We start from the raw sequence: 72,089 nt of genomic DNA on the forward strand, positions 1-72,089 counted from the left end.
TAATAAGGGTAATGTTTCCATTGTTTTCAATCTGGTGGGATGTAAAGAGTAATATTTTTGATGTTATTTTATGTGCTATTAGATTGAAAACTTAGTCCTTTCTAATAATGGTAATGTTTATACTTCTGAATAGAGAATTGAATAACCTTTCGAATAACCAAATTATAGTAAAGTTCCAGTGATTAGCTGTGTGCCATAGTTAAAAAACTTACACAGAAATAAAAAACTTCGGTTTGTATAATGGTATAAAATTCTATTAAAAAACTTTTAAAAAAGTCATCCAAATAGATTATAGAAAAACATCAGAACATTTTTGATCTAGTCAGATCATCTTCAGTGACATTCTGTTTAGTTACTGAAACTATAGCCCGCTAGTTGATATATTATTATGTAGTCTTCAAAATTACACAATTACCTATTTATTAAAACTTCCCATATAAATAGTTAATCATAAAAATGCCAAAGGAAATAGCTTCAGAACAACATTAAAATTATACTTTTGAAATGCAGCACAATGTCGATATTAATGGATTTTACTAAAGCTCAAAAGCAGCATGGCTTCCCTGCTCGAAAAACTGAAGCGGTACTTGGCACAACGAGTTCGAGGTCAAGACGGAATTCGGTCTGTGTCACTCGTCTTGACTTGTCATTCCAAAAGTATAATTTTAATAAAAATTTTATTTTAATAAAATTATGTAATTTTAAAGACTATATATCGCACCTTGAAAACCATAGGACAGTAACTACAAAAATCATGATAGTGAGTTATGAGCATTTTAAGTTTTTGTATGGTTAGTTTTATTTACTGTAATTCCAAAAACTAAGCTACACACCTGGTATTTGGCATAATTGTTTTTAATTTTGCATATTTTTATATGAATTAAGAAATACCTAAAACTTCCTCCAGGAAATAGGTATTTTAGCACATACGGCCATATGGTTTTAAAAAATATATCAATTTTCGCAAATGATCTAGTTAAAATGCATATCAAATAACAATTTTTTTTATTTAAGATTATACTTATTTATTACAAATTTTAAGTGTTAACACTTATTCAAAGTCTTGCATATTATAATCTGTCTGTTCAGTTTCTATTGTTGCATTTGTCACGTGTAAGTCAGCATAAAACCTATGATAGTGCTTTTGAATAACATTAGCCTTACATAGTGAGAGTCTACATCTTGTTTTTTGAGATTGCATATTCCTAGTGGAGCGAATATGTTTTCCATGCTAGTTCCATACTAGCCACCATCCCTCGTTATCTTTGCCAATATTAATGGTTCTGAACTCTGTATCGCTGAAACTTGCCTTAACCTGAAACTTATTTTCAAGTGTCTTCTCCACCTTGCTCATCTTATGTCATTCCAGACGACCTGATTTCCTTCTTCGTCAATGTTATAATTCTTCCCCATTTCCTTACATCGTTTTTTAAAGTCCAATATATCCGATGTACACATTTCATTAATTTTATAAGGTTCACCTGTTTTTCGCTGTTTGAACTACTGTGCTTTTTTGTTTCTTAATTAAAGAATGAACGTTATCTACCTCATTTTGGGAGTGACCCGTTATCAAAAATTTGTGGGTAATTTTAGGTATGTTTAATTTCTGTACTGCATATTGATAAGGACAGACAATATACTTGTTCTTATTTTGCCCACTGCAGATTCTTCTTTTTCAAGTGCCATCTTCGTTCCGAAGGTGGGCGACCATCAGGGCTGTACGTATTTTCGAAACTGCTGACCGAAACAATTCGTTGTTGCTACAGCTATACCATTCCCGTAGATTCTTTAGGCAAGAGTTTCGTCTTCTTCCTATGGACCTTTTTCCTGCTATCTTCCCCTGCATAATTATTCGAAGCAGTTCATATCTTTCGCCTCTTGTAGTGTGTCCCAAATATTGCAGTTTTCGTTGTTTGATCGTAAATATGATTTCCTTTTCTTTATTCATTCTTCTCAAGACCTCGACGTTTGTGATTCTCTCCGTCCATGATATTCTCAAGATTCTGCGATACATCCACAGTTCAAATGCCTCTAATTTTTTGGTATCAATCTTTTTCAGCGTCCATGACTCCATTCCGTAGAACAGCACAGAAAGTACGTAACATCTCATCAGGCGAAGTTTCATTTCATGGCTCAAATCTCTTCCACAGAACACTCTCTTCATTTTAGTGAATATGGCTCTGGCTTTTTCTATTCTTATTTTGATTTCTGCTGAGCTATCGTTGTCTTCATTTATTAAAGTGCCTAAATATTTGTATTTGCTAACTCGTTCGATAATTTCATTGTGTAAATATAAATTTTGGACATTTCTTGTTGATTTCGATATTACCATAAATTTAGTTTTCTTTATGTTCAAAGATAGTCCATATTCTTCGCTGCAGTTATCTGAGTATAATATTATTTCTTTTTCCTGGCATGGTTGCTCAGAAATTGTAACAGGCACGACGCTATTTCATTTGAATCACAATTAGCAATTCGCTCAAACCAAAGAGCAGTGTCCTGAATTTGTAGTCAGGTAAAAAAATTTGAAATTAAATGTTGATAATCTTCTTTTGTAATAAAATAAGGAGACTTCGCCTGAAGGCGTCGGTAGTAATGCTTGTAAATCAAAACAAGCAGTGATGCAAGTGTTGGATTTTGCAGATTTTAAGTCATTTATTTCTTGTTCCTGTTTCTAATGTCGATTTATCTAATTAATTTCTGTAACTTTCTCATAGCGACAAAGGTGTTTTTGGGCTTAAAGAAGTCTATATTAAATTCCGTGTGAAATATGGTCATCATCGTAGCGTAATTTCCGAACACCGAACTTTTTCTTTGCAAAATTTTATACAATTGCGATGAATATCAGCAAGAGTTTTGTCATCGCTGACAAATTATCTGGTAGTTTGTTTTCTTAGGTAGTGTTTTCATTATGTTTTGTTTCACGACGTCGTTGATTCTTTTTCCATTCTTATGCGATCCTCGCTTTTCTTTTGGGATAAACCCATCTGCAGTATAACGTTGTATATTAATTTGTTAAAATCTTGTCGCTTATTTCCAGTGTTGCAATGAAATTGTGCTGACACACACACTCTATGTTTTATTGCATTCAAAGCATTTTTCCTCAGAGTAAATCTTGCTTTTATTTTACTAATATGGGTCATATTTTGCACATATTGCCATATAGATCTGAGTTTTTGTTCCAATTTTACAACCGGAGAGCATCAACTGCAGATAATGCCTGATGGTATAAACAGAAGAATCGATTTTTGACAAAAGCCATAGGGACGTATCTTTCTGATGCCGAAATTAAAATTCGTTGCAGATGCTGCTATATAGCAATAAAAAATAGATTTTTTTTCCTATTAGACTGCATTCAAAGGTCATTTCATGAAAAAATTGCAGATATTGCCATATGATTTTCAAGGTGCGATATCAACTAGTGGGCTAGTTTCAATTACTGCACAGAATGTCACTGAAGATGATTTGACTAGATCGAAAACATTCTGGATGTTCTTGGATGACTTTTTTAAAAGTTTTTTAATAAAATTTTATACCATTATACAAACCAAAGTTAAATTATGTAATTTTAAAGACTATATATCAACTAGTGGGCTAGTTTCAATTACTGCACAGAATGTCACTGAAGATGATTTGACTAGATCGAAAACATTCTGGATGTTCTTGGATGACTTTTTTAAAAGTTTTTTAATAAAATTTTATACCATTATACAAACCAAAGTTCTTTACTACTATGGTTTTTTAAATAATCGTAATTCTCATTAAAAAAATTCATCGATTACGTCATCGCGCCCAGATGGATGACGTCACTACTAGTATCATATATATGCCAAAAAATCATAATTAAAAAATCGACCTCTTTCGGGATTTTTCCTTAGAGTCGACGGTTTAATAAATAACGAATTTATTCCTTTCCTTTGCATCATACTGTATATTAATTTGAATTTGAATTTTGTAATTTCATGAGTACGTAGTAACTTTTTAATAATTAATTTATTAATCCCTTTAAACACTGCACTCTTTAGGTTACACTATTTAAGCAGTTAAATAATTCAAATAATTTAGTAATTTATTTATATAATAATTCCTCATTAACGTTTAATAACACGATTTTTATTACGTAAGTACTTAGTGACTTCGACGGCAGTACTTGAGGACGTTTTTTTGTATCGAACACCACAAACATTTTATTTTTTAAACGTTAAAAACATTAATTTATTGATTTTTTTATAAGCCTATGGCAGGATACCCTTAATGGGACGATATTATTATATATGAAATTCAAATAATCGTGCAAATAAATCACTTATTTAAGTATGAATTGTATTATATTCTATCGATAACAAAATTTTAATTTTTTAAACGTTGAAAAAATTATTTTTTGACTGATTTTTGAGGCTATTTAGTAAAAAAAAGTTTCATTAGCTGATTTTGATGGTAAAGATAATATACATAAAAAAGGTAAATTATGATTAATTTAGCTGTATGTTGTTGAGGTTATGAGTCAAAAACTTCAGAAAAAAACAGTTTTTTCGATTTTTAGGTATTTTCCTCGTCGAAAATGATAATGATGGCTAGGCCATTCGAAAGAATGGAAAAAAATTCACAAAATAACAATATTTTAAAGTTGGCGAAAAATTTCCAACATAACCTAAATTTTTTTTGAAAATTTCAAAAAATTTTCCTGTGCTTAATTTTGAAGCTAAAAATCTGAAAAAAATCAGGCTGCTTGTATCGTTAAGATACGCCTTCATTAATTCTTTCAGCCTTTTTGCAGTAATACAGCGTCTAAAAATAATTTTTTTCAAAAAACAAGTTTTTTTCCAAAGCACCTAGCTCCTGGGATCCTGTTATTTTTTAATCAAAACGAAACCGTAGATGTTCTTATTTTATTATATTAAAAATATTTTTATTACGTAAGTAGTTAGTGGCTTCGACGGTGGGTACTTGAGGACTGGTTTATCCTGAGTTTTTTCCAAAAACGTGGCTAGAAGCGCTTCCTTGCTTACGGCACCAAAGTGCCGAGCTTTTTTTAACCTTAGCGCGGTTTGAAAATCACAACCGCAACAAGCATTTTTATAAAGGGTCAACATTTTCTATCGAATACTACAAAAATTTTATTTTTTAAACGTTAAAAAGGTTAAAAAAATTAATTTATCGATTTTTTTTATAAGCCTATGGCAGGGTACCCTTAATGGGAGCATATTATTATATATGAAATTCAAACAATCGTGCAAAACAAAAAAATTATTTATTTAAGTATTAATTGTATTACATTCTATCGAGAACAACAAAATTTTAATTTTTTAAACGTTAAAAGAATTATTTTTTTTTTACTGATTTCTGAGGCTATTTAGTAAAAACGCCGAAAAACGGGGTTTTTGAGCATGCTGTAGGAAAAAAAATAAGTTCTAATAGCTGATTTTGATTGTAAATGTAACAATACATATAAAAATGTAAATGATGATTAATTTAGCTGTATGTTGTTGAGTTTATGAGTCAAAAACTTCAGAAAATGCCAAAAAAAAACAGTTTTTTCAATTTTTAGGTATTTTCCACGTCGAAAATGATAATGATGCCTATGCCATTCGAAAGAATGGAAAAAAATACATAAAATAACAATATTCTAAAGTTGGCGAAAAATTTACAACATAACCTAAAATTTTTTTGAAAATTTCAAAAATTTTTCCTGTGCTCAATTTTGAAGATAAAAATCTGAAAAAAATCAGGCAGCTTTGTGTTATTAAGATACGCATCCATTAATTTTTTAAGATTTTTTTCAGCAATACAGCGTCTGGAAAAAAATGTTTTCGAAAAAACACGTTTTTTTCAATAGCGGACCCCCCGGTGCACCTAGGGACTTGAAAATTTGGCTGAGTGAGTTTTTAATTATATATTTTCGAATGGCTAAACTCAAAACTGAATCGAGCCTGGTGCAATTTTGACCATCTTATCCCGCTATAGCCTTTATGGCTATAATACGAACGGAACAGTGAGACAGAATATTAGAGTAAAACGTTACAATGGACCAGTACAACTTTAAAAGGGTTCATTATTTTAAACATTTGGGAGCTACGATCAGCTCTGTCAACATCATTACTCATAAACAGATATTAAAGACAAGATACAAAGTGAAAATCGTTGCTGGTTTGCGTTACAAAAAATAATAAAATCCAAAAATGTATCCGGCTGTACAAAATAAAAATCTACCGTTCGGGCCTATAATGCCGTATGCCTGTGAAACATGGACAATGACAAAACAATACGAGAACTGCTTAAAAATCACAGAAAGAAGAATTCTTACAGGAATATATGGAGCAGTTAAAGATGACACCAGAGAACTGTACAAAGTGGGAACCTACCAGCACTTATATGACTAACCAGGTATAGTTCAAATAATAAAGTCACAAAGATCGGTCGGACATGACAAGAGACGAGAGCATTGTATCGCCACATTCTCAACATTTTACAAGAATTAATTACTTTTCCAAACTATAATATACGTTAAAATTAAGACAGCCAATTTGTCTGTAAAAAAGTGACAAAAAACAAAAGAAAATATACCTTAGGGTAGGTGGGGGTAAAAGTCCGCATGGGGCAAGAATCCGCACACGCCTTCTAGATGACAGAGGCAATATATTAACTTACTAGAACCTGTAGCACCAAACAAAAAGAAATTTCGCAAGGCTATGATTGGCCACAAAATCCCGGCTTGCGATTGGTTGGAAAGCTGACTGTGATCATAAGATATAAATATAACCTAGAATTTAAATTTTAGTTGACCTTTGTTTGATCCAATAAAAATAAACAAAATATAGAACAATAATAATAATATTATGTAATTATAATGATTTAAATATAGAAATATAAGAAATATATGCTTTAGAAAGATGTAACATATTTAAAGAGAAAATATAAAATGAGATGTAAAATCTTGAGAATCCAAGAGCTGCATGTCTGAAAGCAAAATAAATGAAACTGAGGTCATAGATAGATAACGTTTTACTGGTAAGTAATGAAATATTTTAGAGGTTATAAAGAATCTATAAAGCCTGTCACATTAAAAAATAATTGCTTGAAATACAGAAATTGCTACAGAAATGTTAATTTTCTAATCAGTTATACTATTTTTAGAAACACAATGAATAAAATATCACTGAATATGAGAAGATAGTTCATCAAAAGTTGGCGATGTTTAAGAACAATTTTGCTGCATCGAACAATCATAATCGCTGCTGTCAGTCATACAAAGTAAACTGTGCGAAAGTTTAGTCCTATCAAAATTTAACTATGGTGATGTTGTGTATGGGCCATTCCACGAACGCGTCTTTTCTAGACCATCGCGACAACGAATATTTTAGTGCGCAACATAAGAAGTACGAAAGTAAATGGCTGTAAAAATTATTCCAATAAAGAAGAATGTAATTTGCAATTTAGTTTCATACTTCTTATGTTGCACACTAAAATATTCGTTGTCGCAATGGTCTGGAACAGACGTATATTCGTGGAATGGCCCATATGGACATTGTATTCGATCAGATGACAGAGGAAGAATTCGGGGGGTTCAAAAGACACCAGCCTATTTGTCACAAATTTAAAACATGTAAAATGGTTGAGCGTGGAAAAGAGAAGATTTCTACATGCTGCTTGTCTGTTCCACAAAATTATCAAAAACTCACTACCAACATATCTTTTTAAAAAAGTTATACAGTGATGAGTGCCCTAATAACTGGCAAAATAACGCAAAGGTGGAAAATATTAAGTTGTGAGATAAACAGAAATGAAACTAGTGGAGGTGGTAGATTTAGCGATAAAAACTTATAAGTTTACATTTTACTTATTGTTTCCCACCTTTAGACGTATCAGATGAGTATTTCAACTAAAACTGTCACAGTGGCAGTTGCCAAACTCGTCCGATACATCTAAAGGTGGAAAACAATAAATATAATATAAATGTATAGGTTTGTATCGCTAAATTTCCCACCTACACTAGTTTTATTTCTTTTTATCTCACAACTTAATTTATTAGCGCACTCATCACTGTTTATAGAACTGACATAAGGGGCACAGAGCAACAGTGGCCTAACTGCAAAAAATGAAGTTTTGAGATAAATGCAATCTTTGCATTCATATTTACATTGTGCTTATGGGATGATGCTACAAATTATGTAACGATATTTAGCCAAATATACAGGTAGGTTGTGTAGACCCTTGTTAATTTGAAGATTTAATGTTGCTACTTTTATTGATGTATTAATCTAAAAATGCTCAATTTGTGCTTTTTTTCTCTTGCTTGAGATGAAAAGTCTAGGTGCTGATTTCTTGAAATCGGTACCAACTGATCTTCAGCATTTTTTTTAGTATTTTGTGCATAGAGATATATCGTCATTGTCAGAGCCAAACCTCATATGTAGGTACATTATTGACAAAATCCACTATTTTTTTATTTATAATTAAAACACATAATACTGATATAATCTTAATATTATTTCTAAATTTAAAGAGTATAGTACTTTTTAACACATTTCGGCAAAATGATATTAATTCTGATAAAGATAAAAAATATGAGTTTTTTTTCATTTCCTGAAAAATCTCACAACATGCACATATGTACAAGATTTGGCACTGAGGCCGACGATATATGATTATATTATTATATCGTGTTATATTTTGTGTATTGTTTGAATTTGAACAAAAAATGCAGACCTTTATTGTTATTATTAGATGCAGATATTTCCTCTTGTATAATATAGTAAGACAAAACATTGAATATAATAAGTGTTACCAAATTAGTTCAATTTCAATTTTTTTTCCTATGCAGGAACAATGTTGTAAATGCCAAATCAGATTTTGTCTACAACTTTTGAAAAACATGCAAGTAGTAATGATTTGAAAAAAGGAACTTTATGAGGATAACATGATAGATTTTAGGATGCATCAAGTAAAGTCTTTTAATATTCCCAATGCTCGGCAGTACATTATTTTGCACATATAGAACTTTGTTCCTGGAAAACCAAAATACAACTATTGTGGTTACGCAAACATTGTTCCAGCATAGGATTCAATTATTATCATAGAAGACACAATTTTTTCAAGACATGACTACTATCTGATGTATCTCTTTTAATTGGAAAAATGCCAAATGTAATATTCAGTCAAATTCTTAGTGTTGCTCACACACATACACACACTTTGTCTAGATCTAGAGTGACGCGTAGCTATTTTTCCACTCTATGAGTTAAAGATTAAGGACAGGTTGTTCTTCCAACATGTTTATTCTTTTCTTGAACCAAACGAATTGAGGTTTGTCAGGTTTGACAGCTATCTTCCACTACATACACTTTATTAAATTAAAAGCTTCATGTAGATTTGTTGCAGTACATCCTTCATTTTGTATATTTGGCAGCTATTACTGTATTTCATACATACAGAATTACAATAATCGTGGCAGTACTAGCTGTTCTCACGTTTTGAATAAATATTATAATTTCCAACTAATAACATATTAAAATAATATAATATGACCAAGGGTTTTCTGTAGCTTGTAGATTATATGTGTATTAGAGCACTATTTTCCATAGTTAAAAATATTATTTTATGTATAAATTTTATGAAATAAAAGCACATACTTATCTAAAAACAAATTTATTTTATTTTACAAAATTTACAAAAAGTACATCTCAAGTATATTTTGAAATATTATATAGAATGAGTAGAGAATGAAAGAGCATATCTATTGGAGAATACACAGGTATACTGAGAACAAATAGAGAAGCAGGGATCTATATAAAGATGATCAACTCTAGGAACTCGTTCACTAAACCCCTAACAAAACAGAAAAAAAACCTAATATACTTAAAAATTAAGTCAGACTGGTGATCAAACTCAAATTTAACAAACCACCAGGTCCAACAATTAAAATACTTTGAAGATGCTATAAGACCAGATACAGAAAACATGGAAACACTCATAAAGAAACGTAACTAGAAAGCAATAGAAAATTTTAAAGATTTGTTTACGAAAACTAAAGATTGGTTCCCACATAATAAATTTGTGTTACAATGAACAAAAGCAAATGTAACACTGTTTATAGAATAGAATATCTTTATTAATTCATTTAGATGATAGTGTGATATACTGCCGTGCTTAGCGAAAACACCGTATCTGCAGAGACATCACATATGAGTAAAATCGATTTTTGTTAAAGTATTCGTATACATTTACACAAGATACGGCATAAGATGTGGTGTGTTTAATGTGTTTTGGTTTAACTTACGTCATTTTTAGTAAGCAAATAAGACATATATGCACATTTGGGTTAGAAAGAAGTAAAAATTTAATTTTTGCAGATACAGTGTTTTCTCTAAGCACGGCAGTATAGGACAAGCCATATATGTAGTTACATAGAACATAATCAACAAGTCATACAGGACAGTTATATAAAACATAATCAACAAACTATAAATTAATAAAAAAAGATATGCAATATAGTGTCTCTGAACCCGTCGGTCCTCATTCCTTGTAGTCTTTTATTAAGTCAAAGTAATCATTTAGGTTGTAAACACATAATTCTATCAAGCATGATTTTAATTTATTTTTGAATATTATTTTCATTTCTCATATCAAGTGGCAAACAATTGTAAAATTTAGATCCTGTAAAATCAGGACTAGTTTCAAAAAGAGTTGTGGAATGTTTACATACGCTTATCATCCTCCCGTGCCTTGTCAGGTAATTATGATAGTCAGAGTTGAGAGTAAAATTTTGAAATATAGTTTTAACATGAATAATGCACTTATAAATGTATAAAGCATGGAAAGTCAGTCTGTGATCAATAAAATATTTACGACATGATTGTCTATTATCGATAGATATTAAATATCAATCTAATAATTCTCTTTTTAGTTACAAAAACTCTAGAAGAGTTTCCCTACAAGACAACATTATAGGCTATAATATGACTCATATATTATATGAGTAAACCAATGCATAGTACACACTTATCAATTGATTGGTATTAAATAGAGTTTTCAACTGAAGGATCGCATACTAACCCTTATTCATTTTTTTGCAGACTTTAGTAACGTTTTCATCCCTTGTCATATTACTTTCTAGAATGCTACCAAGAAATAATGTATCACTAAAAGGTATTTCCTCAGAACTAACTGTGATCTTATAATCATGGGATGGCTTACTGCACGAGTAGCACTGCATACAAATAGTTTTCTTTGCATATACCATTAAAGAGTTCCTTTTACACCAGGTTGTAAATTCCTGTGCTACCAAGTTCATTTTGGATATGAGTTCCGACTTCAGTTGACGAGTCAACTACAATAATTGTTGAATCATCTGCATAGAGAACTGTATGATTTTGCAGTTAAAAAATTTATCAAATTCATCATTCTCTTTGCCTTATCCCTATGCGGGGTCGGCTTCCTTAATAATCTATCTGCATTTCCACATATAAAATTTATCAAATTATTGACATATAAAAGAAATATTAAGGGTCCTAATACGGAGCCCTGTGGTACACCTTGATCAAGATTAAAAACAGATGACTTCTTATCGATTTTTACTAGGAATTTACGATATTGTAAGTATGACCTTAACCAGTTCAAGAAATGGCCCGAAAACCAAGGGCTTCTAATTTATGCAGTATAATGTCAATTGAGTCAAAAGCCTTAGTTAAGTCAAAAAAGAGTGCACCCACATATCTTTTTCGATCCAAAGCAGCGTGGATATAATTAAATAATGAAATAGAAGCACTTTCTGTAGATTTGTTAGGAAGAAACCCATGCTGGCATTTATTTAAGATATAATGTTTGTTCAGAAAATTTTACATTTTATTGTAAATACACTTTTTGATAATCTTAGAGAGTACACTTGTTACAGTGATTGGCCTGTAATTATCAACCAAACATGGATCCCCCTTTTTGAAAATTGGACTAACTACTCCCGTTTTAATATCACTTGGAAACTTGCCATTCTTGACAGATAGGTTGATGATGTGAGACAGAACTGGAGATATATATGTACATCATAAGTTGATTGAACCTCACTTATCTATATACAATAGTGCACACAAAAAAAGTTACAGCCCTTTGAAGTTACAAAATGAAAATCGATTTTTTTTTCGTATATCGAAAACTTTTAGAGATTTTTATTGAAAATGGACATGTTTTATTCTTATAGCAGTGTTTATAAACAGTGTTTGTCAACAAGATTTTTTCTTAGACAATAAACATATATTCTCTCTCTCTCTAGCAGCAACATCTTATAAAAAAATTAAAGTGAAATTTATGCATCCCATAAAAATTTTATGGGGGTTTTGTTCTTTTAATCCCCATTATTAGTCTTTATATATTTAGTATTAATCCCCATATCATTAGTTAAACACAATGTTTTTAAAACTTTTTTGCCTCTTAGTACTTTTTCGATAAGCCAGTGTTTATCGACATATTTTGAATATTTGTCGAATCCACCACATATTTGTATATGGTTAAGTACGATTAAAGAGACCTGTTAATAATCTGAAAATTTATTTATAATTTGCATTTTTAGGTATATTTTGAAAAAGAAGCCACATCTCGATAAAAGGTGACTTGCCAAAAAAAGACTAAGAGGCAAAAAAGTTTTAAAAACACTGTGTTTAACTAATGGTACCACAATAATAGTTTAATTGGAACATACACAAACGTTTGAGGGCTTTAAAGGAACAAAACCCCCATAAAATTTTTATGTAAATATATTAAAAAAAAAGCCGCATCTCGATAAAAACTGGATTATCGAAAAAATACTAAGAGGCAAAAAAGTTTTTAAAACGTTGTGTTTAACTAATGGTATCACAAAAATGAATTAATTGGAACATACACAAAAGTTTGGGGGGAGGGGGGGGGTTTAATGGAACAAAACCCCATAACATTTTTATGGGGTGGACAAACTTCACTATAATTTTGTTTTAAGATCTTCCTGCCACAAGAATAATACATGTCCGTTTTCAATAAAAAATCTCTAATAGTTTTCGACATATTAAAAAAAATCAATTTTCATTTTGTAACTTTACAAGGGCTGTAACTTTTTTTATGAGCACATTTGTACTAAGGTAAGTTTCAATTGAACTATTTTTGACCCCAGAATATGTGGTATAATTTATGACCAATCTTTTCGGGACACCCTGTATAATTAATAAGGTATTACCAAAGTAGAAAGTAAAATAGTTAATTACTAATTTATTAATCATATTTCGTCACCATTTTGATATTTTTTTTGCTTGGACTATAGTCATTCAGCCAGTCTCAATCAAAAGTAAATGTATTAGAGATATTAGATATTGTTAATTAGTGAAACATGGTTATTATATTACAATTTTTTACTTCTTATTTTACCTACTCATTACAGCTAATGTACAGTTACGTTCACTGAATAGTTTACACTTTAATTTTTATATTGTAATACTGTAAAATTGCAGTGTCGTACGGATTTGATAAATGCCAAAGTCAAAAAATCTCAAAAAGTCAATGCTTGTCAAAAATTTCGTGAGTGTTGAAAAATAAAATAAGAAACTAAACCATATTAAGACCGTAATCCATTTTATTCAAAAAAACTTATTTCTATATTTCTCATTTTGATAAATTTTGTAAAATTTATTTTTGTTATTTTGATTTTTTAATTTTAATCAACTTATTCTAGGTACACCACTGGCAACGTCCCTTTGACGCAAGAGGTGCGTTTAAATGAGGTAAAAATTTAAAAAATCGGCTCCTAGATAAGCCAGCCTGTAAACTATTCACTGGCCGTAACTGTACATACTATGTTAATAAATAATATAAATATATTATACTTAATGTTTATCAAGAACACATAGTGTATACATTTTACAAATAAATTGTATTGGGATCTTTTATATTTCTGTGTTACATATGAACCATGTGTAATATTATATTTTGATAGAGTGCTTTTTTCTAGTTCTGCTTTCCATTGCTCAAATTTTTCTACAGAATCAAATGTTAACTTTTGACTGTTTATATCAATACTATGCAGCATTTTCATATGCGATATAAGTTTTTCTTGTGATGGATTTTCATATTCACATAAACTGCATCTCAACATTTTCAAACGTTTATGATTGTGTTTTAAAGATGCCTGTAATGTGTCAAACTTTTTGTGACACAGTGTACAGTCATAAATCTTTTTACTAGTGCTAGGCAAAGTCTCTTCTAATTCTAAAAATAAATAAATAATAAATTATACCCTCCGTGTTTGCATTGCTAAAAGCATCAACTTACCTGGATGTTTGAGTTTTAGATGCTTGGTCATATACCTTTTATCAATGGATTTATTGCAAACATTACATTTTGCAGATGGTTTTGCTCCTGGATCTAATTTTTCTACATCATCTAAAATAGTAAAGGTACATAATTTATCTATTTTTTTCTTCTTGAAAAATGGCTTTGGCAGAGCCAATTAGCCAGACTTGTTTGTCATTGATTACAGATTCGTAGTCATAAAGTTCTTATTTCATAACATATTAGTCCTGGATCCTGCGTATATAAAAAAAGTTGATTAATAGCAACCTGAAAATTTGTTAATAGCTTAACGGTGTCTAGTCAGACAAACTTTGATGTATGGGAACACTGGAAGTTTTAATAGTGGAATAGTTTAAAAATTTGGAACATCAGCCTACGAAAACGTTCCATGTATTTTGTCGGACAGAACTTCCAATTGATTTGTAACTTTTTCATTAATCTCTCATGCAAAAATCAGACTGATGTCTACCACCAAATGAGCATTTTAATGAGTGGAACATGAAGAATAAGTCAAATGACAGGAATCATGTTGGTTAGTAATAGCAGTCTGATTTTTGCATGAGAGTTTAATAAAAGGGTAACATGTCAATTGGTTTTTTTGTCGGACAAAATACATGGGACGTTTTCGTAATCTGACGTTCCAAATTTTTAAACTGTACCACAATTAAAACTTCCCCTGTTCCAGTATTCCCGTACATCAAAGTTTGTCCGACTAGACACCGTTAAGCTATTAACAAATTTTCAGCTTCCTATTAATCAACATTTTTTCATAGGCGGGATCCAAGTCTACAAGTACTACAATATTTTTGATAGTTTATCTAAAGGATTAACTAATTTAAAGAATCAACTGTACCTGGGTGCTTTAATTTAATGTGAGTTCTAAAGTTTGACATGCTTACAAAAGTTTTGTTTTTGTTACATATTTCACACTTCTTCCATCCTTTTATTAAGTCCTTGGAATCCATTCTAACAGAAAATATATTTACGAGAGAAGCCAATTATTCTAATTTCACTAGAACTGAAAAATCATGTGAACTTGTGAAGGAATATCGGTTTCCACGTGTATAATAATAAGATAAACCATAAAGGCATAAACCCGTTATAAATTTAAAATATAACGTTGATAAATTTTTAAATTTCTGAGGTTATAGTTATTTAGTTATGACAAGTTGACAGTTGACATGGTCGCTTCTTGACCAATCGCAAGCCTAAAATTTGTGGCCAATCATAGCCTTGCGAAATTTCTTTTTTCGTGCTACAGACTCTAGTTATTAGCTTCATTCACTCATGGATCGGTTAGTACCTTTCGAACAGCGATACAGACTATACACGTGCTTCGTGCGGCGGTAGTTAACGAAAATATGAGGTAAGTTTTAAAATTTGGTGTTCTGATCTAATATTTTTAATCATTCTTTTGAATATTGTATGTGTTAAACTATTTTTCTAAAAAGTCTTTTAACTAATTTGAGTAAGCCGGTTTATTGTAAATAATTTTTAGGAACAAAATCCTTAATTTGAGGTTAGTTTGTTCCAAATATGTTTAGCTAAAATTAATAGTGAATTTTGGGGTATAAGTCCGCATGCCGGAAGGGGCAAAAATCCGCATGCGGATTTTTGCCTCATTAGGTACGTTTGTGTGTATTATCAAGAATTTTGCTTAATTCATGAAGTTTTTTAAAAAATTTTTATAAATTACTTTTTTTTGTTTGTTTGTAAAAATTACGTTTTTGTTTTAGGACCTACAAGAGAAAAAATGAGAACATGAGGCCATTTACAGAGGATGTTTTTATGCAGGCTAAACATTTAAAGGAAAGAGGTCTATCAACAAGAGAAATAGGTAGAACTCTTGGCTATGATGAATCTACCATTCGAAAAAGGCTAAAAGCTGACAGCAGCGTTAATTTCTTAGGTAAATTTCGACGTGTATTTACTCCAGAGCAGGAAAAGCAAATAGTGGACCATTGTAAAGCTTTAGACTTACGTTTCTATGGGCTTACCCTAAAATCGCTTCGTTTTCTGGCATATCAGTTTGCAGAAAGAAATGGTATCCAGCATCAATTTTCCAAGCAATCAAAACTAGCAGGTAGAGATTGGACTAGAAATTTTATGAAACGAAACCGCCTTTCACTACGTACACCACGAAAAACCAGTGTAGCTAGGACCATGGGGTTCAACAAACATCAATTGACACAGTATTTTCAAAATTTAAAATCTGTCTTGCAGAAATATAAATTTCCTGCGAATAAAATCTATAACATGGATGAGAGTGGTTTACAAACAGTACCAAATAAATTACCTAAACATGTTGCTCCCACTGGAAAAAAAGAAGTAGCAAAAAATGTAGCTGCAGAGCAAGGAAGAACTGTGACAGCTGCATGTTCTATGAGTGCAACAGGACACTATGTTCCACCATTCTTTATTTTCGCACGCAAAAGACTAAATCCTCTTTTGATAAAGGACGCTCCAACTGGTTCTTTTTTGGCTGTAACTGATTCTGGGTACATGAATTCAGTTAAGTTTCTTCAATTTTTGGAGCACTTTCGCAAATATACAAATCCTACCGCTGAAAGCCCAGTGCTATTAATTTTGGATAACCACATATCCCATACCACTCTAGAGGCCATCACTTACGCAAAAAATAATAACATCCATTTGCTCAGCCTCCCACCTCATAGCAGCCATCGAACTCAACCACTGGACAGAAACTTTTTTAGGCCATTAAAAGCTTACTATGATGATTTGTGTGATAATTGGACCACATCTAATCCCGGGCAAGTAGTCACAGAATACCACGTCGCTGGATTATTCAAGCAGGCCTATGAGAAAACTGCTACTATAGAAAAGGCTGTTAATGGATTTAAAATGACAGGTATTTTCCCTTTAGATGAAAATATCTTTACCGAAGAAGATTTTTTACCTTCTTCAGTAACTGAACAAGAGCAAGAAGAAGTAGATGATCTTGACCGAAATAATAAAGATGCACAATTAATGATTGTATTTGACGAAGACAAAAGTCAGGAAAATGACAAAGCAGAAGAACCAAATAGTAAAGCAGAAGAACCAAATAGTAGAGCAGAAGAACCAAATAGTGATGCAGAAGAACCAAGTGGTGATGCAGAAGAACCAAGTGGTGATGCAGAAGAACGAAATGTTGAAAATCTACCAGATAGAGCTAGCATTTCAAGTAACCTGGAATCAAAACCCGGAAGCTCCAAAGATGAAATGTCTACTACGTTACCGTCAGATATCATTCCGTTGCCAAAACTAACCAAAAAGAGAAAACGAACAAGAAAAGGATTAAAATCTACACTTCTGACATCTACTCCACATAAAGAGCAAATGGAAATCTCAGAGCTGGAAAAGCAATACAAAATTAACGAGAAAAAAGGAAGGAAAGTATCAAGATAAATAAAAATACAGTAAGAAAAGTATTTGAAGAAAAACAAAATATACTAAATAAAAAGGAATATGACTATTCTTCTGACTCGGAGGCGCAAATGTCACTTCACGATAGTAGCAGCAATTTAAGTTTTTCTGAAAGTGATGCTGAAAACGAATTATCCGAATTAAGTCCAGGAGAGTTTGCTGTAGTAAAAGTTTACGGAAAAACCAAGGACTCATTTCGAAGGTACGTTATGAGAATTACTGTAATGATAGATGATGGTTACAATGGTGTTTATTATAGAAGGGCACCAAATACAATGCGTTTTTCAGAAACTGACGAAGAGTTTTTTGTTAACAAGACAGACATTATAAGGAAACTTTCCAAGGCATTGCTAGGCAGTTCTGCTAGATTTAAGGACTTTGTGAGCTTTTCAACCGATTTAAGTGATTTAATGTTGCACTAGATGTAAACTAAAAAATGTTCCAGCTTTCAAAACTTTCTTTTATTTTTTATCTTTTTGAGTTTAGGTCATATATCCACTTGTTTATATGTTATAAGTTTTTAGATAATGTTTTTTGACAAAATAAAGGATTTCTATTTGATACGTTGTTAATTTTTATTTTTATGAAATTATTTTTATTCAAAGGGGGCAAAGATCCGCTACGCGGACTTTTGCCCCAATTAATGGGGCAAAAATCCTATTTGTAAAATATTGTACTTTGCGCTATAGTTTTTTTTCTTACAGCTATTTAGCATTCGTTTTATATTTATAGCTAAGGGCATTAGTTATCCTAATGCCCTGACAAATTTAATATGTATACTGCAATAAAAAGTGTGGCAAATATTGCATATATACAAAGTGCGGACTTTTACCCCCACCTACCCTATACGACATTATAAAACAAAATAAAAATATCTCAAAATATCTCCACATTAGTTTCTTAATTTTGTTCTTTTTAAAATTTGGAACTCAATTAAAGAATATTGTTCTTTCTACTATAATTTACAATAAATATACATTTTATGAAAATCCGTTATGTATTCCAAATAACCAGAATCCATTTAAACTTAAGAACGACAAATTTATCATTGTATTGTCACTCCCTCGGGTCGACCGTTTCAATAATATCCTTTTTTTACCTGAGGTGACACGAAACGATATACTGTATTGATAGTTACAACCAACGCTGTTGCCACTTCTGTTGGTTCGGAATTGCTAATTTTAAGACATATATACAAATAGATGCAACAGCGCTTGTATATAATTTTAGGCGGAATTAGTTGGAACTAACAAAACAATCCTTCGTACAATGTGGAGCCACTTGACTTCAGTTTTGCTTTGCACTTTTTGACTATATGTGGCTCAAATATAGGCATGTTGGTATCATTTGCAGTAGATAATGCCATACTCTTTCATTTTCTTCCGCAATAGTCAATAAAATATGCAAATTGATGTAGAAAACTGCGAGAAACAATCCGGAGCCACGTATATGGTCTCACATTGTTTCACTGGTCTGACATTGTTCATTCATTTACCTATTACTGGACTGACTTTGTATGGAAGCGGAATATATATATATATATATATATATATATATATATATATATATATATATATATATATATATATATATAGATATATAGATATATATATATATATATATATAATAGATATATAGATATATATATATATATATATATATATATATATATATATATACAGAGATAGTCTGTAAAGTGGAATAAATTCAATATCTCAAATACTAATTGTTTTTTTGGAAAATGCTCAGACCCGTCGATTAGTATTTCAAATTGTCCTTTTTGACATTCAATAATAATGTATACAGGGTGTCCCAATTTAGAGATATGACGTCATCGTCGATTTTCTTAAATGGCAACACTGTCATTTTGATAGCTAATTTGATAGGGTTTGTAAAGTTTTACATAACTGCAAAATATCAAATTTTTATTCTCTACCATTTACAAGATAATAGAAAATAACAAAGTTATATCTGTAATTTGGAATATATTCAATAATTAAAATACTAACTGTTTTTTTGAAAAATGCTCAGACCCGTCGATTAGTATATCAAATTGTCCTTTTTGACATATAATAATAATGTATACAGGGTGTCCCAATTTAGAGATATGACGTCATCGTTGATTTTCTTAAATGGCAACACTGTCATTTTGATAGCTATTTTGATAGGGTGTGTAAAGTTATACACAACTGCAAAATTTCAAATTTGTATTCTCTACCATTTAGATGATAATAAAAAATAACAAAGTTATGAAAAAGAAGTAATCAACTAATAATTGAATTTAATTATTTCAATAAATTAAGCAAAAACTCATAATGTTGCCCTCAATTATTGTCAAATTGTCAATGGGCAACGTTATGAGCATTTGCTTAATTGAAATAAATAAATTCAATTATTATTTGATTACTTCTTGTTCTTCATAACTTTGTTATTTTTTATTATCTTGTAAATGGTAGGGAATAAAATTTTGAAATTTTTCAGATGTGTATAACTTTACACACGCTATCAAAATGATAGTGTTGCCATTTAAGAAAATCAACGATGACGTCATATCTCTAAATTGGGACACCCTGTATACATTATTATTATATGTCAAAAATGACAATTTGATATACTAATCGACGGGTCTGAGCATTTTTCAAAAAAACAGTTAGTATTTTAATTATTGAATATATTCCAAATTACAGATATAACTTTGTTATTTTCTATTATCTTGTAAATGGTAGAGAATAAAAATTTGATATTTTGCAGTTATGTATAACTTTACCAACCCTATCAAATTAGCTATCAAAATGACAGTGTTGCCATTTAAGAAAATCGACGATGACGTCATATCTCTAAATTGGGACACCCTGTATACATTTTTATTGAATGTCAAAAAGGACAATTTGAAATACTAATCGACGGGTCTGAGCATTTTCCAAAAAAACAATTAGTATTTGAGATATTGAATTTATTCCACTTTACAGACTCTCTCTGTATATATATACAATAATGAAGTGGACAGTGAAAAGGACAAGAAACCCTTTACACTGTGAAACTTAAAGTTGTCAGCCAGAGAAGAGGAGAAAGAAAATCTCGTTTTCCTACTTATCCATATATTTATATAGGCGCCCATACACACGGGCAGGGGGGGGGCGTGGCCCCCCTGGCTTTTCGGGAAAGAACAAAAATTTAATTTATATTATATAAACGTATTTTTGTCAAAACATTATTGGATAATTTTGAGAGATAAATTGGAAACAACATATTTATTAATAAAAAAATTCACATATTGGGTAATTAATAGTTTAACAGAAAATCTGTGTGTCTGCGACAGCGGTCTATATGGAATGTGCACACATTTCGCACAGTCACGGTGTGCTATTAACGAAAACATTGAAATAGATTAGAGATTATAAACGTGGGAACATAATATATATTACTGTAATCGACACCCAAAATTACAAATTAAAAATGAATCATTTATAATACTGCAAAGAAACTTATATCAGCAAGAAATCCGATTTCTGAGCGATAATCACTAATAAGCCATTTGTATTTGAGAACTGGCACTATAAAGATAAAGTGTAAAATCTGTGAAGTGATTATATTTGTTTTCTATATTAAGAGGATCGGTACGTTTTTTCGGCTGCAATGCTATTCAAATGGGGATTCATTTTTTCGAATCCTTAGAAAACTAATAAGTATTTTTAAAAAATTTAAACGCAGAATGAAAGATTACGTTATTAGCGACGGCCGAAAGTCCGTGAGAACTTCTATAATGTTTATTTTAATAAGTTACAGGGGTGAAAAACTAAGAGAAAATTTAGTGTTATTTTTAATTTCAAATATCTCATTCAAAATAAACTTTTTATTTATTCTAAGGGACTTTCGGTCCTCGTGTATTTGATAAATAATTGATTTAAGGGGTGAACTTTATTAAAATTATTTATTGTGTATTATTTATGGAAGATAGAAGCAGAGAATACATCAAGATATATTCTGTGATCCAAGTAGTTTGTTGTTAAAGATGTTCAAAGTTGTAAGCGTTTCATAGTAATAATATACATATTATTAAAAAATCACTGTAACACTTTTCCTCTTTTCTCGATTGAGTATTAGTTTTTGTTGTAGGTACATATAAATTATTACAATTACTGAATACATAGCTAGTGCAAAAATTATCAGTAGTAATTGCACAAGAGCTCTGAAATTATTGAATTTTTCCCGAGTGACACTTTGACAGTTTTAATTTCACTCGCCTTCGGCTCGTGAAATTATGTCAAATTGTCACGAGAGCAAAAATTCTATATTAATTTCAGAGGTCGAGTGCAATTTGTTGCGATTATTTCATGAATAAAACTGTTCAAAACCAAAATTTTATTGTAATTTATTAATGTAAGTACCATTAAACACACAGTTTTTATAAATATTTGACGGTTGGAAGTCATCACTTTTATAATTTTTAAAACATTAATTGTCATTAATGTCACTGAATGTATTTTTTCGTAGCAACGAAAGGCATCTGACGTAATATACTTAACGACGGGCAATTACACTGGTAAACACACAGTTTGCTGCCGGAAATTCTTTTACTGTTTCTAGGTAATTTGGGTCTGCTGAATCCAAAAATGCCACCAGATTTGTTCCATCAGATCGTTTTCAGAAAATACGACAACAGATCACATTTCTAGCATATAGGGTAATTTAACGCAGCACCACCTACATATGTAGTGCTGCTACCCATGAAATAAACCAAATACGAATAAAAAGTAAGATATTAATTGTACTATAATGTACTTACAAAAATCATCACACATATCTGCCAAAAAAACTTAACTTTAACTCTAACCTAACCGGCAGCGTCGCAACAAAAATGTGTTATTCGGCGTCACCTAAAAACTTCCTTTTATATGATTTTCTTGCAAAGGCTTTAAAAGGACGGTCCCTTTGAAGACTCCAGCAGTAATCCGCCATCATGTGATAGCCCCATCTTCCTGATACCCCTCTTTCATCGTTTTGATATCTTGGTGAAGATTTTCTGGGAAACGGTCTAAGTGGCTGTGGAAGTAATGAATTTTAATACTCATATGACAACCGTGTTTGTTAAAATTGTTGAGCATTTATTCCACTATAATGCTCAATTGGTATACTTCCATATTTGTTGCCATTATGTAGAAGGACACACTTTAAACTTCGTTTGGAACTTTCGATAAAAAGATGCCAGTGATCTGGTGTATACTCCGATACACCCATTTTTTCTAACAGTCCTTTAAAAAACCGTATCATCTTGCTGAGAAAAAAAGATCTTTTATCTCTATTACCGTAGTATGTAATTTTGGTGTCTGAGTGACGAACATTATTTTCTTTTAGTCTGGAGGTAAGCAACTCGGAAGAATCCTTGGGAAGGTTCAAATTTCTGATAAGATCACTTAGCTCTTCCTGAGTAAAGCGCTCAGGACGAGTTGAATCCCCTTCAAAATCACTGTCGTCTTCCTCAAATTTATTAGTCTGCAGTTCGTCAAATAATGTTTCGGCATTAATATTGAAATGGGTATCTGCTCAAGCTGATGTGGAATTGGTCTTATTACTGAATCCAGGTTAGGATATGTTCACGTATATCGATTGTGACGATTAATGCCCTTTATATTCACAAGACAGAAATGCCAATCGTCAAAATGATTTTTGGTTCCCTCCTTGCTGTCGCAAGTTTTCAATACAAGTTTTGCACACTACATGTGGAGCTCAGGATTTATCTTGATCTCCTAAATTACCACCAAAATAGGCCTTTTGTTCATTTGCCCATTTGTCTTAGAATTTGTTAAGTTTATTTATAAACATATTGCAATTATAGTGGTGGAATATACAGAAATGTAAGAATATTTAAGTATTTGATAAGTATGTTATACCTATCTCGAAAACTAGAGCTGATACAAAGAAAAGGTTTTTATTTTTGGAATCAGCACACATGAATTAACTAAAATCAGTTGATTTTTTTTCGGCAGCGAGACAAAAATTTTTTTTTGTTGGGCTGTGTTTTCAAAAATTATCGATTTAATTCAGATTTCTGTAGCTTTCTATTGGTCAGAATCTCCTATGAATGAAAGAATCAGTAGTAATTGCACAAGAGCTCTAAAATTATTGAATTTTTCCCGAGTGACACTTTGACAGTTTTAATTTCTCGAGCCGAAGGCGAGTGATATTATGTCAAAGTGTCACGAGGGCAAAAATTATATATTCATTTTAGAGTTCGAGTGCAATTTGTTGCGATTATTTCATGAATAAAACTGTTCAAAACCAAAATTTTATTGTATGTAATTTATTTATAAAAGTACAAATTAGTACAATTAAACACAAAGTTTTTATAAATATTTGACGATTGAAAGTCATCACTTTTATAATTTTTAAAACATTGATTGTCATTAATGTCACTGAATGTATTTTTTCGTAGCAACGAAGGGCATCTGACGTAATATACTTAACGACGGGCAATGATCAAAAATTATCAATTTAATTCAGATTTATGTAGCTTTCTATTGGTCATAATCTCTTATGAATGAAATAATCACATTTATTAACTGAATTAATAATTTGCAATTATACAAAAAATAAACAGTTATCCAAGAACAGTCAAAAGCTATCTCTTTAAGCTAGTTATGACATTGTCAAGTAGAATGACATTCTAGTAATATGTACCTACATATCCATACCAGTGTGAATTTTACTACACGTAATTTACCATGTAAAGACAGAAAAGATAGGGATAGCCGTAAAATATTTGCGAATTATGTAGCCATAACCTTAAGTTTAGTGTACACCGAATAGAACCATCTTCATAAGCCGAAATAAATTCATATTGAAAAATAATTTTTTAAATTTATTGAACATAGTTAGTCAAATTTTAGTTTGCATAAGTATTTTTTTAGTAAGTATGCAGATAATTTTTCAAGTGTACATTATAATGAACAGAACAATTGTATTTAAATGAAAAACAGGTGATCTTTCATGACGAATAAGTGTTATATACAGGGTGTCCCAAAAGTAGAGGAAAGGTCGAATAATTCGCGAAATGAACATCGGATCGAAAAACTGAAAAATATGTGTTAAATATTTCTCAAAAATCTATGCGATGACACTAAACAAGTCCACCACTTCAACCCCTGTGTGTGCAGCGGGGGTAAATTTAAAATAAACCAAATACGAATAAAAAGTAAGATATTAATTGTACTATAATGTACTTACAAAAATCATCACACATATCTGCCAAAAAAACTTAACTTTAACTCTAACCTAACCGGCAGCGTCGCAACAAAAATGTGTTATTCGGCGTCACCTAAAAACTTCCTTTTATATGATTTTCTTGCAAAGGCTTTAAAAGGACGGTCCCTTTGAAGACTCCAGCAGTAATCCGCCATCATGTGATAGCCCCATCTTCCTGATACCCCTCTTTCATCGTTTTGATATCTTGGTGAAGATTTTCTGGGAAACGGTCTAAGTGGCTGTGGAAGTAATGAATTTTAATACTCATATGACAACCGTGTTTGTTAAAATTGTTGAGCATTTATTCCACTTTAATGCTCAATTGGTATACTTCCATATTTGTTGCCATTATGTAGAAGGACACACTTTAAACTTCGTTTGGAACTTTCGATAAAAAGATGCCAGTGATCTGGTGTATACTCCGATACACCCATTTTTTCTAACAGTCCTTTAAAAAACCGTATCATCTTGCTGAGAAAAAAAGATCTTTTATCTCTATTACCGTAGTATGTAATTTTGGTGTCTGAGTGACGAACATTATTTTCTTTTAGTCTGGAGGTAAGCAACTCGGAAGAATCCTTGGGAAGGTTCAAATTTCTGATAAGATCACTTAGCTCTTCCTGAGTAAAGCGCTCAGGACGTGTTGAATCCCCTTCAAAATCACTGTCGTCTTCCTCAAATTTATTAGTCTGCAGTTCGTCAAATAATGTTTCGGCATTATCCTCTGGTAACATAGGTAGGCTGCTAAATATTGAAATGGGTATCTGCTCAAGCTGATGTGGAATTGGTCTTATTACTGAATCCAGGTTAGGATATGTTCACGTATATCGATTGTGACGATTAATGCCCTTTATATTCACAAGACAGAAATGCCAATCGTCAAAATGATTTTTGGTTCCCTCCATACCATTGGAAAACCAAATTTAAACATTTTCGTTGTCCTTTCGTCCACTCACTGTCGCAAGTTTTCAATACAAGTTTTGCACACTACATGTGGAGCTCAGGATTTATCTTGATCTCCTAAATTACCACCAAAATAGGCCTTTTGTTCATTTGCCCATTTGTCTTAGAATTTGTTAAGTTTATTTATAAACATATTGCAATTATAGTGGTGGAATATACAGAAATGTAAGAATATTTAAGTATTTGATAAGTATGTTATACCTATCTCGAAAACTAGAGCTGATACAAAGAAAAGGTTTTTATTTTTGGAATCAGCACACATGAATTAACTAAAATCAGTTGATTTTTTTTCGGCAGCGAGACAAAAATTTTTTTTTGTTGGGCTGTGTTTTCAAAAATTATCGATTTAATTCAGATTTCTGTAGCTTTCTATTGGTCAGAATCTCCTATGAATGAAAGAATCAGTAGTAATTGCACAAGAGCTCTAAAATTATTGAATTTTTCCCGAGTGACACTTTGACAGTTTTAATTTCTCGAGCCGAAGGCGAGTGAAATTATGTCAAACTGTCACGAGGGCAAAAATTATATATTCATTTTAGAGTTCGAGTGCAATTTGTTGCGATTATTTCATGAATAAAACTGTTCAAAACCAAAATTTTATTGTATGTAATTTATTTATAAAAGTACAAATTAGTACAATTAAACACAAAGTTTTTATAAATATTTGACGATTGAAAGTCATCACTTTTATAATTTTTAAAACATTGATTGTCATTAATGTCACTGAATGTATTTTTTCGTAGCAACGAAGGGCATCTGACGTAATATACTTAACGACGGGCAATGATCAAAAATTATCAATTTAATTCAGATTTATGTAGCTTTCTATTGGTCATAATCTCTTATGAATGAAATAATCACATTTATTAACTGAATTAATAATTTGCAATTATACAAAAAATAAACAGTTATCCAAGAACAGTCAAAAGCTATCTCTTTAAGCTAGTTATGACATTGTCAAGTAGAATGACATTCTAGTAATATGTACCTACATATCCATACCAGTGTGAATTTTACTACACGTAATTTACCATGTAAAGACAGAAAAGATAGGGATAGCCGTAAAATATTTGCGAATTATGTAGTCATAACCTTAAGTTTTGTGTACACCGAATAGAACCATCTTCATAAGCCGAAATAAATTCATATTGAAAAATAATTTTTTAAATTTATTGAACATAGTTAGTCAAATTTTAGTTTGCATAAGTATTTTTTTAGTAAGTATGCAGATAATTTTTCAAGTGTACATTATAATGAACAGAACAATTGTATTTAAATGAAAAACAGGTGATCTTTCATGACGAATAAGTGTTATATACAGGGTGTCCCAAAAGTAGAGGAAAGGTCGAATAATTCGCGAAATGAACATCGGATCGAAAAACTGAAAAATATGTGTTAAATATTTCTCAAAAATCTATGCGATGACACTAAACAAGTCCACCACTTCAACCCCTGTGTGTGCAGCGGGGGTAAATTTAAAATCTTAAATGGAATCCCTAATTTTTGTTGCAGATTTGGATTTTCCTTGTAAAAATAAGCAAATTTTATTCGAGTCATTTTGCGAGCGAATTGTGGATAGATAGCGCTGTAATCGGAAAAAACCGATATATCGTGATACCATAGCAAAATTATAGAAACGGTCTAATATCTCGAGAAATATACTTCCAAATGAAAAACTAAAAAACACGTGTTTAATATTTTTCAAAAATCTATAGAATGACACCAAACAGGATTTTTCATTCCACACTCTGGAGGTGGGGTGAGAGTTAACTTTAAAATCTTAAATAGGAACCCCCGTTTTTTATTGCAGATTGAGTTTCCTCCTCAAAAAATAAGTAACATTTATTCGAAACTTTTTTAGAATTGTTGAAGGATGGCGCTATAATCGGAAAATGCGATTTATTTGCGCCATCTATCAACGATTCTAAAAATGTTTGGAATATATGTGACTTATTTTTCGTAAGGATTCTAAATCTGCAAAAATAAAGGGGGCTCCTTTTTAAGATTTGCAAGCATTGTATTCTTTTCAAACGGGTTTTAAAGAGAGGCGCAACTTTTGTGGTACCCATAACATTTCCATTTAAAAACTTGGTCTAGTATTTAAATGTATGAATAAATTCTCACAACAGGATTCAAACTTGGTTTTTTAGTTGGTTTAAACTACAGTAGACTCCTTCTATAACGAGAACTGAAATGGTGGACTAATTATCTCGTTATAAGCGGATCTCGGTATATCAAACAATAATAATATTGAAATGTTTTGATGCCTCTTACGTAGTTTATTAGGTGTCGGTGGCCAACCTGAACAGTGAACAATGAGACTTCGCCGTCATAAATTGTAAATTTCCTATAATATTCAATATCGGTCGATGAACAGGCAGAAGTTTGTTACATATGGCCGAGTTTATTACAGCACTGGCCTCGATAATAAGACAGATGTTGGGCATTTCTATGTACAGGCAGTTGGGGCATTTATTTATTTATGACCATTACAACTCTAACAACAGGTAAAGACACGTATTCTTCGATTTCAATTTTCCTCGTTGTAACCAAATATGCCTCGTTATAGAGCGTTTTAGTTCAATAGGAATTTCATGGGACACCTAATATACCTCGTTGTAAGCGAAACCTCGTTATATCCGTTTTCGTTATAGAGAGAGTCTACTGTATATATTGTCATCCGAAATATACAAAATGTAATGTGCAACATCTTCACTTTTGCCCCCCCCTAAAAATTTTTATATGGGCGTCATTGTATATTTAGGAAACGTTTCGTTTTGTTTTTTCCAAAAAGTTGTTTTATCAACCTTAAGATATCATTGGAATAACATAAAAGTCATACTAACTTAACGTGGGACATTTTCTCTGAAATGCTTAAAATGGTGTTTGATACCAACTATTTAGTTTTTAGTGACAAATATTACCTTCAAATATTTGGCACTCCTATGGGATCTTCTATCTCTCCAATTTTGGTCAATTTTGTTTTAGATGACTTAATAGCAGATCGACTTCGATCATTGGATTTTAACATCCCTTTTGTCAAGAGGTATGTAGATGACCTGTTTTTGGCTTTGCCACTAGATAAGGTTCAGATCACCTTAACGCATTTTAATGCCTATGACCCACATCAAAACAACAGAATTCCTTTCTTGGATATGCGGGTCCACCGAGGTTGTGATCAAGTGCTTAGTACATCATGGTATAGAAAAGATATGGCCAGTAACAGATTCTTAAACTATCACTCGTGCCATCCCATGAGGTAAAAACACAACCTACTTCAAGGTCTTAGTTTTAGAGTACACAGGTTGACGCATGCTCTTCACAAAATGGATTCCTTGTTAATATTAAAGAACATCTTACTACAAAATTCTTATCCCTTGCGGCTCATTAACAAGTATTTATTCAACACCTCATATCAAAGACAACCTTTGTCCTTGACTCAAACTGGAGGGTCAGATGCCATAGTATTACATCCTATTAATCCACCAGGAGCAGTTTCTCAGATATCTTCCACTACAACAACACCATATTTTTACTGTTCATTGCCCTATTTTTCCACAGTTCACTTATAACATATCGAGGCTTCTCAGGGTAGTACCTGTCAGGATTGGAATTAAGAATAAAATCTATTGGTAGATTGTTTTCCAACACTAAAACTCCGTTATCACTCTTTGAAAAAACTAATGTCGTATATAAGATTCCTTGTCGTGTCTGTGAGTTTTCCTATATAGGGCAAACTGGTAGGTCAGTGAAGGGTCGTATAACTTCGCACCGTAGTGACATTAATTGTTCGAAACACTCTTGTGCACTTTCTACACATGTTCTCACTACTGGACACCAAGCAGACTTCGACAATGTCGAGATTCTCGCAACCGAAAATAATTTCTATAAGCGAACCTTTAAAGAAATGTGTCAGATCCTAAGAGAACCTGCTACGATGAACAAGCGTAGTGTCATCGATAACCTCAGTGTAATTTACCATTCATTGATCCTACATAACAAGTAACTCATTACACAACCATCACTCAAACATGCCACCGCGTATGTTGTCTTTTTCCATCATTGTTAAACTCTTGTGGAAGAAAAATGGAATAAATTATTTGCATTGCTCAGGAGGGCACCATGTCAGCATGAGCCCTTTTCATCTGTTACCCTTGGTTCAATACATTTGCAATTTTTCAATTTTGTACATTTCTTATCAATCTTAATTTACACACCAACCAGTACAAGTCACTACACTTTTTTTAGTTTCCACCACATATCACAACATTAACCACAGTACCCTATACCTTTTTGTTAAGCTCGTGTTTGGCTGCAATGAGCAATTGTGTTCCTTTATTGTTTTTGCACTTAGTCTGCACCTGCAATCCGGAGAGTGGCAGTTCCTAGGTGCCATTCACTGTGTTTTAGGTGTGAGGGGCCTACACCCTTTTCCACTGTTGCTCACTTACCTCTATCAAGTGACTCCAGCTGTCAGATGACACCGTATTATAATTTAGGAGTGAGTTGGAGAAAGATCATCTATTTTTTACCTTTTCCCCTTACAATATTTTCTTTCCTCTTTTTGTGTACCTTTCTCTATTTCCTACTTTCTCCAACCCACGATTGTGTGTTTTTTTTGTTTGCAGTCATACATTGCTGATCCGATTTTCCGTTATTTTGTTCAATAACTCATTTAGTCAATCATTAAAATTAAAATTAAACATTGCAAATTGAAACAAAAATGTTTTTTCTCTTCTTTCCTTTTGCAGTATTTGTTTTTCGCATTGAGTGCAACCCAACAATTTTCAAAAACAACATCCAGACTGATATAGAATTAGCATACCTCTCTTCATTGTGTGACTATTTTTGCCTTTGCCTTTATCATATCAATAGCAATCTAACATCTTAGGATATTGTTTGGTTGTTCAAACATTACCACTTTTCAAATTACGCGCCCTTGTCATTCTTTCATAAATCAACAGTACCTATAGTTCTTTCGATTCTCACATCCTATTGGTTCTCTCGGCGAGCTATTTTGACAAAGTACTAAATTGACTAGTACCGGTGCTAATTTATTATATTTGTCTGTGATGTCTTAATTTTACTTTTATATTCTGCATATGGTGGTTTGCCCGCTTATACCTGCTTATAATAATCTTTAATCATATAACGATAAGTGCAATCGACTGTTAGTGACTGTGATATATATTTTTTGCTACTGGTGACACAAAAAAGGAGTTTTTAAATTGTTTTTCATCAAATTTTCTCATGCTACTTTCACCTACATGTTAAAATAATCTCTTTTTACAAACCTGATACGGATTAGTTGCATTTTGCACACTTTCTTGTGAACCGCTGATGTTCTTATTTTTTATATTATGTCATATCTTATGAATAAAAACTTTTCGTGCTGTCTACCAATTACCACTGTCACCATAATGTAATTTTCAATTGGAGCACCATTTTTTCTGGATCTGTTGTCTTTACCAACTTTAAGAATACTTCACATGTAAGTTGCAAAAAATTTCTTTTCACTATCTACTTCAACCACTTCTCATGGGTTGCTGATTTTTATCAGCAATCTATTATTAGTGAAATTGATTTCCTTCTAAAGGCAGCTGTTCTTCCAGATAATGGACTGAAGATGGTTTGGAAAAAACAAAACGAAACGTTTCCTAAATATATGGATAAGTAGAACAACGAGCTTTTCTTTCTCCTCTTCTCTGGCTGACAACTTCAAGTTTCACAGTGTAAAGGGTTTCTTTTCCTTTTCACTGTTCACTTCATTACTACTTAGATTGACAGGCCGTTTGCTCCTCATATATATATATAGAACTGGATTCGAAATCCGATATATTTATCGACCGTGCAAGTATATTCTATAACACTATAAAACAGTGTTGAAATTATCGGGAATTGCGGTCTGTGGCTTAGATTGAAACTACATTTAATTCTGTTGAATTCGATATTTCGATGAGTGTTTATTAATTTTTCATCTTTATCAGGAACAAACTACAAAATTAACTAACAGTTAGGTACAAACATAATACTACAATGATATAACTTACGAATTGTTGTAGGTATGTTATATAAAGCAATTTAACTTAAAGCTATGCATGTCGTTTCACGAGAACGTCGAGGGCGGCACTGAGTCAGGTATCTTTTCTCACATGTGTTAAGGGTCAAAAGTTCCAATATCGAGCTATATTCTGCTATTTTTCGAATTTTAAAACATTGCAGTAAATTTCGCTTAATCTACTTGTGTCTGATTTGTAATTAATTGAACGTTTATTACTGTTTATGTGGTACATCTCGAGAAACAATATTTTCTTATAATTGTTTTCTGAATCTAAGATCTTGATATCTGACAAATTAAATTGGTGTCCTGTTGTTATGGAATGGTGTGCTGCTGCACAAGTATTTTTGTGTGTTTTACAATCACTTTTGTGCTGCGTTATTCTTTGTTTCAACCATTGCGATGTTTGTCCTATATATTGCCCATCACATTCGAGACAAGAAAGTTGATAGATGATATGACTCTGATTTAGAAGCGGTGTCTGGTCTTTAAGCTTCGAGAATAAGCTATAGTTGGATATGCTATTGTATTTCGCTATTTTGATTTTAGAAATTCCGTTCAGCAGCTTGATCATATTGTTGGTTAAGCCATTTATAAAGGGCAACTTTTTGTAAATCACGGGATCTGATGGTCTGTTGTCACGTTGCCCGTCGTATAAGTCTGAGTTATATATCAGTTGCTTAAGAATTTTACTTGGATAGTCGTTGTTCAAGAATATGTTATAGAGTGTTTTTAAATTCTTTTGTGTGAACAGGTCATTGCTGATATGTAAAATTCTGTTTTTCATTGCCACAACAGTTTTGTGTTTTTGGCTTTTTGAGTGCTGAGAGAAATAATTTATATATCTTCCAGAGTCAGTTGGTTTCTGATACCAATCCAAAATTATCTTGTTCTCTATGGTTCTTTTTGGACATGGCTTCTTGGCCATTTAAATCCAATATGTTAGGTTTTAGTCCTCAAAAAATTCCTTTCACGTGGAAAGAGTCCTGTGTTGCCCTGGGTAATATCCAGGCATATCTGCAACATCCTTACACTTTTGTATTAACATGTAACATAACATAATTTTTTTACATTTAAAGGGTTTTTACCCATAACATTTTGGTGGCTCAGGGCCTCGATTTTTGACCCTTCGCTTCGTTATCGAACGTATTCGCTTCGTATCTGTCTAGTATACGTAGCGCATACGTTCGATAACGAAGCCAAGGGTCAAAAATCGAGGCCCCGGCATGCTATTTTTTGGCTTTTAGAAACACTGTTGATGGATTTGTTAATCTGAAAATGTTTTAATGTGACCCTTATTTAGGGTATTTTAAATATACCTTTTACAACAAGTCTAGTATTTTTGTCATCCTTTTTAACAGAAGACGAATAGGTGATGTCCAGTACTTAAAAATTCAGCAATACAGTAACGAAAGAAAAACGGACTTCAGTGATTTTGAAAATGTTTTAACTGAAGGAGAAAAGGCACTTAGGAGAGAATACAAAAGAATAGTGTGTTCTGGTAAAGGCTCTCGAGCTGTTGTTATCTTACTTCCAAAAATGTTGCAAGGTTTCATAGAAACTTTAATAAAACATAGACATAAATACATTTCCCACGATAATGACTATGTGTTTGCAATTCCAGGCAGTAAGCTTAAATGGGGTAAAGGGGATGTTGCGATCCGTAAATTGACAAGCAAAATGAACTTAACAAACCCTGAAGCTATATCAAGCAACAAATTACGCAAGCATATTGCAACAGTAGCACAGATTTTAAATATGTCCAAAAATGAAACAAAACAATTTGCCAAGTTTATGGGGCATGATGAAAAAACGCATGACGAATGGTATTAATTACCTGCTGACATTATTCAAACCGCAAAAGTGTCAAAATTTTTACTAGTAATGGTACCCCCTTTAGAGTATAAAGGAAAATCGCTTGAAGAAATAGATTTTCACCACGATTTAGAAATGCCGGAAGAAAATGAAAACAAAAATCTTAAAATTACGAATATTAATGTTCCAAGTACTTCAGGTATGCAAGAAGTTGAAGAAAGTGAAGCGTTTGTAGCAAAACATAACGTTCTGGCTCAAAGAAGTATAGAATTTGAAACGGATAGTGACGATAAGTACTATCCAAATAAAATACTACCCCAAGCATCACAAAACCAAGAGATAGAAGATTCTGAAAGTGATTCATATGTGCCTCCAAAAAGAAGAAAGATTAAAAAACAAACTTGGACTAGCCAAGAAGTAAACCTTTTAAGACAACACTTTTCGAATTATATTCAAGATGGCATATATCCATCTTCCAAGGAAATTAAAGAGTTCATAACTAAATCCGGCATAAAAAGGTCAATTTCAGTTATAAAATCAAAAATTCAACACCTTATACACGTGAAATAAAATAATGTAAAGATTTTTTTTGTATGTTGTTAAATTGAAATACAAAAATATTTTTTACTTGCTATTTTTATAATACCTTTTTTATTCTTAGATATAATAAACATCTAAACTCCAAAGCCTCAGGGTTTTACTACTTAGATATTAGTTCCCTATTTCGCAAACATCCGCTAATCATTAAGACAAAACATAATCAAACCATTTTTGCAGAAGAAAAAAATAGATACCTAAAAAACGGAGTTTTAAGTTTTTCTCAATAGTTTTTAAGATTAAGGTCAAAACACCACTACACAAATTGTAGATTTTTTATCACGGACAGCTTCTGTGTTGAAATTTTTTTAAGCGATGCAATGTTTTGACAGAACTTTGAGAACACCATTTTTGATTTAAAACCACTCCGTCTTTACCTCTTTATGGATTATTTTCGTACACTTTGCTGTAAGAATATATTTTGTTGGAACAGTTTTACAACTATTCTTACTAGTTTACTGGATTTTAATTAAAATTTTTAAATAAATCGTTGATATTTTTTTCTGTGAGATAGGCCTGCATCCCGCGTACCAAAAAAAAAGTTTACTAATAACAAGCTGAAAATTTGTTAATAGCTTAACGGTGTCTAGTCGGACAAACTTTAACGTTCGGGAACACTGGAACAGGGGAAGTTTTAATTGTGGAACAGGTTACAGGTTTCGAACGTCAGACTACGAAAACGTCGTATGTCGGACAGACATTCCAATTGATTTGTTACCCTTTCATTAAACTCTCATGCAAAAATTAGACTGCCATTAACCATCAGTAAAATTCCTATCATTTGATATTTATATTCTACGTGTCGGACTTGACTAAGCGAAATGCCAACATATTTGTCGGACAAACATTTTTCATATATTATATAAAGTTTGCTATTGAATAAACTTAAAAACAACCTGCTAGGTTTCACAATCATAAAGTTGTCAGAATGGCACGTTCCACAATTAAAACTTCCCTGTTCCGGTGTTCTTATACATCAAAGTTTGTTCGACTAGACACCGTTAAGCTATTAACAAATGTTCAGCTTGCTATTAATAAGCTATTTTTCATAGGCTGGATCCAGGCCATGTTTACTGCCAATAATAAACTATATCGTTAAAAGCCTCTATAATTTTACTGTATAATACAAATAATTAACACAAAATAATTTGGCCTAGATTAATTTATTGTAAAATAATAACCTTTAAATATCTAATAATAAAAAAAATTTACACAATATATAATCCAAACAAACCATGTTCATATCTAAAGCTTTAATTTTTGATGTATCAGATGGCAACAATAGAGGATGTAAACAAATTCTCATTATTCCTTTACGTCCATCAATAATAAATACCTCTCGCTTTACACCAAAATTCGGCCTACTCAAGTCTTTATTCATGTTACAATCAATAAATTTGGCAACGCCGTCTGAGGCAACATCGTACCGGTTTTAAGAATACCCAGCAAAAAAATTATTAATCCTGTGCTAGATATAAAGCATAGAAATAAAATACATTTTAAAAACATTTTTCTTTATTACTTCACTAAATTTGTGGGAACTGTACCTTAACAAGAAAATGCCACCAGCTGCTTTGCAAACAAGAGCACATGTTAATATTTTATACACTTGTTACTTGTTCACATGAATTTACCAATATTTACTGTAATCTTAACAAAGAATTTGCCATGCTATAGACCACATGTTAGTTTTTCATACAATTCATACTTGTCCAGATGCAAGATGCAGGCTCATTTGTTTACAATTTATACAGTACATGCAAATGTTAATAAATGAACCCTGTCTTTAAAATAATAGTATGTTATATTCCTACATTATGTACATACCATCAGGTTTCATACCTCAAGTAAAAAAGTTAGCAAAAATAATATGGGTAGCAGATGGGGAATAAAAGAATTATTAAAGTTCATATTTTTACATAAATTATCTTTAGGAAGAGATGAGTAGGGAGTGGTCTGGTCATGCCTCAAGTAAGGAAGTTAGCAAAAAATTATATGGGTGGCAGATGGCGAATAAGATAATTATTAAATTTTATATTTTTACACAAATTACCTTTAGGAAGAGGTGAGTAGGGAGTGGGTTGCTGTAACAAAATAAGGCTTGTTTTTCATTGGTTGTATTACAAAAATAGCTAAGCAATTCTAAGTGGGAGACAGGAGTAGGAAAGGGAACAAGGGTACTACAAAATAATATGTAGGCAGTTGTATTAGTAGTTTACAGTAAAAGACTTCAACACAGTCTAATTTTAAATATTACCTTCAGTGAAAATATCAACAAAAATGAAAATCTCCAACTTCAGTGTTCCTGCTACCAGAAAGATATCCGAAAAAATTATTTCTCAAAAATCCGCGAAAATTATATCGCATTTTCGAAAAAGCCCTAATTCAGACGAGTTTGCTAGTGTGGACACAAGTGTAGTGAGAAAAGGTGATGTGGAATAGCAGCGTCCACTAGAATATAGTGAGTTTGTGCCAAAACCATCCTGTTCGTCGACTCCAGCGCAACCAATAATCCGATCAAACTATGAGGATATATTAGATGATGAACAAATTCCAGAAGTTATGTCATGAATCATCAACCACATATCATCCGCTCTTTCTTTCGAATAATGTAATATTTAATTAGATGATTATTCATGTCGATCACAACTGATATATTAAAAATGTTATCACGCGGATTGAACCTATGAACACCTGTTTATATTTCGGTTTACAATTTCTGCTAAAAATTTAAACCAGCCCTCGTTAAGCCAAGATCGTTAACCTTCGGAATTGTTCTACTCTACCCAGTATGATGTACAAGGTATACAAAACAATATGATTAAATATGTGTAAGTGATTTTTTTTATGGCATAGACTTGGGTGTCATTTAGCCAGTCACAACTTTTTTTGTTCTCTGTTCATACATAAGGAAGGCAATGAGGTCCTTAGAGTTCCATAGCAAACTCTTCTACAGCTCTCTACTCAGTTCAAAAGCTGGCCGCTATGGACTGTCCAAGTTGCTCACCACATTTTCCATTATGTATCTTCTTCTTCTTCTTTTTTCATATGTACATAATATACCAAATTATCAGGATTAATAAGTTTAGAGGTTAATTTTAGTTTCACAGATAAATTTCATTAAACAATCATATATGTTCTTGCTGTTCAGAGACAATAGATAGGATACATTGAAAGGTGGAAAAACATTACATTTTATTAAATCTTGGATTAAATTATATGTGCATGGAATATATTTTGCGCACTCAAAGAAAGTATGATTTAAGTCACCAACCTTCTGACATTCTGTACAAAGATTTGAATCAAAAACTTTAATTCTTGCTAGATGTAGAGGGAAACATGCATGTCCAAACTTCATTCTAATTAATGTTGTTATATATCTTCGAGGTACTACATAATTTTTAAACCAATATATATTTGGAACAGAAGGTTGAATCAGTGAATACTGAGATTTGGATTGTTTACAAAGATCTCGCCATGATTGACTCCACTGATTTTTAACTCGATGCTTAATAGTGTTAACTAAGTCAGATATGTAAAACTTACGATTATGTGAAGTACCATATTCAATAGCTTTTTTAGCCAAACTATCAACATATTCATTATGCGTTAGTCCTATATGAGCCTTAACCCATAAAAAGTTCACTCTTTTATTTTTATGAATTTCAAAAAGGATTTTCTTAATTAGTAGGATATAAATATTTGAATTGTTATTGGGAAAATCTATAGTTTGAATAGCAAGAAGAACAGAGAGTGAATCGGAAATAATTGTTGCAGTAATAACTTCTGATTCTTTAAAATATTGCAGGGCCTCATAAATTGCTATGGCTTCAGCACTGAAGATAGAAAAATCATGGCCTAACTTAAATATTTTTTCTGTTTTAGTAGCAGGTATGAAAAAGGCACATCCAGTTCCAACTAACGTCTTAGATGCATCTGTATATATATTTATAGAATCTGGCCAATTATCTAAGAATGTTCTTAAGATGTTAGAGATAATATTACTGTTTTCATGGTAACTTGGTTTTACTAATTTAACTGTATGTAAAAAAGAATGAAAATCTTCAAGTCCAAAACTATCAATCATGTTAAAATCACAGTCAAAATTTAACAGATCTCGAAAAGCCTCGCAAAGTGGAGGAGAGTTCTTTAGCTTCCAGTATTTATTAGTTAAATCCGCTACATTCAGCTTGTTAATATTTTGGTAAAGACCGATATTTAGGTAACGAATTTTCATTAAAAATTTCTGGCTGAGATATTTCCTTCTATAATTGAGTGGAATTTCTAAAGCTTCTACATGTAAAGCTTTATTTGGAGTTGATTTCATAGCTCCCAAACAGACACGGAGTCCTAAGTTCTGTACAACGTCTACTTTGTTTAAAATATGTTTAGAAGCTGAGCCATATAGAATACTACCATAATCAATTATAGATCTAATATATGATCGATAGAAAAGCAAGGAAGTTTCAACATCAGCTCCCCACCAAATCCTTGAAACTGATTTAAGAAAATTTAGACCCTTATTACATCGATTTATCATAAAGTCAATATGTAATTTCCAAGTCAATTTACGATCCAAAATCATTCCCAAATACTTAATGGAAGAAGCAAATGCGTAGTCGTAGCCATTAAGTTTTAAATTCTGTATTTTTGGGATATTATGTCGAGTGAAAATACAGACAGTAGATTTATTTTGAGCTATTTCGAATCCGTTTTGATCGAACCATAAATTAACACAACATTGAATTCGTCCTAAGGTTTGAACCGAGTTATCATAAGTTTTGGCCTGTGAATACAGGTGAAAATCATCAGCATATTGTATTATTTGAAATTTAAAAATGTCAGTAGGGACTTTATGCAAATCCGCAGTATACATATTAAACAAAAGGGGACTCAATACTGATCCCTGTGGTAGTCCTAAATTATTATATCTAGGGCCTATCAGTTTTTTATTATTAGTTCTTAGATATATCTTTCTGCAGGAATAAAAATTATAAAGGGCTTCAGCCAACTGAGGCGGTATATGAAAATGTTTTATCAATTTTTCCCTTAAAATGTCAAGACTGACATTGTCATATGCACTTTCAATGTCTAAGCATATAGTAGGTAAATAGGTGTTGTTGGAAAATGTGTTTTGAATATCTGTTACTAGTGTAGAAAGTGCGTCTAAAGTACCATATCCTTTTTTATAACCAAACTGAAAATCTGGAAGAAGTTTATTTTTTCCTACCCACCATTCCAACCTGTGTTTTATCATTCGTTCTAGAGTTTTCAACATACAGGACATAAGAGAAATCGGTCTATATGACTGAGCCAAATTTGAGTTTTTACCTGGTTTTAATATTGGTAAAACAATTACATCGTGAAATTGATCAATAACTGATTTATTGCTGATTACACAATTAAAAATATCTAACATTAGATGTTTGGCAATTTTAGGGAGATGTTGAATCATTGGATATTTAATATTATCAAATCCTGGACTCATGTTATTTCGATTTTTTAGAACATATTCTAGTTCTGTAATATTAAAAGGTTCTAGTAAAAATGGCTTTGCTTATCTGGAATATAATTATGAGTATTAAGTGGTTTAACAGATGGCGGAGCAATTTTATCAAAGATTTCATCCTCTAAGGTGTTATCCAAATTGTATGCATTTGGAATTGATTTTCTATTTAGTTTTCTGGCTTGCTTCCACAACGTTGTGGTTGGAGTATTTTTGTTTAGAGAAGACACAAAATCTTTCCAACTCTTTTTAGCTATAAATTTTAGATTCTTCTTAGTTTTAGCCATGCTAGCTTGACACTTTATATAATTATTAAAATTAGCATTTTTTTTATATTCTGTCAGTGCTTCTTGCCTTTCTTTAATAATTGTATCACATTCTGTATTCCACCAAGGTGGGGAACAACGAATTTTATTTTTAAAAGTTTTATATTGCGGGATTGAAATGTGCGCAGCATGATTCATACTATCTATCAGAAAGCTATATTTATCAGATGTACTGTCCATTTCGTAAACACTATTAAAAAAAATTTCAACTGATGTTGTGTATAGAGTCCAACTGGCTTTTCTAATGTTCCACTTACTTCTGGGTATAAACTCTTCAGTTGTAGTACTATCTAATATTTCCATATTGATAATAAAATGATTAGAGCCTAGTATGTCAGAATGTATGTACCAGTGGATTTTATTAGCTATGTCAGGAGTAACAAAAGTTACATCAATTGCTGAACTATTTTGATCTGGTCGAGTAAGAACAGTAGGCTCGCCATTATTTATTACGATAAGGTTGAGATCATCTGCAGTATTAATAAGCTGTGTTCCAACTGTGTCTTTATCACTAGATCCCCAAATAGTATGGTGAGCATTAAAATCTCCTCCTATAATTGCTGAATTATTAACTTGCGAGAAGATGTTTGTCCAATCATTTACTGAACTTTTACTTTTAGGTGGTCTATATATAGATAAAATATTCAGATCATTTGTTTTATATTTAATTGTTACACCACAAACTTCTATTTCCGTATTAAAATTAGAGTTTAAATTTAATTCACTAAAAGTAATTGAATTGTGGATGAGAATAGCTACACCACCGAAGCCATCATTTCTGTCTTTTCTAACCAAATTATAATTTTTAAAATGATAACTAATATCTTTTTTGAACCATGTTTCACTAATTAGGAGGATGTCTATACTTTTATTATTTAAATAATGCATTAAACTACCTTTGTTTGATATAGCAGATCTGGAATTCCACTGACTTATTTTTAAATTATGTTGTATTGACATTATGAATTAATTATGAACTGTTCTAGTTCTTTAATAATTATTTTGTTGTCTAAGGTTTTTATGTCTTCTGCTGTATGAATATTTTTTAAAAAGTTTATTATAAATGTTGCTACAGATTTAGCTAGTTCAGTTTTATTTTCGATATTATTATTCGGTGTATAAGAATTAGTTGGCAAAGGTTGAGACGGTCCAAAAGTGAAGGGGAACATCGGTTTATGAGATGTTGATTCTAAAATAGGTGAATTTGCTTTTCTTTTCTTTCCTGAGTGTTCATTTGAATTATTTATATTAGAGTTTGATTGCGTCAAAAATTGAGATCTATTAATTTCTACAGTTGGCCGAGTCGGACCAAGATTTTTATCATTATTATTAATTGGTAGGGATGGAAATTATTTTTCATTATTATTTAAACAAGAGAAAGAGTTGGGACTGATGAGTGCTGAAAAGGAGTTTTCACATATTAATCTAGCTTCCACAAAAGTAGTTTTTTGTTCTATCATAATATTCTTAATTTTCTTTTGTTTTTTATAAAATGGACATTTTTTTGATATTGTCACATGTTCGTTATTTTTGCAATGTATACAAAACATACTTTTTTCGCAATGATGATCTTTATTTTTAATTTCACCGCACTGTATACATAGTTCCTGTGTACTTCGGCATTGCCCTAAAATATGCCCAAATTTTAAACACTTATAACATTGAACAACTCGGCCAAAAAACTGTTCAACAGAAAAATATACTCTATTAAAGGCAACATAATTCGGTAAAATATTGCCTTCAAAAGTTATAATTATAGTTTTTTTGTCCACATATTCAATTTTATCTTCTTTTTGTACCCTACGCTTAGTCCTATATATACTCAAAACATTAGAAGGAGTTTCGATGTTATCCATGAGATATTTCACATCATATCTAGTGTCAACGTCTTTCACCACACCTTTTATTTCTAGTAAATGACTAGGAATATATGCTTTCAAATTTTGTTCTTTAAGTGAGCTGTTATTGACGAGGTTATTTGCCTCTAACCGAGAAGTAAGCAAAAGTTTTACACGGTTCCTACCTATACTTTTAATTTCTCGAACATTCGTTAATTTTAATTTTTTAAAAATAAGGTGCCCAATCGTCATTGCATGTAATTTTCCCAAATTAAGATCATCACCAATCCTTTCAATGTAAACCCAAATATTATCAAGATTATACTTATCTGAAAGCAAATTGAATTGTTTAATGTTCGGTCTCGCATTTTGTCCATCATCTTGCACATTCCATTCCATTTTACTAATAATATTACCATTATCCGCAGTCACTCGCGTCAAAAGAGACGTCCCTGACTCACTTTTATCCCCCATTTAGGGGGAAATAAGTTTTAAACCACTATATACTGAAATGTTTTTGTTTATAAACACTAAATTAATTATTAACCACTACTTTATCTTCCAAAAAACACCAAAACTTTTATCTTTTACAGGAGCAGATCAAAATATCAACATCAACTTTGACAGTTATTTTGACAATGCTGATGTGTAAGTGATGGAGACAATGTTTCAGATTTGTGTGATATGGAGAGTGTGAAAAAACATGAAAGGGATTACGCGGGTGTAAGTGATGGAGATAATGTTTCAGATTTGCGTGATATGGAGAGTGTGAAAAAACATGAAAGGGATTAGGCGGGTGTAAGTAATGGAGACAATGTTTCAGATTTGCGTGGCATGGATAGTGCGAAACAAAAAGAAAGGGATTACGCGGATGTGAGTGAAGAAGATGTAGGTGATCCAGAACAGGGTGAGACAGAAGATTTGAGTGATCCAGAAAAGTGCGATATGGAAAAAATGGGTGAAGCAACAAATGATTCTTTTACCCAAATGGAATATAATTCAACAATGGAACCCTTATTAACAGGATTATGAAAAATAAACGAGAAGAAATTACGCATAAAACACAAGAAAAGAAAAACAACCTGGAAAACAGGTAAAAAAATAAGTGTAAATTAATAGTGTTAAATAAAAAATTAAAAAAATTCAACTAGAAAAATGAGAAATTAGAGAAAAATTTAATTAAAGCAAATAAACATATAACATCTTAAATAGATTAAATAATGTTGTAAGATTAGAGGTACGTAAAATGTATCGATTAGAATAATGGTACAACATTGTTTAATCTATTTAAAGATAATGTTGGTTAATCTATTATATATATATATATATATATATATATATATATATATATATATATATATATATATATATATATATATATATATATATATATATACATCCTACTATCAATTTGGCATCGATACATTATGCATTTACCATCGATTTGGCATCGTCTTGCAAAGTGGCATCTGTATATCGATGCCACTTTACACTACCTTAATAACTTTATTCCTGTACTTGCTACCAGAAGTCTAATCAGCTCGGTAGTTAGAGATTTGATTCCTTGATGTTATTTTAATATATCAGCTTTCCTTGTTTACCTCTTACTAAGTTATATAAGTTTATTCCATAAAATGTTTGAGTCCAAAATGATCGTACAGTGAAAATATTATATACATTTAGTTCAGTGTTTTACCGTTTTGTCGCTGCCGTTATATACATGAAAACGTATATCCCACTTTCATTATCAATCATTTTGGCATCAGAAATTTGGCATCACTGTTGAATACAATATTATTCACAACGAAAAATAGACAATTTGAGAATGTATATATTATTTTCATAAAGAAATCAGTCTGGCATCATGTTTTATTGTTTTCACCCAATTTTGAAAAAATGTGAAAACTTTGTATTATCCACGTCCGTCTGTCCGTCTGTCTGTAACCACAACTCCTCCGTCAATATACCAGCTAGAATGACAAATGAGGTATCAAATGAAAGCTGATAATCCAAGGATGGTACTAAAGGTGAGATATTTGACCTTGGCGGTCTGTCCGTCGGTCTTTACGACCGCGAATATAACTCCTCCATCATTATACCAGGTAGAATGACAAATGAGGTGTCAAATGAAAGCATATAATCCAAGGATGGTACTAACGGTGAGATATTTGACCTAGGCTGTCTTTCCGTCGGTCCCTCCGACCGCAAATATAACTCCTCCGTCATTATACCAGGTAGAATGACAAATGAGGTGTCAAAAGGAAGCTTATAATCCAAGGATGGTAATAGAGGTGAGATATTTGACCTAGGCTGTCTTTCCGTCGGTCCGTACGACCGCGAATATAACTTCTTTGTCATTATACCAGGTAGAATGAGAAATGAGGTGTCAAATGAAAGCTGATAATCCTAGGATGGTACTAAAGGTGAGATATTTGACCTAGGCTGTCTTTCCGTCGGTCCCTCCGACCGCGAATATACCTCCTCCGTCATTATACCAGGTAGAATGACAAATGAGGTGTCAAAAGAAAGCTTATAATACAAGGATGGTACTAAAGGTGAGATATTTGACTTAGGCGGTCTGTGACTCGGTCCCTCCGACCGCGAATATAACTTATCCGTCATTATACCAGGTAGAATGACAAATGAGGTGTCAAATGAAAGCTGATAATCCTAGGATGGTACTAAAGGTGAGATATTTGACCTAGGCTGTCTTTCCGTCGGTCCCTCCGACCGCGAATATAACTCCTCCGTCATTATACCAGGTAGAATGACAAATGAGGTGTCAAAAGAAAGCTTATAATACAAGGATGGTACTAAAGGTGAGATATTTGACCTACATGGTCTGTCCGTCGGTCCGTCCATGATAGTACTACAGGTGAGCGATTGGACCTAGGCTGTCTTTCCGCCGGTCCGTACGACCGCGACTATAACTTCTGCGTCTTTATACCAAGTAGAATGACAAATGAGGTGTCAAATGAAAGCTGATAATCCAATGATGGTACTACAGGTGAGCGATTTGACCTAAGCTGTCTTTCCGATGGTCCGTACGACCGGGAATATAACTCCTCCGTCATTATACCATGTAGAATGAGAAATGAGGTGTCAAATGAAGGCTGATATTCCAAGGATGGTACTAAAGGTGAGATATTTGACCTACATGGTCTGTCCGTCGGTCCGTCCGACCGCGAGTATAACTCCTCAATCATTATACCAGGTAGAATGATAAATGAGGTGTCAAATGAAAGCTTATAATCCAAGGATGGTACTAAAGGTGAGATATTTGGCCTAGGCAATCTTTCTGTCGGTCCGTACGACCGCGAATATAACTTCTCCGTCATTATACCAGGTAGAATGACAAATGAGGTGTCAAATGAAAGCTTATATTCCAAGGATGGTACTAAAGGTGAGATATTTGACCCAGGCTGTCTTTCCGTCGGTCCGTACGACCGCGCATATAACCCCTCCGTCGTTATACCAGGTAGAATGACAAATGAGGTGTCAAATGAAAGCTGATAATCCAATGATAGTACTACAGGTGAGCGATTTGACCTAGGCTGTCTTTCCGCCGGTCCGTACGACCGCGACTATAACTTCTGCCTCTTTATACCAAGTAGAATGACAAATGAGGTGTCAAATGAAAGCTGATAATCCAATGATGGTACTACAGGTGAGCGATTTGACCTAAGCTGTCTTTCCGCCGGTCCGTACGACCGCGACTATAACTTCTGCGTCTTTATACCAAGTAGAATGATAAATAAGGTGTCAAATGAAAGCTTATAATCCAAGGATGGTACTAAAAGTGAGATATTTGGCCTAGACAATCTTTCTGTCGGTCCGTACGACCGCGAATATAACTTCTCCGTCATTATACCAGGTAGAATGACAAATAAGGTGTCAAATGTAAGCTGGTAATACAAGGATGGTACTAAAGGTGAGATATTTGACCTAGGCGGTCTGTCGGTGGGTCCGTCCGACCGCGAATGTAACTCCTCTATCATTATACCAGCTATAATAATAAATGAGGTGTCAAATGAAAGCTTATAATCCAAGGATGGTACTAAAGGTGAGATATTTGAGCTGGGTACTCTTTCTGTCGGTCCGTACGACCGCCAATATAACTCCTCCGCCATTATACCGGGTAGAATGACAAATGAGGTGTCAAATAAAAGCTTGTGGGTGAAAACCTAGGACTTACGAAGTCCAATTTAAAAATAGGGCATATCAGAGATATGCCTTAGACATCATAGAAGACAATGACACAGAAAAATCAAACAAGCAATATTTCAAAAGGGCCTTAGTTATGTATCTTCGGTCCTGTTGGTCCAATCGTGATGTATAGCACCTCAAATGATAGGATTTGACAAACAGAATACAATGAGAGAAAAATCAAATACAACCTCATGTCAAAAGGGCCTTAGTCGCGTATCTTCGGTCCTATAAGACCAATCGTGACGTACGGCATCTCAAATAATAGGACTTGACAAATAAAATACAATGACACAGAAAAATCAAATACAGCAACAAGTCAAAAGGGCCCTAGTTATGTATATCTAGTCCTATTGGTCCAATTGTGACGTACAGCAGCTCAAATGGTAGGGTTTAATGAACAGAATACAATGACACAGAAAAATCAAATACAGCAATATGTCAAAAGGGCCTTATTTACGTATCTTCGCTCCTATTGGTCCAATCGTGGCGTACAGAACCTAAAATAACTGGATTTGACTAATATAATACAATGACGTATGAAAATCAATTACAGCATCATGTCAAAAGGGCCTTAGTCTTGTATCTACGGTTCTATTGGTTCAATCGTGACGTACAGCGTCTGAAATGATGGGATTTAACTGGCAGAATAAGATGGTGTAGACAAATGAAAATGACGGCATGTAATAACACTTTAAAATTGTAGAAATAAAATGGATTAACACACATGGTATGACATATTAGGTGAGAGTATTTAACAAATAGAATACGATTACATACGTCCAGTTTTTGACAAGCGACTTCTCTACATATGATAAACGCGAAAGGGCCCCAACGTTCACTGCTCGACATAGGCCTCCCGTTCACTGCATATACCCACTGCTTTCTGACGCTGTGACTTGAGAGGATAGGATTTAACGAATAGAACGACACAGAAGACTAAACAAGGCAGCTCACGGGAAAAACACAACTGTCCGTTTTATACTCTACAGGGAAGCATCAAATATTCAACGTAAGAATATATTAGAGTATAACGGTATGATAAATCTTTTTCTTCTTTTTTTCATTTAGTGCATTCCGTACGTTTTTTAAACATAATCAGGAGAAGTTGTTGAATTTCTGAAGTCTATAAAAGAATTTCTTAACAAACCTTTTTTTAATTGTGTTATGGATTATTTTTAAGAATGTGTTTAAAAGGCAGTTCGCAGGCTTATTGTTCAATGGTCTTATCACTTTCAAGCGCCTGTCTTTTTTGTAGGACTATTAATTGTTACTTGTGATTTCAACCATTCTAGCGGGGCAATGCCTTTTCTATAACTGAAATGAATATTGTTATCCATTTAATTTTTTTCCTCAATTAATTGAATGCCTCCTACTGGTGTTTGGTCTAAGCTTACCGCTTTTCCCCATTTAAGCTAAACTGCTCGTCAAAAGTTAGGGATATAGAAAATTATGCTCATTTTCATAGCTAATTTTTTCGAGAACAGATTAACGGATTCCACTATTTTTTTTTAATATTTTAGATTTTTCTTTAGTATTTACACAGTTGTGCAAAGGTTTACACAAACTTCTTTTTTGTACTTATACCGAGTGGTAGGTATAAGTACAGAAAAGAAGTTTGAGTAAACCTCTTGATAGGTATTAGTTACGTATCTTCACTCCCATTGGTCCCAACGTGTCGTACGGCGGCTCAAATCATTGGAATCAGCCAACAGAATACAATGACTAGGGAGCGGATTTATATGCGATCAATTTTGATGAAATATTCGCATATATATGCGGTAAAAAATTACGAAATATGCGCAAGATATGCACAAAAATTCAAAAAATGCGCATTTCGGGAAACCACAAATTTTCTGTCTTATTTAGTAATCTTATTTATTATTTTTCAAATAAAATCATTTTTTATATATGCAATTTATTCACAGTTTTTACAAAAACTGCTACCAATAGTTACCTATTTAAAATAAAACAACAATATCACTATAAATATATCTTCGATTATAATTCACTACAATGTGTTTTTCCAAATTCTTTACGAGGAAACATATTCTTTGATCAGACAAAATATTTTTATAACTTGAAAAACTCCTTTCAACATCGATAATTGGTGCGTATTTAAAATAACTTGTTAATTTCCGTTAGAAAATCGTAAAACTTTGGCTAAAGGTGTTAATTCTCTTAACAATAGAGGATTTAAAAAATCACCAGAATTATAGGTAGGTACCTACCCTAATAGCACAAGGACGTCCAATGGACGTCCTTCACGGACTTTAGGGACGTCCATTGGACGTCCGTTTTCGTCCGAGGAGCGTCCTTTATACGTCCTATTTTGGTCCAAATGTCGCGCTACCGAACGTCCATTGGATGTCCATCTAATGTCCGAGGGGACATATATTGGATTTTAATCGGACGTAAATTGGACCTTAATCGGACGTCCTAGGGGACGTAAATTGGACCCTAATCGGACGTAAATTGGACCTTAATCGGACGTAAATTGAACCTTAATCGGACGTAAATTGGACCTTAATCGGACGTAAATTGAACCTTAATCGGACGTAAATTGGACTTTAATCGGACGTAAATTGGACCTTAATCGGACGTAAATGGGACCTTAATTGGACGTAAATTGGACCTTAATCGGAGTAAATTGGATCTTAATCGGACGTCTTAGGGGACGTGAATTGGACCTTAACAGGACGTCCAATTTTGGTCCAAATTCCACGTTGCCAAACGCCCAATGGAGGTCCACCTAACGTCCGAAGGGACGTTCGGTGGACGTCAATTGGGCCTTCATAGGACGTCCCAGTTTGGTCCAATGTATTGCTGCCGATCATCCATCTAACGTCCTGGGAGGACGTTCGGTGGACGTCTAGAGACGATATTTATACCTGTGGAGAATGTATTGTGGGAAATAAAAAATATATTTTTTAAGGAACTTATATTACATCTTATATTAATTTACAATTATTGGATATTAGATTATTTACATTAAATTATAATTACATTTCTCCAAGAAATTAACGCACCACCTTAAAAATGGGCCATTTTTGATGTCTCGAATTTCCTAAAGCCATTGTCCCATCTAAGTGATTTTTTTAATAATATTATAGCCTAGGCTATATGGGCTACCTCCATAAGCTTGTCATGCACGGGGAGCTATACTGTAATAATATTATATCACATCGCTGAGGGAACTCTACATTACATATACTTTTCGAATCAAAACTTTTATTCTCTTAATATTATTACTTAAAAAATATATACTACATTCGTCTCGCTAAACTCGAAAAATAACTTATAAACCATAAAAATCTCCAAAAATATAAATGACATAAATGAGAATTGGCACAATTATTATTATGGTTTTAAGTTGATTTTTCGGATTTAACTACAATATTATGCAAAAAATTATGTTATATCGCAGATTTAAAATGGGTTTATCTCGAAAACAGTTATATTAAGTTTAGCGAGATGATTGTAGTACACTTTTTTTAAGTAAAAATATTAAGAGAATAAAAGTAGACTGGTACGCAGTCTGATTTTTGCATAAGAGTTTAATGAAATGGTAACAAATCAATTGGAAGTTCTGTCCGACAAAATACATGGAACGTTTTCGGTAGTCTGATGTTCCAAGTTTTTAACCTGTTCCACAATTAAAACTTCCCCGGTTCCAGTATTCCCGTACATCAAAGTTTGTCCGACTAGACACCGTGAAGCTATTAACAAATTTTCAGCTTGCTGTTAATCAACTTTTTTTATTACGCGGGATCCAGGTCTATAAATGAATACAATAAATAAGTAGGTAGGTACATATTATACACTTATTTATACGAGTACAATTAATAGTAGAGCTGGTTTTTGGGATGTTACAAGCAGCATTTGCATTTCCACAGAGATACTTATGACAGAAATAATAAAATACCGAGACGGACTATTATTATAATAATTTACAATAGGACCCGACGGCCGACGCTATAGGGACAGGTAAAATTTATGACTGAACAATGCACCGAGCATCGATACAAGCAATATGTACCGGTCGAAGGTTATTTTTTATTGTGCCAAATGGACGTATATAGTACCTACCTTTAAAAATCGAATACACAAATTAAAAGATATTTAACAACCATAAAGATTTGTCAAACTCTATCACCGACTTCATGAAAACAAGTATTACTACATTCTTTGATGGTTTTTGCTGTAAATTTTAAAGGATTGACATGAAATTTGGCATACGCATAGCTAACATGCCAAAGAAAAAAAGTGATATTGTGCCAATGTGTGCTATTGCCCTGGGGTGAGTTTCACTCTTTCTCTGGGGTGAAAAACGTTCAAAATAAGTCCGGACTTCGATAAACTGATTAATATTAAGCAACCTTTATTCCATACTTACAAAGTATGTGTACTTACAAATTAGTATGTGAATTTGGGGGGTGAGTTTCACCCCGAGGAGGGGTGATATACAAAATATAGATAGATACACAAAAGATATACAAAAATGTTTCAAAACATCGAAAAAATGTGGTAAAATGCAAATATACATATCATATTATGATAAAATTGCGATTTTGGCGATTTGCCTTTTTGGATAGAATGATGATGATGTTGATTAGGATAAAACTGCGAAGAATTTTTTTATCGAAATATAGTAAAAAATATGAAAAATATACCAAAAAGCTTGAAAAAATATGTAAGTATGTAAGGAAAAACATAAATAATTAAATAAACTTTTGACAACACAACACAAAAGTTTGAAACACTCACTATTTGGATTGGTTGTCCTGGCTTGTGATTTTCTTCTTTGCAGATGACGCTCACGGATCGATGTCAATGTCCAACGGACGTCCGAGCACGGACGTCCAATGGACGTCCAAAGGACGTTCATATTTATTCAACACGTAAGTACGTCCAACGTCGGACGTCCGAAGGACGTTCATTTATAGTCCATCCGCATTAGGACTAAAACTGGACCTATTTTGGGCACACGTACGCTCAACTTCAAAAAGATGCTCTCAATATTCATCTGTAGTAAGGATACATTGATAAAAATTATATTTTTGCTTATTAGAATTAACCACCAAACTTCTATCATCTTGGTAACGGGAATAATAAAACATTATAAAGTCCACTTTACATCAACAATAATTGAACAAGAAATTGACGACAAGTTATTCAAGGTCAAATTTGGCTTATACAAAACACAATTCTACTTCCAATTTTGCCGTGAATAAACAGAAAATAAAGAAATTTGACAAAATAAAACATATCCAATTGTTCTATTTCATCAAATTCCTTCATTTTCTTTTACAAATCATACATTTTGTACTCGTCAAATTTGGCCTTGAATAACTTAGTCAATTTCTTGTTCAATTTATTGTTGATGTAGAGTGGACATAACGAATAATTTACCGATCAGATTTTCACACTTTACATAAAAACAAAAACATGTATTAGATATTAAACTACATATACAGTTTTGAATTAAATATGATTTATAATCTTTTCCATTTAAACTATTTTATTAACATAATTAAGTTAATATTTTATTAAATAATTTTGCTGTTTAATCCCCTTATTGGTAGAATATGTCCAATATGGACGATTGGAAAAGGTCCGTATTTCGTCCGAGTACGGACGTCCAAAGGACGTTCATATTTATTCCACCCGAAGGACGTCCAACACCGGACGTCCGAAGGACGTACATATTTAGTCCACCCGAAGGACGTCCAACGCCGGACGTCCAAAGGACGTACATATTTAGTCCACCTGAAGGACGTCCAACGCCGGACGTCCAACGCCGGACGTCCAAAGGACGTACATATTTAGTACACCCGAAGTACGTCCAGCGTCGGACGTCCAAAGGACGTCCGTTTATGGTCCATGGACGTTAGGACCAAAAATTGACCTATTTTGGACGTCCAAAGGACGTCGTGTGCTATTAGGGTATTAAATATAACAAAAGTATATAAAATTCGGATTTCCGGGTAAAACATCCTTCGTCATTTTAACATCCTACAATCATTTCATAACGGCGGCGTATTATCCTATAAGTACTTTGTGTAGAGATCGTTTATTTTCTAAGAAAAAATGAAAGGCGGTTAATGAGCTATCTCTCTTGGTTCTCGAATTAATACAGACCACAGCCTGTGCGTGGAAATATTTTGTCGAATTAAAAAATTTAAATTTTGTTTTGGACTAATGAAATAAATCATTTTAGTAGTTCCAAAATGACACAAAATCTAGGCATCGGATAAAAAAGTTTATTTGAAGAAAGTGTATTTTTTTGTTCTTCTTAATGGCGGTACAGGCTCGTTTTTTTAATATTGTATTTAATTACAGAATAATTTTCAAATATTACCTAATATATTTTTCAAATTGGGCTCTGTACCGCCATTCTTTATTATATTACGGATACGTGTGCCAAATATCTTGAAAAAATATTCAAAATTACAGCCGCAATCTTGGAACGCGTTTTGGCTACCTGTTGATCGCTACTGTATCACCTTAAACAATTTTTTAAACAAATTCACAAAAATAATTTTTTCATTACGAACGATTTTTTAGATAAGTTGGCTTATTCTGAGCAAAAAAGGTATCTTGAGATTTTTCTCTAAAATTGATTTTTGTCGAGTTATATGGCCATTTTCGCATTTTTCAGGTTTTAAATCGCGTATAACTCAACAACAATCAATTTTTGAGAAAATTGACAAGAGACCTTTTTTGTTCAGAATGTCCAAAATTATCTAAAAAAAAATTGTTCAAAGTGAAAAAATTATTTTTGTGGATTTGTTTAAAAAATTGTTTAAACAATTTTTCGACCACGGCACCTTGTGAATATGTTATAAGGACCTCTTTTTGAGTAAGTTTGTGCAAAAAAATCGAATCGGAATAATTTCACTAACAGGGGCGACGATAAATCCGGGACTATAGCGCTAATTATTAATAATTAAAAATAACAGCTTTGTAATAAAATAATGACAAAAATCTCTTAAGGACCTTGAAGCAAGGGTTTGAAACTTGATCTGCTCACTTTTTAATTTCATAATAATAACTTTTAATCGAGTTATTAAGACTTAAAAATGGCCATTTTCGCATTTTTCAAACTTTTAATCGCATATAACTCGACAACAATCAATTTTAAACAAAAATGGCAAGACACCTTTTTTGCCCAGAATGACACAAGTTATCTAAAAAAAATTGTTCGAAATGAAAAAATTGTTTTTGTGAATTTGTTTCAAAAAAATTTTTTAAACAATTTTTCGACCAATGCACCGCCCGGCACCCTTTGGATATGTTATAAGGACCTCTTTTTGAGTAAGTTTGTGCAAAAAAATCGAATCGGAATAATTTCGCTAGCGGGGGCGACGATACTGCCCGGTCTACTTTTGATGCTGATGGTGATAGAATAGATACTTTTTATATAACAAAAATAAAACTTTTTTTAAACTCTTTAAAAAATTTGTGGCGGGTTTTCCCCGAAAAGTGCGTTATTTTTTGGACATTTTACGTTGAACTAGTCGATTTGGAATTTGACGAATAAGAACCAACTTTTGATTAGCTCCAACTCTGTTTTTATTGTGTGTCCAGACTTCATACATACATCATTTTTTTTACTGTTTTATAAGCTTTATATTTGCTAGGAATAGTTTTTCGATCAAATACTTACTTTTTGATTTATTTGCGAAAAACCATCTAAAAACAAAAGTTACAAGGAATTTAATTAGTTTATCCACTTACGGACTTATTTGGACCTATATTTTTTCACACTCGAGAAGGGGGTGGTACTCATCCCCAGAAAAAAAGCACACACTGGCAATCTGATGTTCATTTCGCGAAATATCGCAGGGTTCGTATTTAAAATTTTTAATTTACTCCTCACCCCTTTCCGTGGGGGTTCGTTTTTGGTATCATTAGATAGACTTTTGAAAAATATTGAACACGCATTTTTTAGTTTTTCGATCTGACGTTCATTTCGCGAAATATTCGCTTTTTTGTGAAACTTTGTGACTCGCCCATCATTTCTTCAGATTTGGGAACACTTAATAATCGGAGGGGGCCAAGTCAGGAGAGTAAGCCGCATGAGAAAGTAATTAGAACCCCAACTCGAATTTTTGCTACTGTCACAACGCTCTTGTGAGTCGATGTATTGTCTTAGGTCTTGAGAACACTTTTTTCTTCTGCCTATGGAGTCGTTTTTCATTCATCACATACCGGAACTCACCACATAAATTTTGAAGACCCTGACATCAAAACTGTATTAAATTATATGTGATCTAAGTAAGTTAATGAAAAGTCAGAATAGATAGAGTAGAACACTTATAAAAAAAATTGTAACAAGCAATTGGACATCGTAAGTTCTAATTTTTCACAAAAAGTGACCGGAAGTTGAACCGGCAGTCGATATTTGAACCCTTCGTGTAACTTTTTGTCAGCTGATATGACGGATGAATTTTGTTCACCTACAGATATGGACGAACAGACAGGCATGAAACCGGAAGTATGTATTTGTTCTGGTCTTTCTTAGTCGTGTTGACCAATAGTTTGTACTATTTCGACGAATTTAAAACAGTACTTTCGGTTGCAACTCTGGAACAGGCAGTCCGAGGTCAAACTTCTCACATGTAATATCATATTTTGGTTATAGGCTTTCATTTGACACCTTATTTGTCATTCTTTCTGTCCTACTAATAGACGAGTTGTGTTTATTGACGGACAGACATGGATAATTCTAGGTTTTCACATTTAATGATAAAAACAATAATTATACAATTCAGTTAACCTGACTATATCATTGTGATAATGACTTCTTATCTAAAAGTGACAACGGCAATAATTGCCGTTGTAATAATTATTATTCCATTCACTCACGATAAAATATCGCAAAACCTCCAGATTTTAAAGAACCGCTTGGATTGATATAAAATTTGGCACACACGTAGCTAAAATGCCAAAGAAAAAAGTGAGATTATGCCGATATGTTCTCTTGCCCTGGATGTGACTTTCACCCCTTCTTGGAGGTGAAAAAACATACGTGCAAAATAAGTCCGGAAGTGGATAAACTGACTAATTCTAATTCTAAGCAAATTTTGTTCTATAAAAGTTTTAGGTCAATACTTTTCGAGGTATGTGCGAGTGAATATGTTTATTTTTCATAGAAAAACACGTTTTGGACGGATTTTCGCAAATAACTCAAAAAGTAAATATGTACATATTTTATCGAAGAAAATATTCCTAGCAATAATATGGCTTATGAAAAAGAGGTGTCAGTATAAGGTCTGTAGACCCAGTAGAAGCAGGGTTGCAGCTAATGAAAAATAGGTTCTTATTCGTCAAATACCAAATCGAATATTTCAACGTAAAATAACCAAAAAAATAAAGCACTTTTCGGGAAACACTCATCATAACTCTTTTAAAGTGTTTAAAAAAAATTTTTTTTGGTGTTTTTAAAACAGTTTCTAGCGTGAAAAGTAAGCAAGTTACGCTGAAAATAAAATCGTTCCCTTTTTTTTGGCAAAAGAAAGTCATGAAAATTAATTGTTACCGCTTCACACGTTACTTTAGATAAATGTATTGTTTATACAGGGTGTCTCCGAAAATAGTGCGTTCCTTTAAGGTGTGGATATAATACACAATTTAGAACAAAAAGGTGTTGTAACATTTTTTCCTAAAGTTAACCGTTTCAACAAAAATTACGTTGTTCTCCATAAGAGTAAATTTTTATTTTCATAAATTTATATGACCTGGCAACATGGCGTAGAAGAACCTGTGACTGTGAAATTTAATCTAATGGGACCCCTTGTTTATTTACTAATTGAGTATCAATTTGCATATCAAAATGTATTTTCGTTTTTTGGTCAAACGGCTGAATTTAGAATAAAATGTTATAAGACTTTTTTGCTCTACATTGTGCTTTCTATCTATACCTTTAAGGAACGCACTATTTTCGGGGAAACCCTGTATATGATCTGTAAGTTGCATTGGTTCAAAATGCTTATTTTTGAAAGGGGTTTTGTTGAAAGGCCTCGAACGAATCACTAGTCACGAGTATGTATATGCAAATTTTGAACAGCCATATCTTAACCAATTTTTGTCTTCCAGAAAATCAAAAAATTCCAAATATTTAAAAAAGCAACACCTACATTTTTTACTCTTTAAGATATTTGGTATCACTAATAATTTTTAAGTTATTTTGACAAAAGTCTTTTTTTCAAAATTAAAGATTTAAAAAAATTTACTTTAAAACCAAATTTTTCCACAAATAAGCACTTTGAACTGATGAAACTTACAAACACAAACAATACATAAAGTTACTTGTGAAGTGGTAACGATTAATTCCATTTGGGCTGTTAATTAGAGGGAGTTTTTAGAATATTTTTAACCAAAAAAAAGGAACAACTGTATTTTGAGCGTAACCTGCTTACTCTTGCTGCTGGAAACTTAAAAAAAAATAAAAATAAACGTTTTCTTAAACACTTTAAGAAAGTTGTAATAAGTTTTCCCAGAAAAGTGTTTCATTTTTTTTATTTCACGTTAATATATTCGATTGGGAATTTGAGATATAAGAGCTTATTTTTCACTATAGTCTGTTTTTAAACAAGAGGAGTCATTCAAATTTCCCGCGCCGTACACCTTGTTTGTAATTGTTACAACCTCAGGCAATTTTACTCATATCAAATTTTGACACTATTGGCATTTCATAGGTTAGTTTATTTATTTTATCAGCAATTTTTGTATTTTCTGCGTTCTTCCTTTTATTTTTAGATTTTTAGTCAAGATTACCGTCAAAGGCCGATATGATCAACCAAAAAAGAAGATTTATCTGATGATATTTCTAGTGACTTTCTTGGGTGTGAATCTGCCATTTAGTTTACCTACTCCTCTTGGTTTTAAAACAAAGCTTAGCAATAACTCTGCTTCTACTGGGTCTACAGACCTGACACATATACCATTTTTTCACTTTTTTATAAGCTATATTTACTATTTGCTAATTTTTTTCAATAAAGTACCTACTTTTTGAGTTATTTGCGAAAAACCGTATAAAAACGTTTTTTTTTTTTGTTGAAAAATGAACATATTCACTCGCAAATATCTCTAAAAGTATTGACTTAGTGAAAAACGCTATAAAATAGAAGTTGCTTAGAATTAGTCAGTTTATCCAATTCCGGACTTATTTGAACGTATTTGTTTTCATACCCTATAACCGACGAAACTCACCTCCAGATCAAAAGCACATATCGGCACAATATCACTTTTTTTCTTTAACATATTAGCTATAGGTACGTGTCCCAAATTTTATGTCAAACCAAGCGTTTCTTCAAAATTCTGACCAAAAACCCTAAGTAAATTAAACGAAAATATAAAATGAATTTTTCAAACAAATATTTTAAGTCGGTATGAGAAATTTTAATTTAACAGATGAAATCAAATAAACACAATTCAACTCGTAAAATATTTAGACCCTTGCTTGGTAATCCAGCTGAACAGGTAAAGAACCTACCTTTTATGTAGTTTATAATCTGAGAGGATGGAATATTTTACCAAAATATTCCATCCTCTAAGTTTACAATAGACCTTTTCTACCTGTCCTCAAAAGATCGGTATTTTTAACTCGTGGCAACGTCGAAAAGCGGCAAAATGATGGGAAATACACATTTTTATGTAGTGGAAGTCAAAATGGTTATGAAGTGTAAAAATTTTTGTATATAATTTAAATTTTTAAAATTAAAATTTTAGAAAACTGAGAACGATACAGGGCGTTAAAAAATGCGCTCAACAAACATACACGAATTAAAATTCGAAAATGATAGTATTTCTTGGTGATGCCAAATGACTGCAACATGAAAAGATGACATAATGATAGCGGGATGTATATATATATATATATATATATATATATATATATATATATATATATATATATATATATATATATATATATATATATATATATATATATATATATATATATATATATATATATATATATATATATACATCCTACTATCAATTTGGCATCGATACATTATGCATTTACCATCGATTTGGCATCGTCTTGCAAAGTGGCATCTGTATATCGATGCCACTTTACACTACCTTAATAACTTTATTCCTGTACTTGCTACCAGAAGTCTAATCAGCTCGGTAGTTAGAGATTTGATTCCTTGATGTTACTTTAATATATCAGCTTTCCTTGTTTACCTCTTACTAAGTTATATAAGTTCATTCCATAAAATGTTTGAGTCCAAAATGATCGTACAGTGAAAATATTATATACATTTAGTTCAGTGTTTTACCGTTTTGTCGCTGCCGTTATATACATGAAAACGTATATCCCACTTTCATTATCAATCATTTTGGCATCAGAAATTTGGCATCACTGTTGAATACAATATTATTCACAACGAAAAATAGACAATTTGAGAATGTATATATTATTTTCATAAAGAAATCAGTCTGGCATCATGTTTTATTGTTTTCACCCAATTTTGAAAAAATGTGAAAACTTTGTATTATCCACGTCCGTCTGTCCGTCTGTCTGTAACCACAACTCCTCCGTCAATATACCAGCTAGAATGACAAATGAGGTATCAAATGAAAGCTGATAATCCAAGGATGGTACTAAAGGTGAGATATTTGACCTTGGCGGTCTGTCCGTCGGTCTTTACGACCGCGAATATAACTCCTCCATCATTATACCAGGTAGAATGACAAATGAGGTGTCAAATGAAAGCATATAATCCAAGGATGGTACTAACGGTGAGATATTTGACCTAGGCTGTCTTTCCGTCGGTCCCTCCGACCGCAAATATAACTCCTCCGTCATTATACCAGGTAGAATGACAAATGAGGTGTCAAAAGAAAGCTTATAATACAAGGATGGTACTAAAGGTGAGATATTTGACTTAGGCGGTCTGTGACTCGGTCCCTCCGACCGCGAATATAACTTATCCGTCATTATACCAGGTAGAATGACAAATGAGGTGTCAAATGAAAGCTGATAATCCTAGGATGGTACTAAAGGTGAGATATTTGACCTAGGCTGTCTTTCCGTCGGTCCCTCCGACCGCGAATATAACTCCTCCGTCATTATACCAGGTAGAATGACAAATGAGGTGTCAAAAGAAAGCTTATAATACAAGGATGGTACTAAAGGTGAGATATTTAACTTAGGCGATCTGTGCGCCGGTCCCTCCGACCGCCAATATAACTCCTCCATCATTATACCAGGTAGAATGACAAATGAGGTGTCAAATGAAAGCTTATATTCCAAGGATGGTAATAAAGGTGAGATATTTGACCTAGGCTGTCTTTCCGACGGTCCGTACGACCGGGAATATAACTCCTCCGTCATTATACCATGTAGAATGAGAAATGAGGTGTCAAATGAAGGCTGATATTCCAAGGATGGTACTAAAGGTGAGATATTTGACCTACATGGTCTGTCCGTCGGTCCGTCCGACCGCGAGTATAACTCCTTAATCATTATACCAGGTAGAATGATAAATGAGGTGTCAAATGAAAGCTTATAATCCAAGGATGGTACTAAAGGTGAGATATTTGGCCTAGGCAATCTTTCTGTCGGTCCGTACGACCGCGAATATAACTACTCCGTCATTATACCAGGTAGAATGACAAATGAGGTGTCAAATGAAAGCTTATATTCCAAGGATGGTACTAAAGGTGAGATATTTGACCCAGGCTGTCTTTCCGTCGGTCCGTACGACCGCGCATATAACTCCTCCGTCGTTATACCAGGTAGAATGACAAATGAGGTGTCAAATGAAAGCTGATAATCCAATGATAGTACTACAGGTGAGCGATTTGACCTAGGCTGTCTTTCCGCCGGTCCGTACGACCGCGACTATAACTTCTGCGTCTTTATACCAAGTAGAATGATAAATAAGGTGTCAAATGAAAGCTTATAATCCAAGGATGGTACTAAAAGTGAGATATTTGGCCTAGACAATCTTTCTGTCGGTCCGTACGACCGCGAATATAACTTCTCCGTCATTATACCAGGTAGAATGACAAATAAGGTGTCAAATGTAAGCTGGTAATACAAGGATGGTACTAAAGGTGAGATATTTGACCTAGGCGGTCTGTCGGTGGGTCCGTCCGACCGCGAATGTAACTCCTCTATCATTATACCAGCTATAATAATAAATGAGGTGTCAAATGAAAGCTTATAATCCAAGGATGGTACTAAAGGTGAGATATTTGAGCTGGGTACTCTTTCTGTCGGTCCGTACGACCGCCAATATAACTCCTCCGCCATTATACCTGGTAGAATGACAAATGAGGTGTCAAATAAAAGCTTGTGGGTGAAAACCTAGGACTTACGAAGTCCAATTTAAAAATAGGGCATATCAGAGATATGCCTTAGACATCATAGAAGACAATGACACAGAAAAATCAAACAAGCAATATGTCAAAAGGGCCTTAGTTATGTATCTTCGGTCCTGTTGGTCCAATCGTGATGTATAGCACCTCAAATGATAGGATTTGACAAACAGAATACAATGAGAGAAAAATCAAATACAACCTCATGTCAAAAGGGCCTTAGTCGCGTATCTTCGGTCCTATAAGACCAATCGTGACGTACGGCATCTCAAATAATAGGACTTGACAAATAAAATACAATGACACAGAAAAATCAAATACAGCAACAAGTCAAAAGGGCCCTAGTTATGTATATCTAGTCCTATTGGTCCAATTGTGACGTACAGCAGCTCAAATGGTAGGGTTTAATGAACAGAATACAATGACCCAGAAAAATCAAATACAGCAATATGTCAAAAGGGCCTTATTTACGTATCTTCGCTCCTATTGGTCCAATCGTGGCGTACAGCACCTAAAATAACTGGATTTGACTAATATAATACAATGACGTATGAAAATCAATTACAGCATCATGTCAAAAGGGCCTTAGTCTTGTATCTACGGTTCTATTGGTCCAATCGTGACGTACAACGTCTGAAATGATGGGATTTAACTGGCAGAATAAGATGGTGTAGACAAATGAAAATGACGGCATGTAATAACACTTTAAAATTGTAGAAATAAAATGGATTAACACACATGGTATGACATATTAGGTGAGAGTATTTAACAAATAGAATACGATTACATACGTCCAGTTTTTGACAAGCGACTTCTCTACATATGATAAACGCGAAAGGGCCCCAACGTTCACTGCTCGACATAGGCCTCCCGTTCACTGCATATACCCACTGCTTTCTGACGCTGTGACTTGAGAGGATAGGATTTAACGAATAGAACGACAAAGAAGACTAAACAAGGAAGCTCACGGGAAAAACACAACTGTCCGTTTTATACTCTACAGGGAAGCATCAAATATTCAACGTAAGAATATATTAGAGTATAACGGTATGATAAATCTTTTTCTTCTTTTTTTCATTTAGTGCATTCCGTACGTTTTTTAAACATAATCAGGAGAAGTTGTTGAATTTCTGAAGTCTATAAAAGAATTTCTTAACAAACCTTTTTTTAATTGTGTTATGGATTATTTTTAAGAATGTGTTTAAAAGGCAGTTCGCAGGCTTATTGTTCAATGGTCTTATCACTTTCAAGCGCCTGTCTTTTTTGTAGGACTATTAATTGTTACTTGTGATTTCAACCATTCTAGCGGGGCAATGCCTTTTCTATAACTGAAATGAATATTGTTATCCATTTAATTTTTTTCCTCAATTAATTGAATGCCTCCTACTGGTGTTTGGTCTAAGCTTACCGCTTTTCCCCATTTAAGCTAAACTGCTCGTCAAAAGTTAGGGATATAGAAAATTATGCTCATTTTCATAGCTAATTTTTTCGAGAACAGATTAACGGATTCCACTATTTTTTTTTAATATTTTAGATTTTTCTTTAGTATTTACACAGTTGTGCAAAGGTTTACACAAACTTCTTTTTTGTACTTATACCGAGTGGTAGGTATAAGTACAGAAAAGAAGTTTGAGTAAACCTCTTGATAGGTATTAGTTACGTATCTTCACTCCCATTAGTCCCAACGTGTCGTACGGCGGCTCAAATCATTGGAATCAGCCAACAGAATACAATGACTAGGGAGCGGATTTATATGCGATCAATTTTGATGAAATATTCGCATATATATGCGGTAAAAAATTACGAAATATGCGCAAGATATGCACAAAAATTCAAAAAATGCGCATTTCGGGAAACCACAAATTTTCTGTCTTATTTAGTAATCTTATTTATTATTTTTCAAATAAAATCATTTTTTATATATGCAATTTATTCACAGTTTTTACAAAAACTGCTACCAATAGTTACCTATTTAAAATAAAACAACAATATCACTATAAATATATCTTCGATTATAATTCACTACAATGTGTTTTTCCAAATTCTTTACGAGGAAACATAGTCTTTGATCAGACAAAATATTTTTATAACTTAAAAAACTCCTTTCAACATCGATAATTGGTGCGTATTTAAAATAACTTGTTAATTTCCGTTAGAAAATCGTAAAACTTTGGCTAAAGGTGTAAATTCTCTTAACAATAGAGGATTTAAAAAATCACCAGAATTATAGGTAGGTACCTACCCTAATAGCACAAGGACGTCCAATGGACGTCCTTCACGGACTTTAGGGACGTCCATTGGACGTCCGTTTTCGTCCGAGGAACGTCCTTTATACGTCCTATTTTGGTCCAAATGTCGCGCTACCGAACGTCCATTGGACGTCCATCTAATGTCCGAGGGGACATATATTGGATCTTAATCGGACGTATATTGGACCTTAATCGGACGTCCTAGGGGACGTAAATTGGACCCTAATCGGACGTAAATTGGACCTTAATCGGACGTAAATTGAACCTTAATCGGACGTAAATTGGACCTTAATCGGACGTAAATTGAACCTTAATCGGACGTAAATTGGACTTTAATCGGACGTAAATTGGACCTTAATCGGACGTAAATGGGACCTTAATTGGACGTAAATTGGACCTTAATCGGAGTAAATTGGATCTTAATCGGACGTCTTAGGGGACGTGAATTGGACCTTAACAGGACGTCCAATTTTGGTCCAAATTCCACGTTGCCAAACGCCCAATGGAGGTCCACCTAACGTCCGAAGGGACGTTCGGTGGACGTCAATTGGGCCTTCATAGGACGTCCCAGTTTGGTCCAATGTATTGCTGCCGATCATCCATCTAACGTCCTGGGAGGACGTTCGGTGGACGTCTAGAGACGATATTTATACCTGTGGAGAATGTATTGTGGGAAATAAAAAATATATTTTTTAAGGAACTTATATTACATCTTATATTAATTTTCAATTATTGGATATTAGATTATTTACATTAAATTATAATTACATTTCTCCAAAGAATTAACGCACCACCTTAAAAATGGGCCATTTTTGATGTCTCGAATTTCCTAAAGCCATTGTCCCATCTAAGTGATTTTTTTAATAATATTATAGCCTAGGCTATATGGGCTACCTCCATAAGCTTGTCATGCACGGGGAGCTATACTGTAATAATATTATATCACATCGCTGAGGGAACTCTACATTACATATACTTTTCGAATCAAAACTTTTATTCTCTTAATATTATTACTTAAAAAATATATACTACATTCGTCTCGCTAAACTCGAAAAATAACTTATAAACCATAAAAATCTCCAAAAATATAAATGACATAAATGAGAATTGGCACAATTATTATTATGGTTTTAAGTTGATTTTTCGGATTTAACTACAATATTATGCAAAAAATTATGTTATATCGCAGATTTAAAATGGGTTTATCTCGAAAACAGTTATATTAAGTTTAGCGAGATGATTGTAGTACACTTTTTTTAAGTAAAAATATTAAGAGAATAAAAGTAGACTGGTACGCAGTCTGATTTTTGCATAAGAGTTTAATGAAATGGTAACAAATCAATTGGAAGTTCTGTCCGACAAAATACATGGAACGTTTTCGGTAGTCTGATGTTCCAAGTTTTTAACCTGTTCCACAATTAAAACTTCCCCGGTTCCAGTATTCCCGTACATCAAAGTTTGTCCGACTAGACACCGTGAAGCTATTAACAAATTTTCAGCTTGCTGTTAATCAACTATTTTTATTACGCGGGATCCAGGTCTATAAATGAATACAATAAATAAGTAGGTAGGTACATATTATACACTTATTTATACGAGTACAATTAATAGTAGAGCTGGTTTTTGGGATGTTACAAGCAGCATTTGCATTTCCACAGAGATACTTATGACAGAAATAATAAAATACCGAGACGGACTATTATTATAATAATTTACAATAGGACCCGACGGCCGACGCTATAGGGACAGGTAAAATTTATGACTGAACAATGCACCGAGCATCGATACAAGCAATATGTACCGGTCGAAGGTTATTTTTTATTGTGCCAAATGGACGTATATAGTACCTACCTTTAAAAATCGAATACACAAATTAAAAGATATTTAACAACCATAAAGATTTGTCAAACTCTATCACCGACTTCATGAAAACAAGTATTACTACATTCTTTGATGGTTTTTGCTGTAAATTTTAAAGGATTGACATGAAATTTGGCATACGCATAGCTAACATGCCAAAGAAAAAAAGTGATATTGTGCCAATGTGTGCTATTGCCCTGGGGTGAGTTTCACTCTTTCTCTGGGGTGAAAAACGTTCAAAATAAGTCCGGACTTCGATAAACTGATTAATATTAAGCAACCTTTATTCCATACTTACAAAGTATGTGTACTTACAAATTAGTATGTGAATTTGGGGGGTGAGTTTCACCCCGAGGAGGGGTGATATACAAAATATAGATAGATACACAAAAGATATACAAAAATGTTTCAAAACATCGAAAAAATGTGGTAAAATGCAAATATACATATCATATTATGATAAAATTGCGATTTTGGCGATTTGCCTTTTTGGATAGAATGATGATGATGTTGATTAGGATAAAACTGCGAAGAATTTTTTTATTGAAATATAGTAAAAAATATGAAAAATATACCAAAAAGCTTGAAAAAATATGTAAGTATGTAAGGAAAAACATAAATAATTAAATAAACTTTTGACAACACAACACAAAAGTTTGAAACACTCACTATTTGGATTGGTTGTCCTGGCTTGTGATTTTCTTCTTTGCAGATGACGCTCACGGATCGATGTCAATGTCCAACGGACGTCCGAGCACGGACGTCCAAAGGACGTTCATATTTATTCAACACGTAAGTACGTCCAACGTCGGACGTCCGAAGGACGTTCATTTATAGTCCATCCGCATTAGGACTAAAACTGGACCTATTTTGGGCACACGTACGCTCAACTTCAAAAAGATGCTCTCAATATTCATCTGTAGTAAGGATACATTGATAAAAATTATATTTTTGCTTATTAGAATTAACCACCAAACTTCTATCATCTTGGTAACGGGAATAATAAAACATTATAAAGTCCACTTTACATCAACAATAATTGAACAAGAAATTGACGACAAGTTATTCAAGGTCAAATTTGGCTTATACAAAACACAATTCTACTTCCAATTTTGCCGTGAATAAACAGAAAATAAAGAAATTTGACAAAATAAAACATATCCAATTGTTCTATTTCATCAAATTCCTTCATTTTCTTTTACAAATCATACATTTTGTACTCGTCAAATTTGGCCTTGAATAACTTAGTCAATTTCTTGTTCAATTTATTGTTGATGTAGAGTGGACATAACGAATAATTTACCGATCAGATTTTCACACTTTACATAAAAACAAAAACATGTATTAGATATTAAACTACATATACAGTTTTGAATTAAATATGATTTATAATCTTTTCCATTTAAACTATTTTATTAACATAATTAAGTTAATATTTTATTATATAATTTTGCTGTTTAATCCCCTTATTGGTAGAATATGTCCAATATGGACGATTGGAAAAGGTCCGTATTTCGTCCGAGTACGGACGTCCAAAGGACGTTCATATTTATTCCACCCGAAGGACGTCCAACACCGGACGTCCGAAGGACGTACATATTTAGTCCACCCGAAGGACGTCCAACGCCGGACGTCCAAAGGACGTACATATTTAGTCCACCTGAAGGACGTCCAACGCCGGACGTCCAACGCCGGACGTCCAAAGGACGTACATATTTAGTACACCCGAAGTACGTCCAGCGTCGGACGTCCAAAGGACGTCCGTTTATGGTCCATGGACGTTAGGACCAAAAATTGACCTATTTTGGACGTCCAAAGGACGTCGTGTGCTATTAGGGTATTAAATATAACAAAAGTATATAAAATTCGGATTTCCGGGTAAAACATCCTTCGTCATTTTAACATCCTACAATCATTTCATAACGGCGGCGTATTATCCTATAAGTACTTTGTGTAGAGATCGTTTATTTTCTAAGAAAAAATGAAAGGCGGTTAATGAGCTGTCTCTCTTGGTTCTCGAATTAATACAGACCACAGCCTGTGCGTGGAAATATTTTGTCGAATTAAAAAATTTAAATTTTGTTTTGGACTAATGAAATAAAACATTTTAGTAGTTCCAAAATGACACAAAATCTAGGCATCGGATAAAAAAGTTTATTTGAAGAAAGTGTATTTTTTTGTTCTTCTTAATGGCGGTACAGGCTCGTTTTTTTAATATTGTATTTAATTACAGAATAATTTTCAAATATTACCTAATATATTTTTCAAATTGGGCTCTGTACCGCCATTCTTTATTATATTACGGATACGTGTGCCAAATATCTTGAAAAAATATTCAAAATTACAGCCGCAATCTTGGAACGCGTTTTGGCTACCTGTTGATCGCTACTGTATCACCTTAAACAATTTTTTAAACAAATTCACAAAAATAATTTTTTCATCACGAACGATTTTTTAGATAAGTTGGGTTATTCTGAGCAAAAAAGGTATCTGGAGATTTTTCTCTAAAATTGATTTTTGTCGAGTTATATGGCCATTTTCGCATTTTTCAGGTTTTAAATCGCGTATAACTCGACAACAATCAATTTTAGAGAAAATTGACAAGAGACCTTTTTTGTTCAGAATGTCCAAAATTATCTAAAAAAAATTGTTCAAAGTGAAAAAATTATTTTTGTGGATTTGTTTAAAAAATTGTTTAAACAATTTTTCGACCACGGCACCTTGTGAATATGTTATAAGGACCTCTTTTTGAGTAAGTTTGTGCAAAAAAATCGAATCGGAATAATTTCACTAACAGGGGCGACGATAAATCCGGGACTATAGCGCTAATTATTAATAATTAAAAATAACAGCTTTGTAATAAAATAATGACAAAAACCTCTTCAGGACCTTGAAGCAAGGGTTTGAAACTTGATCTGCTCACTTTTAATTTCATAATAATAACTTTTCATCGAGTTATTAAGACTTAAAAATGGCCATTTTCGCATTTTTCAAATTTTTAATCGCATATAACTCGACAACAATCAATTTTAAACAAAAATGGCAAGACACCTTTTTTGCCCAGAATGACACAAGTTATCTAAAAAAAATTGTTCGAAATGAAAAAATTGTTTTTGTGAATTTGTTTCAAAAAAATTTTTTAAACAATTTTTCGACCAATGCACCGCCCGGCACCCTTTGGATATGTTATAAGGACCTCTTTTTGAGTAAGTTTGTGCAAAAAAATCGAATCGGAATAATTTCGCTAGCGGGGGCGACGATACTGCCCGGTCTACTTTTGATGCTGATGGTGATAGAATAGATACTTTTTATATAACAAAAATAAAACTTTTTTTAAACTCTTTAAAAAATTTGTGGCGGGTTTTCCCCGAAAAGTGCGTTATTTTTTGGACATTTTACGTTGAACTAGTCGATTTGGAATTTGACGAATAAGAACCAACTTTTGATTAGCTCCAACTCTGTTTTTATTGTGTGTCCAGACTTCATACATACATCATTTTTTTTTATTGTTTTATAAGCTTTATATTTGCTAGGAATAGTTTTTCGATCAAATACTTACTTTTTGATTTATTTGCGAAAAACCATCTAAAAACAAAAGTTACAAGGAATTTAATTAGTTTATCCACTTACGGACTTATTTGGACCTATATTTTTTCACACTCGAGAAGGGGGTGGTACTCATCCCCAGAAAAAAAGCACACACTGGCACTCTGATGTTCATTTCGCGAAATATCGCAGGGTTCGTATTTAAAATTTTTAATTTACTCCTCACCCCTTTCCGTGGGGGTTCGTTTTTGGTATCATTCGATAGACTTTTGAAAAATATTGAACACGCATTTTTTAGTTTTTCGATCTGACGTTCATTTCGCGAAATATTCGCTTTTTTGTGAAACTTTGTGACTCGCCCATCATTTCTTCAGATTTGGGAACACTTAATAATCGGAGGGGGCCAAGTCAGGAGAGTAAGCCGCATGAGAAAGTAATTAGAACCCCAACTCGAATTTTTGCTACTGTCACAACGCTCTTGTGAGTCGATGTATTGTCTTAGGTCTTGAGAACACTTTTTTCTTCTGCTTATGGAGTCGTTTTTCATTCATCACATACCGGAACTCACCACATAAATTTTGAAGACCCTGACATCAAAACTGTATTAAATTATATGTGATCTAAGTAAGTTAATGAAAAGTCAGAATAGATAGAGTAGAACACTTATAAAAAAAATTGTAACAAGCAATTGGACATCGTAAGTTCTAATTTTTCACAAAAAGTGACCGGAAGTTGAACCGGCAGTCGATATTTGAACCCTTCGTGTAACTTTTTGTCAGCTGATATGACGGATGAATTTTGTTCACCTACAGATATGGACGAACAGACAGGCATGAAACCGGAAGTATGTATTTGTTCTGGTCTTTCTTAGTCGTGTTGACCAATAGTTTGTACTATTTCGACGAATTTAAAACAGTACTTTCGGTTGCAACTCTGGAACAGGCAGTCCGAGGTCAAACTTCTCACATGTAATATCATATTTTGGTTATAGGCTTTCATTTGACACCTTATTTGTCATTCTTTCTGTCCTACTAATAGACGAGTTGTGTTTATTGACGGACAGACATGGATAATTCTAGGTTTTCACATTTAATGATAAAAACAATAATTATACAATTCAGTTAACCTGACTATATCATTGTGATAATGACTTCTTATCTAAAAGTGACAACGGCAATAATTGCCGTTGTAATAATTATTATTCCATTCACTCACGATAAAATATCGCAAAACCTCCAGATTTTAAAGAACCGCTTGGATTGACATAAAATTTGGCACACACGTAGCTAAAATGCCAAAGAAAAAAGTGAGATTATGCCGATATGTTCTCTTGTCCTGGATGTGACTTTCACCCCTTCTTGGAGGTGAAAAAACATACGTGCAAAATAAGTCCGGAAGTGGATAAACTGACTAATTCTAATTCTAAGCAAATTTTGTTCTATAAAAGTTTTAGGTCAATACTTTTCGAGGTATGTGCGAGTGAATATGTTTATTTTTCATAGAAAAACACGTTTTGGACGGATTTTCGCAAATAACTCAAAAAGTAAGTATGTACATATTTTATCGAAGAAAATATTCCTAGCAATAATATAGTTTATGAAAAAAAAGTGTCAGTATAAGGTCTGTAGACCCAGTAGAAGCAGGGTTGCAGCTAATGAAAAATAGGTTCTTATTCGTCAAATACCAAATCGAATATTTCAACGTAAAATAACCAAAAAAATAAAGCACTTTTCGGGAAACACTCATCATAACTCTTTTAAAGTGTTTAAAAAAAATTTTTTTTGGTGTTTTTAAAACAGTTTCTAGCGTGAAAAGTAAGCAAGTTACGCTGAAAATAAAATCGTTCCCTTTTTTTTGGCAAAAGAAAGTCATGAAAATTAATTGTTACCGCTTCACACGTTACTTTAGATAAATGTATTGTTTATACAGGGTGTCTCCGAAAATAGTGCGTTCCTTTAAGGTGTGGATATAATACACAATTTAGAACAAAAAGGTGTTGTAACATTTTTTCCTAAAGTTAACCGTTTCAACAAAAATTACGTTGTTCTCCATAAGAGTAAATTTTTATTTTCATAAATTTATATGACCTGGCAACATGGCGTAGAAGAACCTGTGACTGTGAAATTTAATCTAATGGGACCCCTTGTTTATTTACTAATTGAGTATCAATTTGCATATCAAAATGTATTTTCGTTTTTTGGTCAAACGGCTGAATTTAGAATAAAATGTTATAAGACTTTTTTGCTCTACATTGTGCTTTCTATCTATACCTTTAAGGAACGCACTATTTTCGGGGAAACCCTGTATATGATCTGTAAGTTGCATTGGTTCAAAATGCTTATTTTTGAAAGGGGTTTTGTTGAAAGGCTTCGAACGAATCACTAGTCACGAGTATGTATATGCAAATTTTGAACAGCCATATCTTAACCAATTTTTGTCTTCCAGAAAATCAAAAAATTCCAAATATTTAAAAAAGCAACACCTACATTTTTTACTCTTTAAGATATTTGGTATCACTAATAATTTTTAAGTTATTTTGACAAAAGTCTTTTTTTCAAAATTAAAGATTTAAAAAAATTTACTTTAAAACCAAATTTTTCCACAAATAAGCACTTTGAACTGATGAAACTTACAAACACAAACAATACATAAAGTTACTTGTGAAGTGGTAACGATTAATTCCATTTGGGCTGTTAATTAGAGGGAGTTTTTAGAATATTTTTAACCAAAAAAAAAGGAACAACTGTATTTTGAGCGTAACCTGCTTACTCTTGCTGCTGGAAACTTAAAAAAAAATAAAAATAAACGTTTTCTTAAACACTTTAAGAAAGTTGTAATAAGTTTTCCCAGAAAAGTGTTTCATTTTTTTTATTTCACGTTAAAATATTCGATTTGGAATTTGAGATATAAGAGCTTATTTTTCACTATAGTCTGTTTTTAAACAAGAGGAGTCATTCAAATTTCCCGCGACGTACACCTTGTTTGTAATTGGTACAACCTCAGGCAATTTTACTCATATCAAATTTTGACACTATTGGCATTTCATAGGTTAGTTTATTTATTTTATCAGCAGTTTTTGTATTTTCTGCGTTCTTCCTTTTATTTTTAGATTTTTAGTCAAGATTACCGTCAAAGGCCGATATGATCAACCAAAAAAGAAGATTTATCTGATGATATTTCTAGTGACTTTCTTGGGTGTGAATCTGCCATTTAGTTTACCTACTCCTCTTGGTTTTAAAACAAAGCTTAGCAATAACTCTGCTTCTACTGGGTCTACAGACCTGACACATATACCATTTTTTCACTTTTTTATAAGCTATATTTACTATTTGCTAATTTTTTTTCAATAAAGTACCTACTTTTTGAGTTATTTGCGAAAAACCGTATAAAAACGTTTTTTTTTGTTGAAAAATGAACATATTCACTCGCAAATATCTCTAAAAGTATTGACTTAGTGAAAAACGCTATAAAATAGAAGTTGCTTAGAATTAGTCAGTTTATCCAATTCCGGACTTATTTGAACGTATTTGTTTTCATACCCTATAACCGACGAAACTCACCTCCAGATCAAAAGCACATATCGGCACAATATCACTTTTTTTCTTTAACATATTAGCTATAGGTACGTGTCCCAAATTTTATGTCAAACCAAGCGTTTCTTCAAAATTCTGACCAAAAACCCTAAGTAAATTAAACGAAAATATAAAATGAATTTTTCAAACAAATATTTTAAGTCGGTATGAGAAATTTTAATTTAACAGATGAAATCAAATAAACACAATTCAACTCGTAAAATATTTAGACCCTTGC

The 72,089-nt window shown here is 32.7% G+C and overlaps 1 protein-coding gene and 1 long non-coding RNA gene across 2 annotated transcripts; one reads left to right on the forward strand and one right to left on the reverse strand.

Moving 5' to 3' along the window:
* The first annotated feature begins 6,654 nt into the window (after positions 1-6,654).
* Positions 6,655-9,644, forward strand: LOC126878962 (uncharacterized). Its single transcript, XR_007695909.1, has 2 exons — positions 6,655-7,008; positions 7,135-9,644. It is a non-coding gene; the product is annotated as an uncharacterized LOC126878962 (long non-coding RNA).
* LOC126878961 (PR domain zinc finger protein 10-like) lies at positions 9,630-15,420 on the reverse strand. Its single transcript, XM_050641826.1, has 3 exons — positions 15,158-15,420; positions 14,284-14,394; positions 9,630-14,220 (listed from the first exon to the last, which is right to left on the reverse strand). Exons 1-3 carry the CDS (start codon positions 15,267-15,269, stop codon positions 13,781-13,783), a joined length of 663 nt encoding a protein of 220 aa, XP_050497783.1. The 5' UTR covers positions 15,270-15,420; the 3' UTR covers positions 9,630-13,780.
* Positions 15,421-72,089: the final 56,669 nt, after the last annotated feature.

The sequence above is a fragment of the Diabrotica virgifera genome, chromosome 1 (genome assembly GCF_917563875.1).
Source record: "Diabrotica virgifera virgifera chromosome 1, PGI_DIABVI_V3a".
Taxonomy (NCBI): domain Eukaryota; kingdom Metazoa; phylum Arthropoda; class Insecta; order Coleoptera; family Chrysomelidae; genus Diabrotica; species Diabrotica virgifera.

Coding starts and splice junctions, on each gene's coding strand:
- LOC126878961 (XM_050641826.1), bottom strand. CDS start 15,269: ATGGATTCCAAGGACTTAATAAAAGGATGGAAGAAGTGTGAAATATGT. Junction 14,395..15,157: donor CATTAAATTAAAGCACCCAG/GTACAGTTGATT, acceptor TTACTATTTTAG/ATGATGTAGAAAAATTAGAT. Junction 14,221..14,283: donor TCTAAAACTCAAACATCCAG/GTAAGTTGATGC, acceptor ATTTATTTTTAG/AATTAGAAGAGACTTTGCCT.